The sequence below is a fragment of the Xyrauchen texanus genome, chromosome 3 (assembly GCF_025860055.1).
Source record: "Xyrauchen texanus isolate HMW12.3.18 chromosome 3, RBS_HiC_50CHRs, whole genome shotgun sequence".
NCBI lineage: Eukaryota > Metazoa > Chordata > Actinopteri > Cypriniformes > Catostomidae > Xyrauchen > Xyrauchen texanus.
The window spans coordinates 8,517,221-8,589,309 of record NC_068278.1 but is presented as its reverse complement, the minus strand read 5'-3'; the positions used below and the strand labels follow the sequence as shown (position 1 = coordinate 8,589,309).

At 39.4% G+C, this 72,089-nt stretch overlaps 1 protein-coding gene across 1 annotated transcript; it reads left to right on the top strand.

Annotated features, from left to right (window-relative positions):
• The first annotated feature begins 45,384 nt into the window (after window positions 1-45,384).
• On the top strand, window positions 45,385-47,628 carry LOC127631208 (uncharacterized). Its single transcript, XM_052109258.1, has 7 exons — window positions 45,385-45,671; window positions 45,767-45,953; window positions 46,028-46,094; window positions 46,173-46,227; window positions 46,326-46,557; window positions 46,640-46,789; window positions 47,136-47,628. The coding sequence occupies exons 1-7, from the start codon at window positions 45,417-45,419 to the stop codon at window positions 47,390-47,392; spliced, it is 1,203 nt and encodes a 400-aa protein (XP_051965218.1). The 5' UTR covers window positions 45,385-45,416; the 3' UTR covers window positions 47,393-47,628.
• The last annotated feature ends 24,461 nt before the right edge of the window (window positions 47,629-72,089 follow it).

Sequence of the window (72,089 nt, the reverse complement as noted above, 5' to 3'; positions counted from 1 at the left end):
TTCCTTTGCTAGCTGAGGATGTTCAACCTGCCACAGGCACTGCTGATACAGTTCTACTCAGCAATCATAGACTCTGTCCTCTGCACTTCAATAACTGTCTGGTTGGGTTCAGCTACGGAATCAGACATCAGAAGACTACCAAGGACAGTTCAGTCTGCTGTGAGGATTATTGGTTGCCCCTGCCCCCCTTCAAGAACTAAACACTTCCAGAGTGAGGACAAAGGCTGGAAAAATCACTCTGGCTGATGCTTCAGAGGTGTGAGCTCCAGAACTGTCATGCACAGGAACAATTTTTTCCCTCAGGCTATCCATCTCATGAACAGTTAAAATTGCCCCATTGAGAATAATTATGTGCAATACACTGTTTAGTCTTTTTTATATTTATCCAAGACATCTACCTCTTCTCTTCTGACATTTCTGCAATTTCATTCCTCTGAAAAAAATAAATAAATAATTTTGCACTGTACTTAACAAATTTGTATTTTGCACTGTACATAACAGATAACAGAATTATATTAGAATTGCACTACGTATGTGTATGTGTGTATCTATGTATGTGTGTGTCTGTGTGTGTGTATGTACATATGTGTGTAATCATTTTTTGTAATTTTGTTTATTATTATCTATGCCTTGCTGCTGTTTTTGTATTGTTTTTTTTATTGTTGTGCACTGGAAGCTCCTGTCATAATAATAGAATGTTAACTTCAAGGTTCAATAAATCATAATAATTCATAAATCAGCTTTGGGAAATGGACAGACCAGTCGACAATGTGACTCTGAAAAGACACTTCTGATTGGCTCAGGACACCTTTGAGGTGCGGACAATTTCAGTTCAAATCTTTCCTACCCAAGGAAGAACTCACTTCTCTTCTCTTGAGCTTCTCTTCTGCTGAACTTCTGTCTTGCAACGCTCTATTCAGAACCGTCGCTTCCTGATCCTCCATGCCAGGTAGAGTCCAAGGAAAACTCGGGACACCAAAAGTCCCAAGGAAGCCTATCACTCTCTGCTCAACGGTTCACACATCCAACAGGAATTGCGAGTCCTCCTTGCAGAAGGCCTCTCTTCATCCAGACAATAACTATCCAAGATCATTACAGAGTCCAAAACATCAACGGAATTAACTTTCTAAAAATGACAAGGAACCAAACAACACAAAGAATGCAATGCAAGACAACACAACAACACACATCTTCTTTTCTCAAGTGCTGGTGTATTAGTTAAATAATTTGGGAACTCTGATTGCAAATCAATTTAGACTCAAAGAAGGATAAATTGTTCTTATCCCTCTCAGGTCAACGAATGTGCTGGAAACAATATAAAATTCTCCATCATTTTGGGGTATACAGATAAGTTTAAGACATCATTAGAGACTATAAAGGGTCTACTTTTATTTGTGTGAACTAACAATAACAAAAAAACCTTGTTCTTTTGTATAATAAATAAAATAAAAAGGGTGAGCTATAAGCAGTCTCTGGGTTTGCGAGCATATATCTGAAACACGGCACAAAAATTTACTGAAACTCCGTGAATACTTATCACACAAACATGAAACATATGTCTGAAGAAAGCTTAAAATGTCTACTTTTAAATAAAACAATTCAAATTTAAAACAAATATTCTCCTGCAATGTAGTCTGTATGAAACAAAGCAATGTACAGTTTTCCTGGCTCATCTCTAATGTGATCCCACCCACCAGCAGAGCGCACTATTCATACGCTAATGTGCTGAGAACAATCCAATCAAATGTTAAACGCACCCGACTTTGTCTTAAAAACAACAAGTTCGTTCATTTTTCTGCGCATTTGAAAGATAGCACGATACACAAGTGAGTAAACTCCTGGACAGTGACGAAGAGTTACAATTTTCATTTAGTCATTTAGTTTTAATTCGTTGACATGCTATTTTATATAAACATGTACATATTTTAATAGTGGGACTGTTTTCAGGCTTGCCAGCCAGGATTCAGAGTGTTGACATTTGAAATATGTCCTAATAAGCAAGTTTTAGTTACATGTAAATGTTGTTTTAGCTAAAGCAGGTAATAAAATTGTATGCTGTATGATATAAATATGATATGTAATATGATATAAAAAATAACATGAATGTTTAGATTATATTTTATCTAGTGTTTATGCTGCCTCATTATCATCAACAAAGCTTGTGCTTGCAAATATGTGTTCAGGTGTAAATGAGTAAAATGCACTTTAAATATGCCCATATTATACAATCAGCATATAATGATTTCTGAAGGATCATGTGACACTGATATTTTGAACTATTTTTACAATGCAATTTACAATGCAATTTGTGATCAAAGCTGAATTTTCAGCATCATTACTGCAGTCTTCATTGTTTTTACTGTATTTTGGATCAAATAAATGCAGCCTTGGTGAGCAGAAGAGACTTCTTTTAAATAGTAGTGTAGGTCTACAATTAAGTAAAGTCTTTATGTAAAGAATATGTATAGTCAGATTACTTCTTTTAACTTAAAACTTGATTTTGATCATTAAATCTCCTTGCATTCATTCTCTTTCTGTCACATTCCTCATTGATATGCCCAGGGGAGTGGTCTTTTGTCTCCTCAGATGTGAAATACATCCATATTCATGATAGTTCACACCTCCTTGCATACCTTTCTAACACTAAAAGTGTCTTACAAAAGTTAAATTAATATATTGTTTTGTATGAAAGAGTGATCCGGATTGTTTTCACATCATTTTGTAGCAAAAACTCTAGGCTACAAGATCCAGTTCTCAAAAGGCTGGTGGACAAATGTTTAGTATGTGTTATATCGGCCTTATTTCAATGACTTAAAAAAATTAGTTTTTTCAAAAACCATGTATAAATGTTATTTACTCATAAATACAAACATGTACGTTGCTCACATATTATTGTAGCCCAGTTTGTGCTGAATACAGTGTTATCAGACTTAAGCCATTAATGTGTTTTTAAGCAACTGAAAAAAGCACAAATGTCAAGGCATGTCAAAACTTCTGCATGGCCCAAAACACCCTCAGACCCCAGAGGGTTAAGGCATTGTGAACGACTCCATAAAGTTCATTTTCACTGTATAGATCACTTTACTCACCAGCATGTTTCATGTTTTATGAGTTAGATTAGTTTTATGTTTAGAATAGCAATAAAGTTTGTCGGTATTCTAAGATAATTTGACTGTGGTGTATTTTGATAAATAATCTCATCCCTGTTTTTAAAAGTTTATGCTTCAAAGCTGAACCTAACTATGTGTAACATTTTTATTAAGCTGAGAGAATAATATTACTCCAATAAGTGAATTCATCCCCTGCCTTACGCCCAATGTTAGCTGAGATAGGCTCCAGCCTCCCGCGACCCTGTACACAGGATAAGCGGTTGACGATGGATGGATGGATGGATGGAAGTGAATTCATCATAATTCCCTTATTAAAGCTAATTCCTTACAATTGAAAATGTGAGCAGATACAATGCAATACAATACAAAAATACGAGATGTTGTATTACAATTTAAATGGTGGAGAATTTTATTCATTTATTTATTTTTGTCATTTATCTAATTTATAATAGTTGTTGAACATGACTAATTCCATTATAAATTACCTTACATAATAATGTAGAATAAGGACAGTTTAATGTCATTCTTAGTTCACACATTCTGTTCCTACATATAATGGTGGAGAATTGTGGCACTTGAATCCGTACAGTGTACATCTACATTAACCAAATTTCCTACACTGCCCACATTCACGGCCATATTCTCTGGCCGGAAACCATGCGTGACGTACTCTCCACGAGAGCTATGTCTGCCATTTTGTGCACACCACTCCTTACACACACACACACACACACACACACACACACACACACACACACACACACACACACACACACATATACCTTCCATAAACCTCATAGGCTTATTTATTAGTGTTTAGTTTGTAATTGGAAGTTTATTGACTGCATTGTATTTATTACTAATTGATATTACTTCGTCAATAAACTTTGTTATACTTTAAAGGGAAGTGTTTTGGTATTTCTTTGCATACACCTATGTCAAGTGCTGATAGAGGATGTCAGTGCTCGGATTCAAACCTTCATTGTTTTCCTTTTAAATGTCGATGTTCACCAGACGTCGACTTTCCTAAGAGAACAATCCTATAGTGAGACTGCTATACTGTCTGGTTATTAGTCACTGATTCCAGGGTGGTGCCCTAGCGATATTGATCCTTATTAATATTCTATTGCTTTTGATAATTGATCATTATCTTTGATGATTGTTGATTTGAAAGATCAATAAGCTAGTGTTAATTCTAATCAATGTTCTATTGATTTTTTTTTTTTAATTTTTTTTTAACAGTTTGTTTATTGAGATTAAACAAATTATGCCATTGTATTAACACAATACTGTAACTTAAAAGTAGTTAAATCTCTTTTACATATGAATACTACTAAAGGCATAACAACAACTAACATAACACGCTAAGAAGAAAAAAAACAAAAAAAAAAATTGAGAAAGTTGAGAATCAAGCTATTTTATCTCTTTCTACCTCATTAAATCACAGTTTGAGATATAGGACAAAAAGGGCTTCCAAATACTCTCAAAAAAGGAGAGTTTACCTTTCAGAGTATATGTAATCTTTTCCATCGACAAACAAAAGGACATATTGTTGATCCACTGTACGATCGATGGCTTTTCAACTTTCTTCCAGTACATAGATATTAGCCGCTTTGCTTGAAGTATACACGTCAATAAGTTTACGAGTACTACTACCATATAAGATATTTTCAGGAAAAATTCCCAAAATTAAAATTTCTGGTTTCACTGGGATATCAACAGATACCATCTGAAAAATTTGTAAAACTACCTCTTTCCAAAACTCCTGCACCTTTGGACAATTCCAAATGCAATGCAAAAGAGTGCCTTTATCTACCGTACATTTGATGCATGTGTCTGGAGTGTTTTGACAGATTTTATTCAACCTAACTGGAGTAAAATACGTTCTCATAATCCATTGGTACTGTATTAATTTGAGATTACTGTTAATAGTTTGGGATTGAGCTTTCATACATATTTTTTCCCACATATCTAAAGACATGTTCATTTTTACATCTTCACTCCAGGAGATCAATTTGGCTTCTGAAGATTCTTTTGAGTATGATTCTAACATTTTATAAAACCTTGATATTAAACTTTTAGACTGGGGTGATTTCGATAGTAAAATTTCAATAGGAGTCTTAATGGGTTTTATAAGCTTTGCTCCTTGGTAAGAAGAAACATAGCTCCTAAATTGGAGGAATTTAAAGAAATGTTTTTTGGGAATATGGAACTGCGCTACAATCTCTGCAAAGGACATAAGGTAATTTCCTTTATAAAAATCTTCAATTTTTTGCAGCCCTTTATTATACCATAACTCAAATCCCGAGTCTAATCTGGCTGGTTTAAAACTCTCGTTTCCCCATAGTGGGGTATAACATGATAAAGTATATGCCTGATCTAAGTAATTATGCACATCGCACCAGACTTTTATTGTATTAAGGAGAAAAGGGTTGAGAGATACAGTATCTTTGTTTTTCCTGAGAGTTTATCTATCTACCGAATAAGGATAAAGCTTAAGGGGTAATTTAGACTTTATAAAAAAAGATTCAATGTCCAACCAAGGTGGATGGGTTTCAGAAGAGAAATAATACAAAATAGATCGTAATTGTGCTGCCCAATAATACCACTGTAAATTAGGAAATTGAAGACCCCCTCTATTAAATGGCAAGTATAATAAAGACAATCGCACACAAGCTCGCTTATTATTCCAGATGAAATCAGTGAATAGATTCCGAAGTGATGTAAAAAAGGTAGGTGGAGGGCACAGCGGAATATTTTGAAAAAGGTATAGTATTTTAGGTAATACACTCATTTTTATTGCGTTTATACGTCCAATTAGCGATATGGGAAGACTTTGCCATCTGTCAATGAATTTGGAGATGTTATTTAAAAGGGGTAGATAGTTTGCAGAGGATATATCATCTATATTAGCTGTGATTTTAATTCCTAAATAAGTGAAGGATTCAAAGTGAGTAGCAGCTGGTAATTGACTATCATTCTTATTCAATAAAAGAATACATGATTTAGACTGGTTGATTTTATAGCCAGAGAAGATACCAAAAGTTGAAAGAAGTTGTACTAGGGAGGGAATAGAATGTGCCAATCCTGATAAATATAAAATGACATCGTCTGCATATAAAGAAATAATTATGTCTGTAATGTTTAATCTGACGCCTAGTATATTACAATGAGATCTTATTGCTATGGCAAGTGGCTCAGTTGCTAAAACGAAAAGGAGAGGTGAAAGGGGGCATCCTTGGCGAGTACCCCTTTGAATATTAAAAGCCCTAGAGACAATACTATTAGTGAGTACTTCAGCCCTAGGAAGTGTGTAAAGTATCTTAATCCATTTACAAAAATTATTTCCAAACTTAAATCTTTTCAGTACCTCAAATAGATAGGGCCATTCCACTCTGTCAAAGGCCTTTTCAGCATCCAAGGACAAAATGGCCGTATCAGAGGCTCCCTTTTAAGATGTAAAACGTTAAGCAAAGTTCTAACATTATGGAAACCTTGCCTGCCCTTAATAAATCCGTTTTGGTCTCTGTATATTATATCAGGTAGAAATGCTTCTAATCTCCGAGCCAACAATTTACTCAGTATTTTAACATCTGTATTTAGTAATGAAATTGGCCGAAATGATTCGCACTTAGTATTTATTTTATTAGGCTTAGGAAGTAACGTAATAAGAGCATTTCTTAAAGAGTCTGGAAGCACACCATTTTCAAAGGATTCTTTAAACATATCTAAAATTGGTGGGACAAGTTTACTTTTAAATTTCTTGTAAAAATCTACATTAAGACCATCTGTCCCAGGTGTTCGACCCGCTGTTAAGCTCTCAATAATTTCTTCTTCTGTTATATCTATTTCGAGGGACATTTTTGCCTCTTCAGAAAGTGTGGGTATGGGTAGACTGTTCAGAAATGTTGTTTGTGCATCATTGTTTAAATATTCAGAGGTGTATAGAGTCTCAAAAAAGTGTTTAAATGTATCATTTATTTTAACCGGGTCAGTTGTGATATTGCCTATACGATCTTCAATAGAATTAATTATTCTTTCCGATTGATTTTGTTTAATTCTCCAAGCTAACAATTTCCCCGCCTTTTCACCCTGATCATAATAATTTTGCCTTAACATCATGAGACTGGTGGCTGCTTTTTTGGCAGATAACTCATTGTATTTAGTTCTGAGAGTTAACAGTTCTTGATGAATGGCTAGATCCTCTTTATATAATAAGTTTCTCTCAAGAAATTTAATTTTTGTATCAAGTGCATTTATTTCTTTTTTGTAGCCTTTAGATTTGCTGCTTGTGACACTTATAATAACACCTCTTATAAACACTTTAAAAGCTTCCCATCTGATACAAGCGGAAGTTTGTGTTGTATTAATATCAAAATACATTTCTATTTGTTGGGTTATGTATTCACAAAATTCTCCATCTAGGAGCCATTTAGGGTGGAATCTCCATTTTGAAGAATTGCTTAATAATCTAGGATCAGTAAATAATATAGGGGCGTGATCTGAAATTACTATTGTATCATAAAAGCAATCAGTAATATATGACATAAGTGTAGCTGAAATAAGAAAATAATCAATTCTGGAATAAGACTGGTGTGTTCTAGAAAAGCATGAGTATTGAATATCCTTAGGATGTAATTGTCTCCATACTTCTGATAGGTTTAAGTCCTTTATAAAATAATGAAGGGTCTTTCTGGTGTGTTTATGTGACTGATCAAGGCCAGAAGAACGATCTCTAATTGGATTCAATGTACAATTGAAATCCCCACCGATTATATAAAACCCAGAGAATGTGGATAAAGTCAGAAAGAGGTTACTATAGAATTTTGGGATATCCTCATTGGGGCCATAGATATTGACTAGAATCACTGATTTAGACAGTAAAGTCCCAAGAACAATTAAAAATCTACCTGATGGGTCCTGTATTGTCTTAGTTGTTTGAAATGGAATTGATTTATGGATCACTGTAATAACCCCTCTTGCTTGAGAACTAAATGAAGCTGAAAACACTTGACCAGGCCATCTATTACGTATTCTACAGATATCTTTCGACATTAAGTGCATTTCTTGCAAAAAAAACAATTTTAGATTGTAACTGTTTAATCCTGGTCATCACTTGTTTGATTTTAATAAGAGTATGCAACCCCCTACAGTTCCAAGAAGTAAATTTAACCCCAGTAATCTCTGCCATTTCTAATAATACGAGATAATCCAATACTCTCCCTGGTTTCAAAACAGAAAATCACCTGTGCTTTGTCACAATAAAAAATAAATATAAAAAACAAAACAATTAGAAACAAACAATAGAACCTTTTCAACACCAAAACTGTGAATTGCCGATAACCACCAGCAAATCCACACATTACTTTACTTCTAACTTCCCCTGCATCTAAATGGTACGATGAATCGCATCCCCCCTGAATTTACATATTCCCCTTATAAGGAATAATCGTCCGTTATACACATATTACTGAGTGTAAACAAATCGTTGAAACATTTAGCAAATTATATATTAGCCAGAAAATTGTTAACTTCAGATAGAGTTTGAAAAAAGTGAGATTGGCCACTGACATTCACCCGCAGATGCGCTGGAAAGATGAATCCATACAATAGACCCTTAGCCCGCAGCTTCTTCTTGACTTCGTCGAATTGTCTCCGTTTTTTGTTAACTTCAGCAGAAAGGTCTGGGAAAAACATGACTCGATGACTTTGGAACAGCACATCTTTCTTCGCTCTGGCCGCATGCAATACACACTCTTTGTCTCTGTAGTCCAAGAACTTCACAATCATGACTCTCGGAGTTGAATTCGGATCAGAATCAGACCTTCGCATGCTACTAATCCTGTGGGCCCTCTCTATAGCCAGAGGTTTTCGCAGTGGCTCCATGTCCAACGCCTCAGGTAACCAACTTTCTAAGAATGCACATGCGTCACTGCCCTCGGATTTTTCTGGTAAACCTAAGAGTCTCAGGTTGGAACGTCGACTACGATTCTCCAGATCATCTATTTTCCAGGTAAGTGCAGCAACTTTCTTTTCGAGAGCACTGGTTGTTGATTGAAGTGTGATAATCAAATCTTCTGACTGCGAGATGCGTTCCTCCGTTTGCGTCAATCTTCCGAAACACTCTGCTACTTGACTTTTTACTTCTTGTACAGCTGAAAGGACGGTTTCAAATTGAGAAGCCATGTCTACTCTCACTGAATTTATTGCTTGAAGGATGTCACTTGTGTCGGCATGGAAGCCGCTAGCTTGTTCTCCATAACTCGGGGACGAGTTCTGTTCGCCATAATCAACACGCGATGCTTCTTCCAGGCCCTCAGAGTCCGATGCCATATCTGTAACTTTTTTCGGTTTCTGCTTTGCTAATTTAGGCGACATTTCAGACAACATTAACTTAGGAAACAAATTGTAGTCGAAGTTTGAATAAAATGGGGATCAAATTTTAGAAAAAATTTTAACTCTAACAGCGGAGCCAACTCGCGCGTCTCATCGACACCTCGCCATAACCGGAAGTTATGTTCTATTGATTTTAATAATTATCTGATAACATTTAATATTCTATTGAATTTGACAATTGATGGTTATCTTTGATGATTTTGATTTAAAAGATTAAAAAGCTAACATTGATTCTGTCAGTGTTCTAATGATTTTAATAATTAATAATTATCTTTGATAATCATTAATTATTGCTAATAACCAAACCCGCTCCTGAGCACAGCACCCAACAAAGAGCACACAGTTTAAATTGCGGCTGGAAAAATGTCAAGGAAGCACGCATGTACATTTAATGAGGATCTTCAAAAAGAGTTAAAATTTCGATAAAAGTAGTCACAGACAGTGTCTAATAATGTGAGGTGTGAGATTTGTGGAGCTCGCTTTTCCATCGCCCATGGAGGCCTCACCGGCATCAAAAAAGCATGTGGATGCTGATAGAAGTTTGCCACACCAAGTATTATAGATTTTTTGTGAAGCAAAGTTGACAAGGTGCACACAAAGTGAAGGACTTTTTGCTTATCATTCTGTTTTGCACAGCCACATTCATAACCTGAGAAAAGTCTTGCAGGAATCATTCATACCCTCTGACATTAATAAGTAGTTGGATGCCCTGGTTGAAGCTGTTGGCACGCGAGTGGAGCATCAGCATCAGTGGATTACCTCCAAAATTGGAGCCGCTCATTGGAGAACATCGAAAAACTTGAGTGGGCCCCATTGAGAGGCATCCCAGAGTGGAACGACATTCAGAGTAGTCTTGGAACACTCCTACTCCAGAATCCGTGCTCTCAGTTTGATTGACGAAACCGTGCTCTTTGATCAGTAGGCTTGCGTAAAAAACATTGTCACTCGTCGCATCACTGAGTGGAACGTGAACAAGACGGCCATCTCTGAGAGATGGACAGATGTTTTTCATGAGCTGAAGAGCAAGAACACCAACTTCGGAGTCTTAGCCAAGGTCGTGGAGTTTGCTTTATGCCTGCCTGGAACATCTGCATCTGTGGAGCATGTGTTCTCATTAATGAATGCAGAATGTACACCGGATAAATCTATACTGTAACAGTCATAAAGACGATGCTTTTCGGATGTCTTAATTTTGGACTGGACTGCACTGCATTTTATGATAAACGATTGAAAGAAAACCACACTTACAAAAGAGACAACAGTTACAGATGCGGATGCACCCTCTACTTCACATTGATCTGTGCCTAGAAAAGGATATGTCAATTCAATTTTTGCTAGGAGGGGGCTGTCCTGTTTTCCACAAGCAGGAATCTGGTCACCCTAATTATAACACCATTAAGCTACTGTCTATTAAGCTGTACTATGGTCCATTAAGCAACAAGACTTTAATTATAACTTAACATCAACTGAACTGGAACATAATAACAAACGTCGATGACACATATACACTGCAGACTGCAGCGAGCTACCCCATCTCCTGGCAGAGGTCAGCAGCTGAACCACTTCCCGGCAGACGGCGGCAAGCACCCCCACCCCCTGGTGGACGGTAGCGGCTCCTCCGCTCTCTAGCAACTGGCAGCGGCTTCTCTACTTCCTGGCAGATAGCAGCGAGCTCCCTGCCCCCTGGTGGACAACAGTGGCTCCTTCATCTCCTGGTGGACGGCAGCAGGCTCCTCCGCACTTGGGCGAACCGCTCCAGCACCACCGCATCACACCTCTGTGGCATTGCGATCCTCCGTCAGCAGCGAGGGCTCTCTAATGGTGCGTCCTCTTCCAGTCCTGGGTTTAATTTTAATTAATGTGTAATTTTTTGAGAGATTATTGAATGGGACATTTATGACAGCGGAAGTTCACACAGCTGTGTGTGCTGTCACAGACTGTCACTCAATCCGAGTCCACTGCTGCAGCATCATGCTCTTCTAACTAAGTGAAACACTTTCTTCACTCTGCACAGTGAAAAAAGAATAGTTTCATCATGCAACACCATTTTAAACCAAGACGTAGATATTTCAAGATTAAAATTGCAGCTCCAACTTAAGGCAGCACGCTGAGGTAAGTTGTGGCTTTAATGATAACGCTGGCTTTTTTGTGACATGGTAATTGTCATTTTCAGGGTGATTCTGTAAATATGCACTCTTGAGGCATCAGTTTTTAAGTGTACATTTTTAAATCAGTGCAGCAATATATCAGTGCACTTTGTCTCACGTCATGCATGTCATGAGCAGTATTTACACATTTACCCCACACCCTTGCGGGGTTACTGGCAACTATTGCAGCTATTTCAGGTGGATTATCTGTAAAAAAAATCCATGTAAATATACAAGTTAAGTCTAAATAAATGCCTTTTGCCCTGACGTTCACGTGACTGACAACTGGGGTGTGAACAGGCATTAGTTATGTGCGTGCAGGTGCGGGCACGAGGCGATCGTATGGCAAAGAGAGTGTCTGTGTCTGAAATCATTCATTATTTCCTATATGGTAAATGGCACTATATCTCAGCAGTGAGTGAACGAAATGAGTGAGTGAATTTGGACGATGACGTATACATGGAATGTCTGAGCTCAGGGGTTGTTGCAGAAATAACGTCACATATGAACTTTTAAAATACTTCGGCTTTACTTGTTATTCTTATTAAATAATATATTAGGGTGATTCTTCAACTATGGTACTCTTTGAGCTAGACAGTTTCAGAAAATAAAAACATTTCTACAAACAGTTTTTTAGTATCAGTTGGTTTCTCAATCTGTCTAGAAACCTTCCCTTAAGTTGACTGTGATGATTTGTATTGAATAATATATATATTTTGCCATTTTTATCTGACAGTCCAAGAAAACGGTCATTTCCATCACATAGCAAAACATGTGTTTTGAAGAGAAAATAATTAAAAATCTTCTGTTATAAATATATTTGATTAAACAGCACACACATCTCTGATCAAATTTGTAATTTATTTATTTTTCAGAAATGTAACTGTAAAGATTTTCCAACGTTTACACTAAAAAACACCTAAAACTAGATCACTGGAACATTTCATTTACTTATCATAGCTCAAAATCATGTATTTCTCAAAGTGTATACACATGCCTTACCCCTAACTGCACAATTATCAACACCACTGAATATAGTTGGTTTGATTGTATGTTTTTATATGTTTTACTTTAAAATATGTGTTGTGGTGGAAATGACATGGCGTGGCGGAAGAGACCGAGTGTGGCGGAAATGACAAAGATAGTCAACTTCCAATTAAAAACTATTTTTCTACTGCTCTATGTGGTGAACCAGAGCAAATCAATAAGCAACAGCATTAGTGAACAAAAACATATCAATATTTTTAAATGAAAAACAATGAAAAAACATGAATATGTGTTAAAAATCAGCAAATAATTTCTTCACTGTTTTCTACATGCTGAACTAGGACAAACTAGTACAAACTAGAGCAAACCCTTTATGTCATCATTACCTTAATGTAACCTTAATATAACCAGTTGAATAACAGATAAAATAGGCAATATTTTGAAATCCAAAACTTAGCATGCTTATATGCTATATGTCTATATGCTGAACCAGAGTAAACACTCTGTACTTAAACGTTACTGACATGTGTGTTATGTCGTAAATCCATGTACTGTCAAACGTAATCATGTGGAATAACAACTTGAATCTGACTAAATAGACATTGTATTTGCTAAATACTGTATTTGTTAAACTTGCATGGCGAGAGGTTCAGTTATGTTTCATGGTCAAGAACAGAGCGTATTTCCTTCCAAACTGTTGGCTCCACCATCACATGCCTCTTTGTTACTGGTGGAGGCTCTAGGACCAGCCTGATCACATCTTCTGGCCGGTACCAAATTGCATCGTCTCTCATAGGCCAGAAGAACTTGTTTATGCCAATATGACTCATGGTTCTCACCAGAGCACAACCCTCAGGGTCCAGATCCTGTATAATGCCAGAGTAAGGATCCCCATCATACCGTACCACACACCAACTTCCAATCAGTCCCTCATGCAGGTCTATGATGGGTTGAGAGGTGCTGGTAAGTGTGCTTGAACTTGGTGATCCCAGTGCAGTCTCCATGTTCTGTGCTCCCAGTATGTCGACATTTTTGAGACCAAAACACTGGCAAGGATGGGGATCTGCACAAAAGCAGTGATTTAACAACACCTTGTTGCTTTTTCTTCAGGTATCTTTCTCGGTTCTTCTTGAGGGACTCTGCATATTTAAGTGGATCTGATTTTATTCTTTCTCTATATGATCTTGACATCTGTGCTGTGGTATTGCTTGCCATCTTAAAGAAAGAGCCAAGACAGCATGTCAAACTTACTTATCTATTGTTCTCTTATTTACAACAATATTGTAACAATAATAAATAATAAAATATAATTAATTAAGTTAAGGTAGTAAGGAAATATGTATTTTTTTACATTAAAGTTTTAGTATTATAGCCCAAAAAAGTAGCTGTTTAGCATGAACAATGTCATTTCCACCACAACCTGTCTTTACCACCACATTGAACACCGTGGTGGAAATGACTGTGGTGGAAATGACATTTCCCCCCTTTCCCTCTAAAATATCATGCTATGTTAGCCTGCTAATATTAGTTTAAGAGTTAGCATTAAATATACACAAATTACACATAATTAAATTAAATTTATCCAGTTATTTTTACGTCCATGTGAAATATGAGCAGTTTGGAAATGACGACCAATAAACATACTCTCAGTTTTAGTCATATTTACCTTGATTTTTCTTCTTTTCATTACTCCCTGAAGAGGTCACCCTTTCACCCAGCCATGTGTTCCACTGCGGAGTTTCTGTTGCTATGGTTACTAAGTATACAAACCTAAAGCAATGATCCCAGGATTCTATTTTGTACAGTGTGGTGGAAATGACAGTGAACCCAAGGGACAAGGGTTCTACTTATGAAAAATATAGGAAAATGTGAATAAATATTGCAATATATAATATGTATAATTGAAATAGACATTATTTTATCATTTGTACTTGAAATCTACATTATTTAAATATTTAATTTAGAATTAAGCAAGGTTGAGGGTACAAAGTCTGGCTTAGGGACAGAGGGAAAACAGTAAAAACCATGCATAAAAGGCCTCATATTATATAATAAAAAGAATGATTGACCCATGATACATTTTTTATAAGTTCCCCTTAGGGTGAAGTAAATGTGACAAAAACAAAAAAGAAGAAATGTTTTTTAGATTTTATTATTTCATCCAGGGACAAGAAAAGTACCATAGTTAAATAATCACCCATTAATACAATAAATATTCATTCTGTTTGTAATTTTGTATGTGTTAATATAAAGAATAAACACATTTTATCACATGTACATTATTGTATTTATTTGTTATACTTAAGTGTCTTTAAACTCCAATACAAGCTGGGAAGTGTTTCTGGGTGCATCGTGCCCTCATCTGATCACAAACTACATGTTATAACCGAATATTTAAATCATCCACAGAACTATCATTTCCACTTTGTGTAGTCCCATGAGTTAAAATAATATCACCTAAATTATTTAGCAAATAAAGAATTATTCAGCTTAAAAGGATAAATCCTGTAAAAATATAAATAAAGAGTACATTTTTAAATTTATCTGTATGCTTTGCCTCTTTGTATGTTATTATGTTATTTTAATCAAGTAATGATTTGTCAAAAAGTAGTTTACTATATTCAGCATGAAATAAAACATTACAGGAGTGAAGGAAGCAGTAAACTGGTGTTTCTCTCTTGCCCACTCATGCTAACATTTTCACTGTAATAATTACTAGAAACTTTTCCAAACCTCTCTTCTTATTGTCAAATTCATCCAGATCTGACAAGAACCCTTAAAGGGATAGGTCACCAAAAAAATTTAATTCTCTCATCATTTACTCACCCTCATAACATCACAGATGTATATGACTATCTTTCATATGCTGAATACAAATGAAGATTTTTAGAAGAATTTCTCAGCTCTTTTGGTCCATACAAAATGGGTGAATGGGTGCCAACATTTTAAATCTAAAAACTACATAAATCAGCATAAAAGTAATCCAAATCAATATCTTCAGAAGCAATGTGATTGGTGTGGGTGAGAAAAAGATCACTTTCATATTCTTCTTCTTGTATTTTTGGTTATTCTCTGCATATCACCCCCCGATGGGCTGGGAGAAGAATGTCTAGCAAAAAATGACAAATAGTGATCTGTTTCTCAACCGCACCTATCATATCACTTCTGAAGATATGGATTTAAATACTGGAGTCATATGGATTACTTTTGTGATTACTTTATTTGCTTTTTGGAGCATCAAAAATGTACACCCATTCACTTGCATTGTACTGACCTACAGATGTGTAATATACTTCTAAAAATCATAATTTGTGTTCTGAAGAAGACAGGAAGTCATACATATCTGGGATGGTATGAGGGTGAGTAACCGATGAGAAAATGTAAATTTTTGGGTGGACTATCCTTTTAAAGCAATTGGTCAGCCATAATTTAATATTCCATCATACATTTCCTACCATCATGTTGGTCCAAACACGTCTGACCTTCTGTAATCTGTGGAACAAAAAAAAAAGATGCTAGACAGAATGTTAGAGACTGACAGCCTCAGTCATCTTTCACTTTCAAAATACTGAGAAAAAAAAAAAAACATTCAATAAAAGTACAGGGTGACTGTCTAATATCTACTTATTGTGTTGCAAGAAAGTCATATGGGTTTAGAACAACATGATGGTGAATGACAACATAATTTCCATTACTAATGATAATAATAAAAATACTTCTATAATACATGTTAAATGTGTATTATGTAATGGATTATAGGGCAGTTAACGTCCATTATGTCATTTCTGAAAGTAACGAGTTACTCACTAGTTGAGTATTCTTTTAATTGTATACTTTCTTACTCTTACACAAGTAATTATTTATGTTAGTACTTTTACTTCTACTTGAGTAATTATTTTTTCAAAGTAATTGTACTTTTACTTGAGCACACCTCTTATTTTATGAATTGTGAAATGTGTCTGGCCGCAATTCATAACACAACTCAAGTAAGCATTGCATTCTTAGCATTGGGGCAAGAGGTGCTAAAGAGTCCGTAATGTAAACCTCAAGTACTAATACCCCAGGGGATCTTTACTATGCCTAAAGAGACAGAACGTTATTGGGGCTGTCAAGAGGTTAAAATAATGAATCACAACAATCAAAAGAATAAACCAATTATTATTATTATTATTATTATTATTATTATTTGGGACCAAGCACTGAAGCTGCTGTGGCACCTATTGTTTTCGTTACTATTATTATTATTATTAGAGGCCAAGCACCGAAGGTGCTATAGCCCCTATTGTATCCGTTAGTATTATAATTATTATTCAGCTGCTTCTTCTAGTCTACGGCAACCCATAGAACTGAATGTAGGAAAATGATGAATTTGATGAATCAAAATTTGTAGTTCTGTTGTTTTTTGTAACGCGCTTACTGAATAGTTGCTGAGCTTTCCCACAATCAAATTCTGAATTTGAAAGTTACATAAATACAAAGTTGATCATGGTTACTTTTGTGCTTCGCTGTTAAAAAAAAAAAACATTCTTAACATAGTGGAGCAGTGATTAGAGCCATGAAATGTCAACTGGAAGTTTACCAGTTTGATACAAACCTCAGCAAGTCATGCATTTTAACATTTGTGTAGTTTTGGAGATTTTAGTATTGTGCTTACTGCATGGAGTCTGGGCTTTTCCCAATCAAATGTTGATTTGCATCTTTGTTGAAAAGTTGCATGAATATAAAGTTGATCATGATAAAAGCTGTGCTCAGCTGTGATTCTTCTAAGCTTGGTATATCTCTTTGTTGACTGGCAATGTCGTGGCTGTATGGTGTAGTGGATAGCACACTGAACTGTGGAACAGAAAGTTGTGGGGTCAAATTCATCTGAGGGTAAACTTATCAATGCTTGCTCTGAGATCTTTGGGTTGTGCAGTGGTTGTGATGTTGGTGCTTGGACCTGTAATTGCTGCTTGCAGCTATATTTATTATTATTGTATTGAATTCCTTAACACATTCAGTTCCTTTGTAAGGACATTCAGTGTAATATAAGTTAAAAAGGAACACCTTTCAAGTTTGGTGTCAGTGAACGAGAAATTGTGTCTTATTGATGGGGTTGTGGTGTACACAAAAAAGGTTGGAATTCACTAGTGTAAACTGTTTTCTTTTACAGTTAGATTACTCTTTCAGGTAAATTACTGTAATGGAGGAAATTATCTAAATTTGACATGTTTACAGCTATCTACTGTAGCTTAATAACATGTCTGGTTTAATGGCACACACGTTTGATGGAATACTTAAAATGTAATAACCTCCAAATCACACAATTGTTTTGTGTTGGCCAGGCATTCGTGTCTGCATTTGCATGCTTGTGTCTATCTATCTATCTATAAAACATTATTTAAAGAAAGATACATTTAAGGAGCAAAATTGTTTAAATAGGACTTGAAAGTTAATTAAATTTTGATTTCAATTTTAAATTAATTTTTAGTTTAATTTAACTTGTTTTAAAACTTTTTTCCAATTGAGTTAAGCAAAATAAACATTTCCAGATAGGTCTATGTTCTCTGAAAACGAGTCTTAATATTAAACTGGTGTGATTAAACTAGGCTGAGCTCAGAGGCGTGCCATTAATCCGGTATGATCTGCTTTTGTGTTGCTGTTTACCAGAGGTGGGGACAAGTCACACATGGTCAAGTCCAAGCAAGTCTCAAGTCTTAACCATCAAGTCTCGAGTCAAGTCTCAAGTCGCAGTTCAGATAAATCAAGCAAGTCAAGTCAAGTCAAGGGTTCACCCTAAGCAAGTCAAGTCAAGTCCTGATAAGTTTCAAGTAAAGTCAAGTCACACTACTAAAATAAATAGAGGTAAATTTTTTCGATACATATTTATTTTTGCACAGAAAAGATGAACTTGTATACATATATTATGTATCTTATTTATTATACATTTGCTACATATTAATCATATGCATATCTGTGCTACATTAATATCTGAAAATAAAATAAAATTGTGTTGTTTACACAAAACGTTCAGACATTAACATTACCTGTAAACATTAAAACAAATTTATTTTCGTATGCACAAACATTCTTTACATTTTTAAAAATAATGTAATTTAAGGAAAATCAATTTGCAAAACCACATTTATGAGACCAAGTGTAAATGGAATCGTTTTGATAAATCAGAATCAGCTATCCGATCTGAGAAAACGCATGAAGTGGCCAGTTGTAACGTTAAACATAGGGTTGCCAACCACAACAGTTTTCTGTAGCCTTGTGCGAACTTATTCAATAGAATTAGACTTTTAGAATGTTCTTTCAAGTGCAAAAAAAAATATTTTTTTCATTTAGTAGTTTTTCTTATCATAGCCAACAAATGTCTTCGGAAACTCCTTTTCCTCGATTTACTGAAGCCTATATGTAAAACGCATTTGCAGCTGCACAGCCGTATGTCTATGCTGCATATATCTATGCCGTCTGGCTCGCTCATAGGCTGTGCTGCGGCAACTGCACATCCAATGGCGCTGAGCGCGGTCAGAGCCCGCCAAGTAAGTCCCCGAATTTTGCATTAAAGCAGGTCTTCGTTCATTCATAGTCTGTCTGACATATATATTAGAATAGAAGCTATGTGTCTGTCATGGATTTGCACTGAATTGATTCTCAAAAATACGGAACAAAGTGCGTTCCGTATCAGTTCAATACGGAACAAGACTTTTATGTGTCAAATACGGAACGATTCCTAGTTAAACAGCCCCTTAGAAATGTTTAGGTGCGTGCTAGTGATCACATCGGCGCCTCCATGTTAGCCTGTCATGCAGTAACGTTATGCGCAATGCTTTATAGTTTCCACACGCAGTCCACAAACTTGAAAATGCGCACATTTAATACATACATTATAACCTACATGTAATATTGAGCTGCCCGCTCATTTTAAGATGCCAATCAACATTAAAAAACTCAGGCTACGCCACTGTTATAATCAAATTCCCCAATAAGTTACATCTATTTAGGAGACGTAACAGTATAATGATAATGCCATGGTCACATTTCTAATAAGAAAAAAACATAATATGCCATCAAGGCCAAATTATGACAAACAGAAAAGATTAATTCATTACATTAGTAATCGTTATAACGTAGATCTTAGTGAAACTGACTATAAAGAGATTACTTTCTTACCTTTCCTTGTGGTTCTTCTTGATATGTCGAATGAAATTTGACGTTGTGGTTGTCGTGTCGGATATTCGTGCCTTGCATATTTTGCAACTGGCAAATCTTTTTTTATAGGCACGGTCCAGTTCAATTTGTGGAGCTCGACTACTGTCTGCCATGTTTGGCGCGGTTTGAATTGAGCAGCGTTAAAGGCACAGATGCCGATAGCGAGGCTGACCTCACATATATATATATATATATATATATATATATATATATATATATATATATATATATATATGTTAATTAATTGTATTGCTGTTTGTATATTATACGTTCAAGTCATTGTCGAGTCTTCCACTTCAAGTCAAGTCAAGTCTCAAGTAACTTGTTCTCAAGTCAAAGTCAAGTCAAGTCATTTTCGTACTTTAATCAAGCAAGTCACAAGTCCTGAAAATTGTGACTCGAGTCAGACTCGAGTCAAGTCATGTGACTCGAGTCCCCCACCTCTGCTGTTTACTGGCCGAGAGGGATTGAAGTGGTTGTCATAATGAAACAGCAGCTCAAATCATCTTTTCAACATCACACTATCTTTATTTTTTATGTTGCAAACATTCAAATAATCACAAAATGAAAGCTTAAAGCTGTGACCATCTGAGCTGGCTGTTTTTATGCAGCTATGTTTTCTAATGTCAAACAAAGAATTTATAACCTATTTAGTCCTCTTGGGGCTTCTCCCATTCTGTCAATCCCTCATTCTCACCACTTTCGGTGAAAAAGTGAAAGGGCTAGTTTTTTTAGAACCATCTATGATGGATGAACTCAGAATCCTGTGCAGCATTGCAATCTAAAAAAACATTGGTTCAGTGCTAATTTTAATTGGTAATTGCGAATTTTATCTATAATAATCAATCATTAAAAAACTCTTAAAATCACATTATATGTTTGAAAACACACAATATGCCCCCTAGTATGTCTGCTGTGAAGTGTAGAGAAGTTACAGCGTGCATGAAATAACGCGCTGGGGGATTCGTCAGTATAAAAATAACTCACATGTGAAAAGGCTTAAATCTTTATATGCAATTTTTTTTCTTAAGTAAATGAATCTTGTGATGTTTAGATATTTTTACTGGGATACAGGACAAAAAAGTTTTTGCATGAATGAATGAAGGCAGTGCAATGTAGGAGCACACTTGCAAACACACTTGGTAATGACTGAAAAAGCCTTCAACAACACCCTGAATCTTGCTTTCTTTGGTGGTTTAACTAGTCTCAGATTACTTCATATTACTACAAATGCCACTCCCAAAAGTGTGAAGGGAAAACAGTGAATACATTTCACACAGTGCATGTACAGTAAACCACAGAAAAGTGAGAGCATTCCTCTGTCATGACTGCCTACTTCAGGCTGCTCAGTCAAGTGTGAACAGGGTGTCAGGATAATTGCACATGTCTCCAGCTCTTCAGGCCTCACACCTCCAGAGAGTGTGTGTGGGTTTTTATGCTTTAGCTGGTATACTAAACTGCATGTCTCTGGAGATGACACAATGCACTAGGCATGCAGCCAGCGTTTCTTCAGGATAATTGCGCTGAGTAATGTGGTCACCTTAAAAGACTGGTTGGTGGGGCAAACAGTATTTGTTTGTTATAATATGTGCAATGACAAAAGGATTCATTTTCTTTGTTATTTTTTGTAATTTTCATAGTTGAAAACTAGAGAATTAGGTTCTTCAGAGCTACAGTTTAGAAGAGTTTGTATTTGGATCAGATGCTGTCTTTCCTGGTGTAGAAAATATGGCTCCCCTGTTATCTCCATGTCCCTACATTTCTGTCAGTGAAGGGGGTGTATTGGTTTATTTTCAGTGAGACACAGGCTCAATTTTGTTTACCATAGATTAAAGTTTCTTTCTGCAGAATTTTGAAACTTTGGGTCAAGAAAATCTTCACTTGTTTCGTTGGCTGCATCTTAAAGCCGCCAATAGCATATCTATCCAGAACATAGGCTATCTAGTTCTGGATGTAGAGGTTTTAGGTAAAGTGATACCTAAACGAGGGGTGCTTATTGTTAAGGATTTCCCAGGTACCTCCCCTCTGGTTTCAAGTGTTTTAGGCATGAACATCGTTCGAGTGTTATAATGAACTGTTTGATCAGCATGTGTCAGACCTCTTTAAAGTAGCTTTAGTTCTGGAAGCCCCTAACCCCTGGCAAAAAGCTCTGCAGAAATGGCATCAAGTTCAAGTTGCCCCCTTAAATTACTCAGGTCGAGCAAGGGTTTGCGAAGTAGGCGTTTTTGTGTCCCGGGTTGCACAATTAAATTTGTATCTGCCACTACCTGTAATCAATGAAGGCCTTGTTGGTTTTGCACTTTACCCACAAACTGTTCTTGGTAATATTAGTTTAGTACCTGTTGTGAGTTTACTGCTATTTGTCAAGGAACTCCTGTCAAATGTGCAGGCCACTGTTACCTCCCAGGTAGCTACTAGCTCTGTACAGGAGATGGTAAATTAAGTTGACTTGTCTACACAGTCAGGTAAGGGACCTGTGATGAAGGTATTATTCCATGGTCTCTGAACTCACATGATATTCCTTTAGTTGACGAGGTGCCAAACAGGCAGCATTATTGGTGCATCCCTCCATCAGAATATGATGCTGTGTAGGCCCATATTAATTTGCTGTTAGAAATGCAGGATATACGAGAAAGTAGCAGCCCCTATTAATCTTCTATTGTCTTGGTGAAGAAAAAGGATGGTAGCCTTTGTAGGGCTCACAGTTTTGGAGCAGGTGTGTTTATTAGCAATAATTAATAATTATCATAGATAACTATCAATTATTAAAATAAATAGATAATTGATTAGAATCAATGTTATACTCAAACGGGCACCAATTTATGTAGGGCTCACAGGTTGGTTAGATCAGTTTTACTATCAGATATAAATTAATAATTAATGTTTATTCATTATTAATTAATAATTAAATTAAATAATATAATTTAATTTGTTAAATTCTATCCTCAGGGCACCACTCTTTGACAAGAGAAAAATGATAGTAAGTGACTGATCAAATCTCATAAAATTCTACCCTGAAGATTGAGTATTTTGATTGATAATCAAAATAATCAAAAAGGAGAAGAAGCTAGTCGAATTATTGTCATACGAATCCAACAGTAATCTGGTTACGGTTGGTTTCTAACAACAACAATTTAACAATACTGAAGTAACACAGGAGTTCTTGACGTGGCAGAGGCTGTCTTCAACACAATATTCAAACAAACAAACCAGGAGTACTTATTATAATATAACAAAATTTATTATAATCAAACAGTAATGAACACTGCCAATACTAAATTAATGTAACACAAAAACATAAGGTGGAAATCCTAACTAAATGGTGGAGCTATATGCTAGTGTATGTGTGTGTGTGTGTGTGTCTCGAGTTGGTAACAAAGACACAAAATGGCGGACTACACTCCTCGTGTGGAACTAGTCAAAATGGAGGGCTAGGCCGGAAAGGGCAGAGCCAATGATTATGTGAAGGTGTAGGGAAAGCAAGATGGCTGGATCAGATCCAGCACAACAGAGCTAATACCACGTGCAGGTGATAATGAGCAGACACACAAAGGAACTGAACAAAACAGGCAGGAGAATTTGAAAAACACCAGCCTGATTCATACATAGACCGCGGTGCTCGCTCCATGAATTTCAGTGTGTGTGAGAGAGAGAGAGAGAGCGAACAAACAGGGGTTCATGCAATATAACAGAGGAGACACGCTGGTAACAGCGCGATTGAATCGTTGATTCAGATCACTCAATAAATTAACATTTCCCCAAAAATGACGATCTCATAACTCCAAACAGCAATCAGCGATCGTAGTTAAATATACAGTTGTAAACAAAACATCAAACGTTCAGCGATCGTATTTAACATACAAATGTAAACAAAACATCAAGCGTTCAGCGATCGTATTTAACATACAAATGTAAACAAAACATCAAACATTCAGCGATCAAATATATGATTTAGGTTTATAAGAAAAGTCACAGTTTCTAAACTAATTCTCCCCAGATATCAAGCCTTACTTGTGAAATCCTGATTTTCAGCAGGGTCAGGAGAAAACAATCTGGATTCGGTCCTTGGTCTCACGCTCGTCAGCGAAAAGACACGTCTCTGCGTTTGTTCTCGGGTCCGGTGAACGCGGGAGGTAGTCAACGTTGAGAGAAAACGATTGAGAAGGGAAGCTGGTCGCCTTTTCCGCTTTCTACCTAAATTCACTGTTGTCTCGCAGTGAAGATGAAATGAACCGGTTGTACCAAGTACACTACACGACTGGAACAAAGCTAAGATAATCTTACTCTACCATGGCCAAATGGTGAGGTTTAGAAAAACGTGGTCTCTCTTTGTCCAGAAGGAGGGAAATTCCTTGGTGTAGATATGTCTCTTTAGAGCACAGCAAGGCTGTAGATGTAGCAGCCAGGCTGGATGCAGAGAGAGAGAAAACTCAAATGTGAGCGCTAGTTTTGTTAAGAAGATGACGTCATCGGTCATATGCCGCTTTTGACCAATGATGTTTGAGATGACGTTGAGTACATGGGTGGGACTTCCCGTTTGGCTATGAAGAATTCTGGGAAACTGAGTTCAATGTCTCCCCTTCGATCATAGAACAAAGGGCCATGCTGTTTCTGCTGCCATTTTTAGTGGGGAAAGGCCCTACGCTTGCATATGTGTGTTGATCATTGGCAACTAAGCAGTAAGACAAGGAAGGATGCAGGATTGTGGAGTCCTTAGATGCTCTGTCTGGTGCTAGGTGGTTCACCATAGTGGACTTTGCTCTTGGTCACAACCAAGAGCCAGTAATGGAGAATAATTAAATGAAGACTGCCTTTTTCATACCCTTTCATTTATTTGAGTGGAACAGGATACCCTTTAGTCTGTGCAATGCCTCTACATTTCAGAGATTAACATTGTCAATCATGTTGCTTTATTGGGAGATGACATTCACATGACATGACAGTGTTTTCTTCTACAGTGGCTGAACATGGATTGCACGTTCAGTTCTTAACATTGTCAATCATGTTGCTTTATTGGAAGATGACATTCACATGACATGACAGTGTTTTCTTCTATAGTGGCTGAACATCTGGAAAGATTAAAGGTGGTCCTTAAGCAATCGCAACAGGAAGGCCTGAAATCCAAATTGAAAAATTGTTCATTCTTCCACCCTGAGGTGAGATATTTGGAAAAAGTAATTTCCAACCAGGGTGTGGCAAATAATCCTAAGAAGATTGACGCAGTTGCTAATTAGCAGCCACCTCAGCATGTCTCAAAACTAATTTCCTTTTTGGAGTTTTCTAGTTATTACAGGTGGTTTGTGAGGCATTTGCCAAGATGGATGCCCCTCTGCATCACCTAACCTGGCTAACCTGACTGGTGTAAAGAGGAAGAGCGCAGTAAGATCCTGTAAGGAGGCTTGGACAGAGGAATGCCAGCAGAGTTTTAATGCCCTGAAGCATTGGTTGGTGAGTGCCTGAGTTTGGCCAATGTTAACATCTCTCCAAACCTTAGAAGTTGAAGCCAGCCATAGCAGGTTTGTCGCAGTTCTTTTTCAGGAGCAGAAATATGTATTGCTAAGTTTTTCCTTGTGCTCAGACATACATCGGACATTTGTCAGCTTCTAGGTTTATAACATTTTGGGAATTGATTTCACATTGCTTAAGCCATCTCAGAATGGAATGGAGAATGTTCATGTATTGACAGATGTGCTCTTCAGGTACACACAAGCAGTGTCTACCCGGGACTTGTGGGCAGCTATAAAAGCTAAGGTGTTGGTTAATGAATGGTTTTACAAGTTTGGAGTTCCAGGTCGAATCCACTCAGAGCAGGGGAGAAACTTAGAGAGCAATCTCATTCAGCAACTGTGTGAATTGTATGGCATTGCTTGCAGTCAGACTACCCCTGCCCATCATAGTGTAAATGGTTAATGCAAGCAGTTTAACAGTTGTTGCACAAACTTCTGGGTACTTTGCCTCCTCATAAGAGGGGTTGGGCCACATACCCTTCTCAAGTTGTGTTCTCCTACAATGCCACTCCCCATCAATCCAAATATTTTTTGATGTTTGGGAAAGACCCACAATTACCAGTTGACATTCTCTTGAGCAGGATTGAGATCGCTTCCGAGGGTAGTATCAAGACTGGGTCCATGATCATCAGACCAGACTTCAAGTGGCCTTTGAAGGAGCCAAAAGTCAGAGAAAGCTGCAGCTGAGCTACGGAAAGAGCGGCATGATCAGAGAGTACAGAATGATCCTTTGCTGGACGGACAGTTGATGCAACTGAGGGACCTAGGTGCACAAGGTTGGGTGAAGAATTAAGATAGAAAGCTTTTTAGTTATTTACAAGGTCCTGCAAGCACCTAAGGGTGGTGTAGGGTATTACATATATAATTAGAGATGTGGACGGGATCAGTTATGTAGGGTATTTAGCATGTATTCTACCACCATTATATGTAGGGTAATTTGCACGCATTCTACCACCATTATATGTAAGGATATTTGGTATACTATATTTAGAAGAGAATTTAGGGTCTTGAAATATGTGAGCTATGAACTAAATGAAAATGTCCTTATTGTACCTTATTAGAAGAGCAGAGAGGAAAGACAGCGTGTTCTTCCTGTTTGGAACTATTTGAACTGAAATTGGCTGCATCCCCAAAGGTGTCCTGCGCCAATCAGAAGTGACTTTTCAGAGTCACATGGTCGACTGGGCCTTTCCGTAACGAAACATGAAAATCCCTGGTTACAAAATCATATTGGTTTTACACATCATTGCATTTTATCAAGTTAAGCCTTATAGTTACCATTCTTAGTAGAATTAGATGAATCATACAAAATTAAAGATTATATTTATCAATTATAGGTGAATGCACATCGCTACACACATTTTAAAGAGGTCCATCAGTCTATAATAATTCATTTGTCAGGTACAAACGTTACCACAGTTCAAAGCGATTTTCAGCATTATGTAGCAAGGCTAGATTAAGATGAAATGTCTTAAGAGTTGTGCAAATCTGATGGTCCTTGTAACCTTACAAAAGAGAAGTCTGCTTTACTCTGTGTGGGGGTTCTTGTTTAAGGCCTGTTATTTATGACGTTGCAACATTCCAAACTGAAAGGCTGTGTGTAATGTTTCAAATCATGTTGCAAGAATTCTTCTGCATATATAATCTTACAGTGGTGTGTCAATATATACCATTGCCCCTGCTGAACATTTAGAGAAGTTAGACATGTGCATTCAACTTTGTTAAACCCTTTGCAGTACGATCAAACTAGTGCATCTGGATTCATGCTGCTGTTTACCAGCAGAAAGCAACTGAAGAGGTTGTCATAACAAATCAGCTGCACGAATAGTATTTTCAATATTACAATATCTTTCTCTTTTATCTTAAAACATTCATAATGTCAAAATAAAAGTATCAAGGTGTTACCATTGGAGCTGACTGTTTTGATGAAGAGTTGTAGTGATGTTTTCTAATGTCAAGCAAAGAATATATAAACTAGTTAGACCACGTCAGCCTTCTCCCATTCCATCCGTCACTCATTCTCACCACTTCCAGGGCTGGGAAAGTGAAAGGGCTAGGTTTTTAGGACCTTCTACACATGATGGCATGCATACCCAGCAATCACATTCGAGATTGCATCTTATCTATCATAATCACTCGTTATAAACATCTAAAAATCCCATTATATGTTTGATAATATACTTTATAATATGTCATCCAGTGCATCTGCTGTTTTTTTTTTTATTTTTTATTACAGCACACATTAAAAAAGTCAGAAAAAGAAAAAAAAATCATTTGTGAAAGGGTTAAGGGCCCAGCCAGCTGGGCAGTGTTTCCGCTGAGCCTCCTAGCTCTTCTCTTTCTGAATCAGATCCAGCATCTCAGGAATCTGGAGAGGATGATCCACCAGATAATGAAATGTGGTTGTTTGTGCCTTCAGAGCAACAGGTTCCTCCTCAGGGGATGTCACCTCTTCATGTTCACTCACTGCCCTCATGTCCTGAAGGTGCCTCTTGTCATTCAATGGGCCTCATATACCTGACTGCCTCTCTGTCCAGTCTTGTTCTTTGCCCAGTGGTCCATCTGAGGTGCAGGAATATCTTACCACTACTTAATAACTTCCCCTGCATCAAACTACTCAAACCAATGCAGGCTTCCATTCCAATGTTTGCCAGAGGCAGTGGGAGGCAGGGTGAGGGTTGCTGTGAACTCTCAAATGCCTGTAGCTTACAATGTTGTCTCTGCTCTTTTCAGACCCTGGATTTAGTCACATCACACTGGTATGAGCTTTGGTGGGTTTTTTTGTGTGTTTTTTTTTTGCTTTCCTGGCTTGTCAGTGTCTATACACATTCCTTATTGAGTGTGCCTGGTGTGCACTTCTTATTAACATGCTCTCTAGTATTAAGCCCCAGTAAATTGAGCACACGTGTGCCTCTTCCCCTGTGATTAGTTTGCTTTAATATTTGATTATTTCATTGCATTTCATTTGCAAGAGAAGCAGGGTCAACCCGAAAGCTTTGCTCTCTCTCTCTCTCTCTCTCTCTCTCTGTCCTGGCCGAAGTACCATGATGTGAACTTAATAGTGTATCGTAACAGCCATTCTCACTGAAGGTGAGGTGCGATCTTGTTTGACGCTAGCTGATGTTTAAAAACACCTGCAGTTTTTTTCCGTTAGTTTTCTTTGTCATCGTACCCATTTTATCATATCTGTTTTTCCATACCTATTGAACCACCCTTTTCTCGATTCTGGCTTCGACCACTCAGTGCTGTTAGTTTATTCAGCATTCTGTATACTGTTGTGATGGACTGCTGTTTCCCTAATGCTGTTTTACAGAATGCTCTCGCCTACTGCATCACAATCCATCTTGACTGCTTTAATATCGCTTTTCTGCCCTGGTCGTGGTTGTATCTTCTTTTTTGTATTTTGGTTTTGTATTCGTTTATTTATTGTTTGAAACTATTTTGGGGTTGTTCATTCCTTTACACATCTCTGTGGTCCTTCAAATTTTAAAGATACCGAAGTTCTGGTTACACAAAATATTAGTTCTGTTTTTTTTCTTTGATTTTTGGGTAATACCTGAACATATTTTACCCAAATCTATTTTCATGAGATTCTCTCTCTCTCTCTCTCTCTCTCTCTCTCTCTCTCTCTCTCTCTCTCTCTCTCTCTCACACACACACACAGACACAATGTGGAATCTATATACGTACATACATGGAATTTAAACCTGCACATTTTAGTTTGACTGAATATCTGATCATTTAAAGGTATATTCCCGGTCCACTACAAGTTAGCTCAATCAACAACACTAGAGGCATACTATTGATTAACGAACATTTATTCTGACTTGCACCTCCTTTTCTTTAAAAACGAAAGCAAAAACTGGGTAAGAGTGAGGTACTTACAATGAAGTGAATGGGGCCAATCCGTATACGTTTCAAAAGTACATCTACAACATGATATGCATGTTATCATAATTTTTGTGTGTTAAAATTGCTTACTAAAATTCATGTGTAAAGTTATAGCCAATTTTAAAACTGCATTGCCATGACGATATAATGTCAACAAACCCTAAAACGAGTGTAAAACTGACTATTTAAACATATTTACAGCTAAAATAATACATGGATTTTAACAGAGGTATTAATGTAAGTGCTTTTATAAAATTATAAGCTTCACATTTCTGCTTTTAAACACTCGAAAAATTGGCCCCATTCACTTCCATTGTAAGTGCCTCACTATGACCTCGATATTTGTTTTGTTTTTTTATAGAAAAGGAGGAACTTTACTTTTGGAGGTAATAATCCTCAATGGTGGTGCCACAAATGCTGTCGATTTAGCTTAACTTGTATTGAACCCAGAATATTCCTAAATGTTTTCGCGTTATGGTTTGGTTATGTGCAAAAATATTTTTGAGGTCTCTCACAGCCTGAGGGAAGTAGCTGTTGAGCAGTCTGGCAGACAAAGTCGCTCAGAGCTGTTACCGTCTCCCTGACGGCAGGAGCTGGAAGAGACTGTGAAAGGGATGGGTGGGGTCCTTCATGATTCTGGTGGCTTTGCAGGAGCATTCTGCAAGGAAAATGTCGAGGATGGAGGGGAGAGGGACACTGATTATCTTTGCAGCTGTATTCACTGTCCCCATAGTTCCCATAACAGACAGTGATGCATCTGGTCAACACACTCTCAAGAATGTGGTGAGGATGGGTGGAGGAGACTTGCTCTTTTCAAACATCGCAGGAAGTAGAGGCACTGCTGAGCCCTCTTGGAGATTGATTTGATGTTGGTGGTCCAGGTGAGGTCCTCTGTGATGTGCACCCCCAGGAATTTAATGCTGCTGACTCTCTCCACGGATAAATGCTGCACATGTAGACGGCCGAATACTTTATGTAAAACAAAATGGGAATCATCGTACCAGGCAACCTTCTTCCACTGATCCAAAATCCAGTTCTGATGCTTGCATGCCAATTGCAGGTGCTTTTGAAGGTGGACAAGGGTCATCATGGGCACTCTGACCGGTCTGTGGTTACTCAGCCCCATACAAAGCAGGGAGTGATACACTGTGTGTGACACATTCCTCCCGTAACCATTATTAAAATTTTCTGTAACGTGCCACAGTACAGTTTCTGTCGGTTCGGGCCAGACGGGATAGCCTTCATTGTCCTTGTGCACTGATGAGCCAACATCCTGTCACAGGTTTGTGGTTTGTCCCTCCTCTGACCACTGTAAGTAGGTACTCACCAATGCTGACTGGGAGCACCACACAAGTCTTGCCGTTTCTGAGATGCTCTGAACCAGCTGTCTGGCCATAACAATTTGGCTCTTGTCAAAGTCGCTCAGGTCTTTACTCCTGCCCATTTCCCCTGCATTCAACATGTTGACTTTGAGAACTGATTGTTCGCTTACCATCTACCCGGACCTTGACTGTTAGGAGATATTCATTCTTTGCTTCACCTGTGAGTGGTCATGATGATTTAACTCATGGATATATATATATATATATATATATATATATATATATATATATATATATATATATATATACTTCCAGTCCATAAGGACTATCTTCAGTGATAGTATGAAATGATCATGATCCTGTGGCACACCTAAGCTTATGGGGGGACAACGTTTACTTCATTTCACTGCTTGATGTGTGTGAATGCTGAAAATGTTTGTGTTAGACTATCCTCTGAGTTGCATTTAAAGTAAAGAAATTAAAACTGGAGCTTAGTTAATTGGTTACGCTAATAAGTTTAACCAGGATATGAAAGGTTAAGGATTCACTTCAAAGCATATCTACACCCCAGGGCGATCCAGAGTTTCAAGGATTTGTGAATCCTTTTTCTTCTTTTTTATAGTTCAAGGGGGGAAAAAAAAGGAATTAGGTCCAGGGAGTGAAGTTTGTGGAGACCAGATGTTTGAGAGCAGTTGTAAAAGGGGCAAGCCAGGGAACAACATCAGAAAAAATAAGAAATAAAACAAGCTGCTCTCAGTTAACACTGATCAGTGTTGTGAACAAAGTGGTTAACAGCTATGACTTTCAACCTGTTGTTTAGTATCTGTAAGTGGAACAGTTATGAAACCTTAATTGTTACTGTGGACTTTCTATTTTGGTTGTACTTCAGGCCCTCAGCGGCTGAAAATAAACTTTTTTTTTACTGCTTTTTAACTTTTATTTTCCTTTTATTTTCCTCTTTTCCCTTATTCTGCTCCAAAATAGTAAAAAAAATGATATATGATACAACCAAGAAACGTAGTGTACTAGATGGCTATATAAAGAAACGGTTAAGCCAAAAATGTAAATGTTGTCATAATTGACTTTATGTTTTTATTATATAATTTACCTTAATGTCATTCCAAACCCGTGTGCCATAATTTTTTTATTTTATTTCATTTTTTTTTTTTGAGGAACTAACAGGAAATCAGGAATCAAAATTTTTGTATTCAACAATGTCTGTCAAGCTAAAAAGCACCATGGAAGTAGTCTATATGGCTATATTCCTAATCTTCAGAAGCCATACATTCTGAATCATATGGACTACTTTTATGATACATGTATGGTATGTTTTGTCCTTTTTGAATCTTGACAGAAACCTTTATTTTGCAGAAAATAAATGTCTCCTATTATTTTCCATAGCAAAACAAAAACACTGTTTTGTCACTACATAAGGGTGAGTAGATAATTAAAATTTATTTATCATTTATATTCCTTGAATGGAACCTAAGAATCAGTTGACATTCCTGTCCTATTGCTTTAATTACATTAACATGTCCTGTTAAATTAGTCTATCTCTTAAACTCTCACCACGTCTCACACTTAGTCTCATCTCCTGTTACCCTCAATTTAAAGCAGCTCCACACTTGCCCACTAAAAGAGAGATGTAACTGTGTATGACTCTCCCCTTCTCCCTGGAACACTTTATCTTGTGCCAAAAAAAGGGGTTGGAATGGTAACCAGAGAAATTCCCTTTTGTTCATAGCACAAATGGTTCATATTTACTTTCTGAAACCTTGGAAATATGTCAACAAAATGTGGAGGGTGGGGTCTGAGAGTCAGGGGAGGATGGTCGACATTAAGAAAGCGTAACCAACTGGTCTTTGGCTCTGGAGTTTAAAATGAAACTTTTCATAGGCTATGATCCAGAGAGGGGAGTTTCTCTACAGTTCAGTTGCAGTGTTCCCCCTCTTTTGAGACAAGAAGCCTGTGTCCAATTGGTCTGATCCTCTTGACTTGATCTTTGACCCCTCCATGATCTTGACAGAGGAGAGACAGAGAGCCCATAGTTGTAAGAACATATTTATTTGGAACTCCTGTCAGAATACCCCCCCCCATTATTTTTGGAGAAAGGAACATTTTTAAATGCTTGAAAATCCACCACATGTGTAAGTAATTAAGTTCTGTGATAGACTCTTTCAGAGGGAGAAACATAACTTTTTTTTCTTTTCAGATATAAGTGCACAAATACACACACACACACACACACACACACACACACACACACACACACAGAGAGAACATATGTGCATGCATACTGCATGTTTCTGTTCTTCCATTAAAGCAGTTGATAGTAAAGGTCTACCTGCCTTGATTTTTATATGATTAATATTTGTATTATTTTACAAATGAACAATCATTGTTACTGATTCTTAGAGAATATATTTTTTGGCATGATTGTATGCAGTGTTAGCGAGATATTTTGAAACAGTAAATTATGAGTAGCATGCAGCTTGAAAAGTTAAAGTAGTTAAACCACAATAAAGCTACCCTTTAAAAAGTATTTAGCACTACAACTATTAACAAAAAGAGTAGACTCAATTAAGTCAAGTCATTTTTAGTTGTATTCACAACACACGTCATTTCAAAGCAGCTTTACAGACAATCATGCATTAACAGAAAATTAAACTGTAATGTTTATAATGTCTTAGAGTCATCATTGTGTAGTTTGATAAAATACGATTGCAAATTGTTTAAAAATAAGTAATTAAATAGTCATTGTATTTAGAACCCCAGAGAGCAAACCGAAGGTGACTGTGGCAAGGAACAAAAAACTCCATAAGATGTTTGTTAATGGAGAAAAATAACCTTGGGAGAAACCAGACTCACTGTGGGGGCCAGTTCCCCTCTGGCTAACATCATGAATATAATGCCAATATTACTTCTGTATAGTGCAAGTCATGGTTTAAAATGATTAAACAAAGTAAGTGTTAAGGGACAGTGTTTAAACAAAGATTTTAATGACTAATGTCTTTGAAGTCCACCCTGGATTAACTGCAGAAGTTTACATAGATGCAATTGTCCTTGCTAGTTGGCTGATGAAGGGTTTTGTTGGCAATTAATTGATAGTCTTTGTATTCCATTTCAAGAGTGTGGTCCATCATTAGACCAAAGTGATGCAGGCAGAGATCAGTGAGGTGCATCGCAGTTCAACCTGGCCAGTAATTTCGGTGAGGTCTATCCTAAATACAAGGTTGAGGCAATGGCATATGAAGTATCCCATGTCTTATGGTTGGAATTGGCATCAGTTCATCCACTGAAGTCCATCGTAATAGACTGAAGTGATGTTTGGCTGGCACCGGCTGCTATTAGTCATCTTCACACAGCGACACGTAGCAGTGGAGTCCAACACGAAGCAGGAATGGAGCTGGATGCAGCCGGTTCTGGTGACCTCATGATAGGAGTCCCGAGGATGAGACAGGGAAACAAATAAAAAAGTTAGTATATATATAATTAGTATATATAGTATATATATAATATATAAAACATGTATTTAATATAAATAAATTACAATATAATATATTAAAATAATTCATATTTATTTATAATGATTCCAAAAATGTGAATATATTACATTATTGTAGCAGACGGGTAATTGAATAGACAATACATAAGGTGGCTTTAGAAGTTAGAATATTGTTTTCATATTGAAAATATGTCTATGACTGGTCTGCAGTGCACAGCAATTCAGTTTGTCAATCTGTCCATGGTAGCTGTTTTTACAGGACTCTTTTTTTCTCAGTTCCATCAGTGCTATTTAGTTGTTCTGTACACATGCGTCAGATGCTTTTGGAGCATTTCATAATCTTGTGCTAAACTCCGCATTTCTAGGACACTGTGACAAGCAGGGACTAAAAACTAAATGTTTTCATTTTGGTTTGTTCTGAGCAAAAACTGTATTTTTTCCTTTCCAAAAGGTTACCGGTTAGAGCAAAACATAAGTACAGTTAATAACGTACTTTTAAAATGACGGTTCTCTGCACTAAGGGGTGGGTGAAATTACCAGTTGCAGTGTTGCCAGATCTCGCAATAAAAACAAGCAACATTGTCTGGAAAAATCAATCCCAAAATAAGCCACTTGCCTCCCCAAAATAAGCGAAAATATTCAATTCGTTCCTGTGTGGTGGATTTATCGGCATAGAAATCATAACAAACAATTGATTAACAGTAAAGTACAATTTTAATTACAGATCTGCTTCAAGTCAAAATAAGGCTGCATCAAATCTGTATTAATGCATCATATCTAACAATAATTCAGTGAAGATTTGGACACAATTGAGAAAAAGTACTTTTCTTGTACATGATGTATACTTGCACAAAATGTATTTTTTTTTTATAAGTCATAGGTCATGAAAGTTCTAATTTTTACATATATGAAAGGATATACAATTTGTATTAATAATGCATATTAACTTGCATTTATTGCTAAAACTCCTTATTTTAAAACTTAAAAAGTGGCACCGCTAGCTGTACATTCATTACATGCGATTAAAACCCACAACTTTGTCATTACCAGCTCAGTGCTCTTTCAGTTGAGCTACATGCACTCACTATATCTGACATCCTGTTGGAGTAAATTCAGCCTGCCCCCCACAAAAAAACAAACAAACATGTCCTAAAATTCAGAGTAGAGATTTCTCAATGAAAAGATTAAAGTCCCAATACTGCACACCATTTACTCTCAGTGGTGCTCTAATAAATTGGCCTCGAGTTTTGCTGAACAAGCAGTCTATGTGTTATTATTGCCTACTCACCACTGCTCATGCATGACATTAACAACAATTTAGTTAATTAGTTAAGAGTGATGGGTGTACCACAGGCAAAGACATTAAATGGCTGCGTCACACAGAGAAAGTGTACTTCTTGGGCAAGAAGGCAAGGTTTGTTTGAGTGATGCCATTTGGTGGTCTTTGTCCAAAGTTGAGGACATGATCAATTATGCCTGTACTGATTTTGAAACAACACTCATCATGTATAGTGAGTCAAAATTAAAATGCAAAATTGCAAATTCATTTTGGAATGTAAGTACAATGTGTGACAATTAAAATACAACTGGAGGCTGCTTACAGGGGTGCTCACATTTATATGGCATAAGACCTACTCTTTCATAATGCTATTATAGTAATATCTACCATGCGCAATTTAAATATACATTGTAGGCAGTGTTGTCTAACACCAACATTTTAGTAGTTCGCACAGTGGTTGGAGAATTGACTGGGTGAATACAGGGAAAGGGTGAAAGGAGGGCTAGGCTGGGCAGCTAAACCAGGGAACACAGATGACGAGGCAGGTGGGCAGGTGGTCGACGGTGGTGAACCAACAGGCAAAGGGGAGTCCAATGGCATTGGGGCAGCCATGAACCAACAGACAGAGTAGGGACAGGAAGAAAAATGTGGTCTAAGCTGATGAGTAGACCACCAGGGACAGGAAAATGCTAACGGGAACATGGCAAACAAAACTCAACTAGTGCACAAAGAGAGCAATATCCTACATGTAAGGGTGAGAATCACAACAAACTGGCACAAGTAAAGTACACAGGGAGATTAAATAAAGAGAGAAAAAAGGAGAATAACAAGGGAGACAGGTGAAAATACTGAACTAATAACGAGGCAAATGAGGGGGCGGGGTTACGAAATGTCCTGGTTACTTCTGAAACCTCCGTTCCCTGATGGAGGGAACAAGACATTGGAGCCTGAGACACCTTTGATCTTTGATAAAAGGCCAATGGAAATTGGCGAGTAGTATAAAGGAGCTGGCGTGCGAACCGCTTATTCAGGTTTTGTGCTGAGGAGCCGAGAGAAGGTCCCAGCTATTTCAGCGGGTAGTTCAGCATTGTGGCAGGAGGGACACAACGTCTCATTCCCTCCATCAGGGAACAGAGGTTACGGAAGTAAACAGGACGTTCCCTATCTGTCACTCACTCAACGTTGTGTCGATGAAGTGAGACTAGGGGTCCCTATACAAAACGCAACAACTAGCTGAACTGTGTAACATCAACTGGCAGTGCGAGATGGGCAGACTGCTGTGTGCCTCGTAGCCAGTGCACCAGGCCAACACGTAACCTCCCCCAAAGCTGTTATGAGCATCAAATGGCCCGTTGTGGACAAGTCAACTGCCCAAAAAATAGGGACAGGCTAGCCAAGTCATGGCTCTTTTCCCCAAAAAGAGTGAAAATTTGTCAACCGACTGGGACCACCAGTGTCCACGTCGAAGGGGGTTGTCACTCCCAAGGGGAAGACTCCGCGGAGACCACACCCTTTCCAGAGATAGGGGGGGTATTTTTAGTGGAAATACATCACATGGACTTGCCGAGTCTTGTCGGAAGTATGTCATGTGGAGAAGTCCCATAGTAGGTCCTACCCAATGGGAGAGGAGTTTCTACAAACATGGTGACTGGGGCAGAGGGGCCTCTGCCCAAGGAAGACGCAGTTTCCAACAGGGTAACGATTTAGCAGAAGATATATACGTCGCATGGGGTTACCTACGGGGAACCAGCACATGTGGAGCACCTACCCCAGTACAGGGCTTAGGTAGTATGTGTACTGAGCCGGCAGCGAGTTTCTCCGCAAAGTCGTCTGCCACAGGGCCAGGAGGAAGTAATCCAAGGAACATATTTTTGTGAACACTACTGGAAGTCAACAGCACACATCTTCAGCTCAGGGGAGGAGAAAGGCGCTATGCGCAAGCGATACACCCAACCAACTCTCCCGGACTTGCTTGTTCATTCCTGCCAAGACACGGAACAAAACTGGCTCAACCCGTAGATTGTAGAACCTCGCAAAGGTGTTGGGTGTTGCCCAGCACAGTGCTCTGCAAATGTCTGTTAGAGAGGCGTCACTGGTACAGAGAGGTCCCATGAGGGAACGAGGCATGGTCTGGAGAAATTCAACCTCCTGGCGCCTCTCAGGATCCTGATGATCAGGTCGTGCTTCCCTAAGGCCTTACAGTCCACTGTGTGGAGGACAGCTGCCCCTCCAACCTCTCCTGTTCCTCTCCTGTCGCGAGGAACGTGTGGTCCAAGAACCAAGTCTGGGTGGGCCAGTTGGGTGCTACTAGCATGACCTGCTCCTCATCCTCTCTGACCTTGCACAGGGTCTGTGCAAATAGGCTCACTGAGGGAAATACATATTTGCAGAGGGCCAGCTGTGTGTTAGCGTGTCTATACCGAGGGGTGCCTCGGTCAGGGCATACCAAAGCGGGTGGTGGGAGCATTCTGGGGAAGCAAACAGGTCTACCTGTGCCTGCTCAGATCGACTCCTAATCAGCTGGACCACCTGAGGGTGGAGTCTCCACTCTCCCCTGTGTGTAACCTATCTTGGCAGTACGTCCGCTGTAGTGTTGATGTCGCCCAGGATGTGAGTGTCTAGCAGCAATTTGAGGTGCTGCTGACTCCAGCATCTTTACGGTCGATATATGTCACCATTGCTGTGTTGTCTGTCCAAACCAACACATGCTTGCCCTGGATCAACGGCTGGAACCTCCACAGGGCTAGTAGTATTGCCAACAACTCGAGGCAGTTGATGTGCCAACATAGCCGCGGGCCAGTCCAGGAGCCATCGGTTGCATACCCATTGCAAATAACGCCCCAGCCCATTTTGGAGGCATCCGTCGTAACCACAACGTACCTGGAGACCTGTTCTAGGGGAACACCTGCCCGTAGAAATGTGAGGTTGGTCCAAGGGCTGAAGAGGCGGTGACGGACAAGCATGATAGCCACGCGATGAGTCCTGCAGCGCCATGCCCATCTTTGGCACGATATTCCCCAGCAGCCTCTGAAACAGTTTCAGTGGAACCACTGTTTTCTGTCTGAATGCCTTCAAACAGGTCAGCACCGACTGTGCGTGCTCATTCGTGAGGTGCGCCGTCATCGAGACTGAGTCCAACTCCAAGCCAAGAAAAGAGATGCTCTGAACCGGGAGGAGCTTGCTCTTTTCCCCGTTGACCGGAAGCCCTAGCTGGCTGAGGTGCGTGAGCACCAGGTCCCTGTGCGCATACAACACATCCTGTGATTGAGCTAGGAATAGCCAGTCGTTGAGATAGTTTATGATGCGTACGCCCTCTTCCCTTAAAGGGACAAGGGCTGCCTCTGTGACTTTTGTGAAGACACAAGGGAACAGGGACAGGCTGAAAGGGAGGACCTTACACAGGTACACCTGGCCCTCGAACGCATACGGCAGGGAGGGTCTGCGTTGAGGTGGAATCGAGACGTAGAAGTACGCGTCCTTCAGGACTAATGCAGAGAACCAACCTTGATGTAGGACGATCACTAGAATGCGTTTTTGCATTAGCATCTTGAATGGGAGTCTGTGTAAGCCCGGTTCAGTACTCGCAGGTTCAAGATTGGCCGCAACCCACCGCCCTTCTTCGGTACAATGAAGTTGGGGCTGTAAAACCCTTTCTTCATCTCGGCCAGAGGGGCAGGCTGTATCGCACCCATCCGTAGGAGGGTAGCGATTTCCGTGTGCAAGGTAGCGGTGTTCTCGGCCTGCATCGAGGTGAAGTCGATAGGGCCAGGAGGCAGGGCCATGGGGGCAGGCTGCATTGGAAACGGTGCAGTTGCCAAAGGAGGATGCCCTTGGCGATGAGCAGACGGGGTGCGGGATCTTGAGCCGCATCGGGGCATGTTGGATATCCTCCATCTGCTGCTTCACTGCCGAGAACTGCTGGGCAAATTCTCGACTGTTGCGCCGAACAGGCCAACCTGGGAAATGGGGGCATCAAGGAACCGTGCCTTATCGGTCTCTCTCATCTTGACCAGGTTGAGCCAAATGTGGCGCTCCTGGACCAACAAGGTGGACATCGCCCGCCCGAGAGACCGCGCCTTAGTTTCCCGGTGGGCAAGGTCGGTTGCCGAGTGCAGTTCCTGCATCAATCCCGGGGCGGAACTACCCTTGTGTAGTTATTTTAGTGCCTTGGCTTGGTGGACATGCAGGAGAGCCATGGCGTGCAGGGTGGAGGTGGCTCGCCCTGGACAGGAGCTTTGGGGGCCCACACCAGGTGGCGGAGCTCTGCGGACATAGGTGCGCCGCGAGTGCCTTATCCACTGGGTGCATCACCGAATACCCCTTGGCCGCCCCACCATCAAGGGTAGTGAGTTGGGGGAGCTGAAAGATCGGGACCGGGCAGTAAAAGGTGCCTCCCATGACCTTGTCAGCTCCTTGTGCACTTCTGGGAAGAAAGGAACTGGGGCGGTTCATGGCTGTGAGCAGCAGTGCGGGCCCAGGAACCAATCATGGAGCCATGAGAGTTCAGTGGAGAGTGGAGGGTTCGACTCTAGCCCAACAATCGCGGCTGCTCGCAACCAGGAATAACACACAAACAGAAAGGCGTCTTTAAAAGACACCTTTTTAAAAAGACGTTTCCGTGTGTGCTGCTCTTTTAGAATATACTCTTTTAGATACTCTTTTATAATGTACTCTTTTAGGGTTCTGCCGAAGTGCCCAGGGGTGATTTTTGCAGTGCACCAGTGCAGACGGGGAAAAGCAGCCGAAATGTGCCATCAGATCCAGCAGAGGTAAATGGAAGCCTTGGGAAATTCAGCTCAGTGAACATCGACCGGTCGGCTCTGAAGAGAAAAACTGAACGAGCAGTTTGCACGCCAGCTCCTTTATACCCGTATGGGAGTGGCATGAAAATACCACTCACCAATTCCCATTGACCTTTTATCAAAGATCAGAGGTGTCTCGGGTTCCCAAGAGTGACCCCTAGTTTCACTTCATCGACACAACGTCGAGTGAGTGACAGATAGGGAACAAGATATATAACTGACAGGAGAGTACATGGGAAGAGAAACAAAACAGATCTATGTGGGGTTTTTTTCATTTTGACAGAAATCAAGAAAAAAAATATTATTTAAACCTAGTCTCCCTAGAAAATGTTTTTTTTTTCAAACAGTTAATATTTTGTGTTGTTCCGTAAAAGTTAATACTGCAAACACTTGTGTTAACAAATGTATTTATAGTTCATATAGTTCATATATTTTCATTGTGTTATCTGCTGAGTTCAGTGTGTTCAGTGGCTCACGTGACCAGTGTGAATGCTGTAATCTGTTTATTTGGGCACTGAAAAAATATGCTCTGCTTTTACTGCCTTTCACCGTGCACTCTCACACAGACTGCCACATTACACAATGAAGCGTTTAACATTTAGCTTGTCAAGTGTAACGCGTCACACAGTGAATGTAATAGAGAAGACTGGATTACATTTCAAGTAGTGAATGTATTTTATTCTGGCATGAATAAAATAAAGAGCATTTGAACAGCAAATGGACATGTCATGTTTTTTCAGATTAGCAGTATTTAAAATAAGCCATGATGGTTTTGCTTTTCATTGTGGCATCATTTCTGCATGTTAGTAACTAAAATATACAGTATGACATGAATCTGCTTTATCATTACTCCTAGTCACAAACTGTTAACCATGTATTTACCATTTGAAGAGATATTATAACATCTCACATAACATGTAAATGAATGACACTTTCTCTCACTTTTGTCTGTCCTGCTGTAATCTTATTGTGCAGGTCTTCTAGACTGATGATACTTTCAATGTTGAAAGCACTCCTCAAATTAGCCATCAGAGAGGAAGTGAAGCAATATTATAGTAATTACCCTTTGATTAGATGGCTGCATTTAACAAGTATGTGCTCCATTTTATACATATTAAAGACACATCGAAAAGAAAGTCACACTCAGTTAACTCTATCATATACTCACTCTTCAACTAAACAAATAAATTCCTTCTTGAGTATGTTGGAATTAAACCTTTGCAAACTATGAGTGTTGATGCCAGTAAACAACCACCTAAAAACTGTATGTTGACTTACACTGTAAAATAAATCCTTTGAATTTAGTATAATATAAGCAGCTGTGGTTGTAATAAATTTATCATAAAAAATATGGTGAGCTTGTTTCAGGCTTTATGGTATGTAATTTAGATGGTTCACTAACATTTATATTATGAAATGATATAAACTTAATATACTAAACTTCTGGAACTATAAAAGTCTGTCTTTCACTTTAAAATGTATTGTTAATCTCTGTAGTAACTACAAAAGGCTACATGATAAAACGTCATCTAGAGTTGCTCTTCCAGGTGAATTAATTAATACAAATGTAGTGTGGAATGTGGAATGATCCGCCCCACCAGCTCGTCATCATTGCCCTGCCTCTTAGGGCTGCCCTTAAGCCAGGCTCACAATGGGAGTTGGGCATGAGAGCGAGAAGAGGTGCATAATTAATAAGCCTCGTTCTGACAGCGGTGGATGAAGCACACCTGATGTGAACAATGCTTCATCACTGCAGTCTTTTAAATGCAGAGCGCTATCTTCTAGGGGAGCCGGCTTCAAATCTCCATGTGTGTGCACACTGGTATCTTCGCACGCCCAGGACCAGAGCTGGGAGGGTTTGGATGAGTTGATGCACCGCCAGACCCCCTATTCAGACCCACAGGCTGATTAGATGAGTCGCTGGGGGAGAACTGCACATGTTGCGGACGACGGGCTAGAGTCTGGGCCACAATCCCTCTCACCTGCCATGGGCCTGGGAAGACAGGCCGCCAAGGATGCCGCCACCCCTCGCGCCTTGGACCATGCACGGGCCATTCTATCGACACTACCCTGCCCTTCATGGAGCCCCGTCTTACTGTGAGGATGCCAGATTCCCCCTTTATTATAAACTATTCCCATTGGACATTTTATCCCCCTTTATGGACATTTTACTTATTATTATTTCCAATAAATGCCTCTCCGAGGCTTGACGCCACACCCACACTGTGTCTGTCTCTTGCTCACCCCGCCACAAAAGACAATGCACAGTGTGAATCATACAAACACAAAACACCATCAGGGTGTGATAAAAAATAACTAAACTAAATACATTTATATCAGAACACCCAATGTAGATTACTGATATCAAAATTAAGAAGAAACGTAACTATTCCCATAAAATATGATGAAATTTGATGGGTCATGCAGGGACTTCTGGGAATGACCGATTATTGTTTTTCACCATAATTTTAACTGTAATTTAATGTAAAAGTATATGTATTCTAATGATAAATTTAATATATTTTTTTACCATTAATTCTATGGTAAAATCATACTTTTTACATCTAAAACTTTTGTTAGTTTTTTTGTTTTTTTACAACATTTTATCATAAAATTACATTTATATTTGATCACTTTTTACAGTATATGTTAAGTTAACTACCATTAACCAATTTTTTTTTTAATTTTTATTGTATAATTTTGTACATTATTTTACTGCTAAAATTACTTTTAAATTTTTTTTTCAGCATATTAACTACTGAAACAGGAAGTTGGGGTAAAACATATCAAAAGGCTTGTTTCTTTTTTTACATATACAATAACATTTGGTTTACGCCACAGCCAGTAATTAAGTTGGCTTGTGAGAGCCAACTTACTGATATTGTACTGATGAAATTTCTATATCTAACTCCTCCTAGAGCTTTTAAGCTACATGCACCAAACTCGGCACAGACCTTCAGACTAATCTCGAATAGTGCGCTATATCTTTTCTAACTGATCGGACTTACGGTTTTCCAACAGCGGATGATCAAAAACTGTAAAAATGCCATTCACTTACATTGATGGAATGTTCAGATGAGCCACCAATGGTGGCTCATCTGTTAATGACATGTTAATATCATGTCAAAAAAACATTAACATGTAAAAAACTGGAAAAATCCCATTCACTTACATTGATGGAATTTTCAGATGAGCAACCAACTGTCAAAATTTAAATATGAGCCACCAACAGAGGGCATTAACATGCTTTATGCTTCTTTTCTATCAAATCTCTATTTCAGTCTGTCTCTTAAAATGCAGAGGGCCACTCTATTAAATCTTTATTTCTATCAAATTCAATCAAATGTATTTAAATGACTGCATTTACAATATTGATATGTATATACAATATTTATATCTATATTCATTTATTTATTTATTATATCTATATTTATTTATTTATTTATAATATTTATATCTTCATCTCTTCAAGATTAAGCTCTTGGTGGTGCAGGGGCTTGAACCCCCGACCTTCGAGCGGTAACCCTGAGCCTTAAAGGGATACTCCAGCTGTGGGAAGATGAATGTGTATTTAATAGTGGTCATTTATGTAGTAGAAATGTGAAATTATTTTTGAATTTGAAGCATTCTAGACTGAGAAAAGGCAAAAAATGTATTTTTTACTCATGTGGCTGAAAGACAACAACTCCCAGAATGCACTTGCTTTGCCGCACTTACGAGGCCACTCCCAAACCACGCTTACCGGTTACAGGCGACAGTATCTGAAAAGTTGAGTTGAGTGAGTTGTTCGATAAATTTCCATCGAAATGGTGCTAAATTGCATTGTACCGGGATGTACAAAAAAAAAACAGGAAAGGAGAAGTAGTAAGTTTCCATCATTTTCCGTTAAAAGATTTGGAGCGATGTAAACAGTGGCTGCGGGCTATCAACCATCCGAAGTTTGGTGAGGACACCGATATGGAAAACCTGAAAACCCGTAGGATTTGCAGTCGTCATTTCAAGCAGGAAGACTATGAGCCGAATGTCCTTCGAATGAAGAGAACCACTCTGAAGGACACTGCAATACCATCAATATTCACCTTCCCCTATGACGAACAGCCTGGGCCATCTGGTACTAAACGCATTCGTCTAGAGGTAAGACTATCAACTAATAGCGACTCTATTTCTGATCACACAGTAGCCTAGCCTATAATGTTTTAACTTTAGTTGTTTGCAGTAAAACAGCAAATTTATAAAAGTAACGTTAGATAGAAAATTACATATAAGTTGTATATAAGTTGACTGTTCTCAAAGTAAAGCCACTGTTCGGTAAAACTGAGTTAGCATATTGGTCGATTTATGCTAGCGTTACCACACAAACCTGTTGCTGTATTAGACAGTTGAGAAGACTTTTGAGACAGATACATTTGCGATATGAACCCCTAATGTAGTACAGACTAGAACAAATAATGTTAATTACTGTAAGCTTAAAAATATAATTGACACCCTCAATTTCAGTAAAATATTTGATTATATGTCCGTGAGTAACCTCAAACGCCCATGTTAGAGGTATTGCCTTTTTATACGGGCAACGAACAAACCTGCATTGTTTTCTCATCAGAAAAAGTTCTGTTCAACTAAATGTTATGTAACCTTATTGAACTTGTGTCATTTCAGACTACAATCTCGTCTGATGCGTTAGTGTCGTCGAAAAATGAAGAACCATTGCTACTGACCTCAACACCGCTCAAAATTCCTGCTTCTGTCCAAGAACAATTTGTAAGTTTCTGAAGAACTAACATACTTCAGCATATTCTTTTTTTTAATGAATTCTAAAGCAACTGTATGTATTTTTTTAAAAAAAATTTGTTTGTTTTAAAGTCACCATGCCCAAGTACACCTGGGGGCCTCAATACAACCATCAGCTCCATTGAAGCTGAAATTGAAAATAATGAAAGCTATCAGCCCGAGTCAACCTTCACCGTCACATCAACATCATCATCATCTGATGATGAAGGTGTAAAAGACGGGCATGAAAATAAGATAATTGTCAACGAGTCCAGCCTCATGTCACTCTTCAAATTTTGCCAGACATGTGGGAAACCAATTTCTTCAAAGACTATTGTTGACGTTGGTGCACAGAGGAAGGTGGATTGGACATGTCTTGGGGGCCATGTTGGGTCCTGGAAATCTTCACGTGACGTTAGGGGAATGCCAGAGGTGAACCTCCTTGCAGCAGCAGCTGTTTTGTTCAGAGGGGCACATACACAGAACTCTCGGACTGGTGCAAGACCATGGGTGTCCAAATGATAGGACATAGTACATTTTACAATATCCAGAAGGTATACTTGCACCCTGCTATCGAGGAAGTGTATATTGAAAAAAGAACAGAACTCTTAGCAAGAGTGTTTTTAGAACAGGAGGATGGAAAGAGGCTACACCTGACGGGTGATGGCCGATGTGACACGCCAGGTTTCAGTGCAAAATACTGTCACTACACATTTATGTTGGATGACACAAAGGAGATGCTCCACACAGAACTGGTGCAGGTAAAATAAATATAAATAGCAGCAAAATTATTGTAATTGAAAATTACAGATGCTATTTGTAAAATTATGAATTTGTCTCAAACTTGACTCTTTAGGTTACTGAGGCCACCAGCTCTGTTACCATGGAACCATTAGCTTTCAAAAGGGGCATGACTGAGTTGATGGACCAGGGCCTTGACGTGGAGGTGATGGCCACAGATCGCTCCACATCGATTCAAAAAATAATGAGGGAACAATTTCCTAATGTCCAACATCAGTTTGACATCTGGCACACAGCAAAAGGTATGTATTTGTTTAGTCACCCCTGTACACAAACATCCACACTTCTCCAACCCTAACTCTGCTATAACTCGCAGGTTTCCGGAAGAAGATGCAGAATAAGGGGAAGAAAAAGTCAAACGAAATCCTCCATGCATGGACCAGGTCAGTGTTATTTTGTAATCGAGCAGACTTTACATTGGTTTGCAAGGTTCAAAATTAGTAATTGTATATCTTTTATAGGTCAGTCGTAAACCATATGTGGTTTGCCTGTGCAACAAGTAAAGGTGACATCAAGGTAAGACTTTTGATTGTAATGTTATTATGTTTTTGAAAAATGAAATACAATTAAATAAAACTCTACACTTATTGTCAATAATTGTGTTTTTCATACAGGCATTGAAACGCAGGTGGAAGTCCATTACACACCATGTGTGTAATGAGCATGAGTGGACAGATGACAACAGAGAACAGCATCGGTGTGACCATGCTACTCTATCAGACCAGGAGCAAAAGAAGCGTATGTGGATGAAAAAAGATTCTGTGGCGTTTCAAGACCTGTCATCGTTGGTGCTTGACAAAAGGCTTCTGAGAGACATGGATAAGATGGCCCTATTCAAACATACAGGTGAGAATAGCTGCCCTTGTACACTTGATTATTTTTCCATTTGTTGTATCCCTTCTCCCTTACTCTTTTTAATTGCACACAGGCCCACTTGAAGTATTTCACAGTGCACTTCTAAAATACATCCCCAAACGGCAGGCATTCTCATTCCAGGGAATGAAGGAGCGATGTTACCTTGCCATCCTGGAGCACAATGAGAACATTGTCAAGAGGAAGCAGGACACAACCAAGACAGGTATATTATGTGTTGTCTGAGTAGTATAATTGGAGTGGTGGTGGTGTAGTGGTCTAAGCACATAACTGGTAATCTGGTAATCAGAAGTACACTGGTTCGAACCCCACAGCCACCACCATTGTGTCCTTGAGCAAGGCACTTAACTCCAGGTTGCTCCAGGGGGATTGTCCCTGTAATAAATGCACTGTAAGTCGCTTTGGATAAAAGCGTCTGCCAAATGCATAAATGTAATGTAAATGTAAATGTAAGTATAATATCCAAAACAAGAATGTTTACAGCTATGGGAACGATCAGACATGACAAAGTTAAATCTTAGTTCAGATTTTATATTTCCTATCATTTACAGGACAAGCACGGTTTAACCAAGTCTTCTGCAAGAGATCCAAACAGTGGGTCTTGAAGAAAATCTTCACACCACACACCACCCAGTTTATAGACACACTCATCAAGAGGGTCATGGATAGAAGACGCAACCCAAACATTCAATTTACAGTGCCAACCTCATCACTTACACTGCCACAGCCTGCGCTGCCACCCAACATTGCACCAGTCCCAAAACCATCAAAGGAAGCTGCCACAGCTTCTTTCCAGAGCCGCTTCTAAAACCGGCTTACCATAGCACCTACAGTAAAATCAGATTCTGCCTCAGCTGTTTATATTTCATTATTTATTTTTTGCCTGCTTTGTTTCTATATATTGTGCAAAATATATTTTTTGTTTTCTATCTCTTTATTTATTTTAACTTGTACCTTTGAATATGGTAGAAATGCTTTGTTGTGAATATTAAAACAAAAAAATTGTTCATCTTACCCTGTACTCCAGTGTACAATAAAGTTCTACATTACAGACTTGCTGAGCGAGGCTGAATGGTTACTGTCACTGATTTTGCTGTAATTACTTACTGTAGACATATAAGACCTGGATTATTTCCCTTCTTGGAATTGATTTTGAATTAAAGATAACTTTACTAAACTTAGGAAAAGTTAGCCTAATGTATATAACACAACTTAGACTTTCGCATAAAAAATATTGAACTCCAATTGAAATCAGTATTTCTCTAAGCTAATACATACTCTAGCAACACTAAAGATTTATAAGAAGAACCACAACCAGTGTCAATTATAACTTTTATTGAAAAAAATAATTAATAGTAACACTTTTACATTCAAAGCTCTTCCAGAGCTTCAGCTGTTTCCTGATATCCATCAGGAGCTGGATATCTCCGTCTGATATCCTGGACAACACAGGTGGGCAAAACGATACGATAGCCTTTACCAAGTCTCTCGCATTGCAGGACCCATTCCATGAAGTGACGGTAAGCTGTTGTCTACAAAATAGTAAACACAACGTTAGTAATGCGAACTATTTGCACATACAGTATGTGCACATACATGAAAATATAACAATAGCTCAGCTGACTACGCGGGAACAACATTGTGATTATGCCGGGTGTCCAAACTTTGTACATTACGTCTTAGTAACAAAAAGAAATACAAAACAAATACTCACTTTACACTAAGCCGTCCATTTGTCCCTGCAGGCTTTGGCTGGCGTTTCCAATTTATCTTTGGGATCCTGAAATAAGTTTCCAGGACCCCCCTGTCCATGTGTGGTACAAAACTTGGGTGCTCAGTTGCTAGCGGTGCAGTTTCATCAGCGGATTCAGCGATCTCATGCAGAAGAAAATGGCATCGCTGAAATTCGCGACAGCAATAGGACTCTCTATCTGTTTGCATAGACGCATAGCGAGAGCACTGACACCACCAGTTCGCCCCAGCTCGAGTCTGGCCGGGCTCTTCCTCCTGACCGCCAAGCAGGTCTTGCTCCCCTGCTGCAGCAGCTGCTCCGCCGCCTCTTGTTCCTCCATCTCCCGCAACTGTTACGTCGCTGTATTGCGGCTCGTATAGGTAGCCGCGAGCATCCGATTCACACAAAAGATCTTCGAAATCCCCATCTGTCATTACTTCAAAACTTTCTTCCGCCATCGTGATTAGACTATTATACAAAGTTTTACAGAGCAAGAGCCTGTTAGCTTAGCTTAAAGATGGCTGACACTATCTTTACATTCTATGAGTAAGATCCCGCCTCATATGGGCGTGGTGAAAACATGCTGAACTAGCTACTAATACTGGCTGTAGTTTAAAGCCTCTGGCCCAAAATCCTCCGATGACGCTAAAATGACGATTTTTAGCGTCATCGAGGATTTTTCCAGACTAAAAATGAAATTTTCTCTCATATCATGGGGATATGAGGGGGGGAAGCAGGGTAATTCGAAAATACTACTGGTTTTCTACTGATACAAAGCTTAATGCTACATCCTGGAGTATCCCTTTAACCATTGAGCCACCACTGGACCTTATCCCTACCTCAAGCCAACTTAAAGTTTGTCTTGACGAACTTTCTTTTCTAGTTGCTACTTGCTATTGCTAATCAGAAGTAGGTGATATTAGGGTGAGGAACATACTCTCTCTAGAGAGCAATTTATTGGACACAACTTTTACTATGCCCCTGATTGCAAGATGAGTCATCAATATTTTTGTCCCTTCTCCTGGAAGAAAAATGTCAGTAAACTTGAAATGTATACTGCTAAAAGATACTTTTGTCAACTTGTAGAAATAAACAAGCATATTTGACTTGAATATTAACAGAAAAGCTGCTAAACTCCAATTATGGTTTCATAGGGTCTTTAAGTCCCATTAGTGCAAATTCACCAGGAGCTTATCCAGTCTAATTTTAATTAGTGTGTGTGTGGACGCCTGCATATCTATGTAACCGCAGCAACTGTTTATCACATTGTCCTTCTAACTTTCTAATTCAAACACTCAGAGTCCTATATCTTCTATTTTACTTCTGAGCCCCCCTGCCACTTATGCCAACTGTTATTTCCCAATATAGTGGCTTGTGGTTTGCATATGAATAGTGTGTGTGTGTGTGTGTGTGTGTGTGTGTGTGTGAGCGTGTATTTATCACTTTGTGGGGACCAAATGTCCCCATAAGGATAGTAAAACCCGAAATTTTTGACCTTGTGGGGACATTTTGTCGGTCCCCATGAGGAAAACAGCTTATAAATCATACTAAATTATGTTTTTTGAAAATGTAAAAATGCAGAAAGTTTTCTGTGAGGGTTAGGTTTAGGGGTAGGGTTAGGTTTAGGGGATAGAATATAAAGTTTGTACAGTATAAAAACCATTATGTCTATGGAAAGTCCCCATAAAACATGGAAACACAACGTGTGTGTGTGTGTGTGTGTGTGTGAGAGAGAGAGAGAGAGAGAGAGAGAGAGAGAGAGATGGTGGTAAAAACTCTCTCACTTTGTTTGGGACATTGTATACCTTAAATTTATGTTATTTACTAACCCTCATGAATTCCAAAGTGTTTCAAATGACTCATATTCAGCTTTATGTGAGGAACAGAGTTTAACTGAAGGTTTTAATCTGTGAAAATCTTCCTCTCCATCAAGGCAGTAACATCTCATTCAGAAGGATACACCCAAACTTAAGTATGTCGCAATCCAACACAAGACACGGGAGAGTCAATGGCATTTCACTGATGTCAAAGCCCCCGTAACGCTTCTTAAGGTGCTTAAGTAAGTGCAGGATTTGTGTGCTATGCTGGATGGGGGCAATTAGGAATGATTTTGCATGAACACACTGCTTTGCATAAAACAAACAAACAAAAAAAAACCACCCATTTAAAACCGTCTATTTTTCTTCTGATTTTGACCCAAAATTGAACAGAGGTCTAATTGTGAAGGAATTCACTGGGGTAGCCTGTGATCAACAGGGGGCTTTGGGTCAATTCCCTGATGCTTTCCTTTCCAAATAAACACAGATGACTAAGTTAGCAAGCGGTGATCCTCAGAACCCCAAAACATTCCTCACAAGTGTAAACGTGTGTGTGTGTGTGCAGATGGCAGTTAAGGTAGAAAGAGAGGAGGTCCCCCTTTGCTTATACACACAAAGCTACCTTTGTTTGAGTTAACTGCATGGACACCAGGAGATCTCGATGACATAAGCTTCAAAATGTGCCTGTGCTTGTTTTCTTTAGGCTTACAGCCCTTGCTTTGCCAGCTAAGCAGTGAACTGACCCAAATTACCTAATGAGCAAAATTGATATAATCTACTTTACAGTATAAACTTTTTTAACTTTTTTCAGTTTTGCAAGATCATATTGATTGAAGCATTTTTATGTTAAAGGTGCAATCAGTAACGTTTGTCTTTGAGTCATCTTGGATTTACACGGACACCTAGCGGCTTGGATGCAGCATAATTTAAAATCAATAGTTTCGAATTTCAGATGCCATTGTAGAAATGTTGTATTCACAGTCAGCCATGATTACTTTAATCAATGAGTGAATGAGTCCAATAACAGGGCTGTTACTGAGATTAAGCGAGTAGTATTCAGCTGGTCATGTGATTCTAACATGGCAGCCCCCATGTGTGGACCGTCTCCATGTAGAACAAAATAACTTTTATAGGGTTACTGGTATGACTGGAGTCTTCATTTTAATGTGAGTGGTCATTATTTCCTACATATATTGCAAAATTACAATTAATGTCTTTAGAGTTTAAACTTTTTTAATGAGGAAAAAGTTACTGACTGCACCTTTAAGAAAAGCCTACACATTTTATAAGATTCAGTCTAACAATGCTTTCTTGATGGGCTGTGCTCTAAAAATGATACTAAACTGTCTCAAATGTACACATTATGCACTTAAAATATACACTATGCACACAGCCAAGTGTAATATCGTCCGAAATAGAACACTTCATTTTTTTTTACTTACACAGCTTATGGAAGGGACATTTCGAATGCATGCGATGTGTTGCCCTTAGATTTGCCGTGTTAGCTAACCTCAGTTCAACACTTTTGGTAAAGCATTCAACATATGTAAGATGCTGTCTTCACTAGTTATTTACAATTGTTTTGTCAGACCAGCATCACAGTAACTCCACCCCTTCTGCTACAAATGGCAAGCTGCGAGTGCTGAGTGAATGAATATTTCAAAATTCCACTGTCCGTTTTATTTATTTATTTAGCCCAATTCCCACTACTTACAAGGTCGTCGTGGTGGCGTGGTTACTCATCTCAGTCCGGGTAGCAGAGGACAAGTCTCAGTTGCCTCCGCTTCTGAGACAGTCAATCCGCACATCTTATCACGAGGCTTGCTGTGCATAACACCGCGGAGACTCACAACATGTGGAGGCTCATGCTACTCTCAGTGATCCACCCACAACTTACCACATGCCCCACTGAGAGCAAGAACCACTTAATCGCGACCACGAGGTGTTACCCTCCCTAACAACCGGGCCAATTTGGTTGCTTAGGAGACCTGGCTGGTGTCACTCAGCGCACCCTCGATTCGAACTCGCAACTCCAGTGGTGGTAGTCAGCGTCAATCCTGACTACCACCCAGTGCATCATACTCATAGTACACTTTTGTTGCATTTTCAGTGTTAACATACTACTCACACTACTCGCACTTGCATAACTTTTTTCTTTTAGCATTTTCTTTTTCACCACATCTGGTTCATTTTTCTCCTTGCTATTCTTTCTTCCTAATTGAGAAAGCAGCTGGTATTCTCTCTTTCCTCACTTGTGTAGTTTATTGAAATCTTTTGTTCTGTGGTTTTCATTCATTGGCTTCAACAATATTTTCCCACCGTGAATATATTGATTCTCTTTCGGCACTTACTTTATTTTTATTTATTTTTACATTCAAAGACATGTTTAAAGCTGAAAGTTTTTTCCCCAATTGTAGCTAGATGTAATCCACTGATAGGTTACTTTCCCTGTAATCAAACAAAATGTTGTCACCATGCTATTCTAAAAAGTTCAGGTGCCTAGGCCCAAAATGTAAATCACAAAAATAAAGGTAAAAAATAATGTTTTTTTTTTTGTTTAAATTAAATATTACTTTGACTGTTCAGCCGGTTTAAAACAAACGTTTCGCCAATTATGGACACCTGATAACTCCTGCAGGCCATCTATAAGAAGAGCAAATGAGAACTGAGTTGACACATTTTTGTAGGGTACTGTAACAAGGTTTAAAATTGGCAAGGAAGAGGTGGGAACCAGCTGAACAGTCAAAGTAATATTTAATTTAAACAAAAAAATAAACACACATGGCAGCTGCGTGTGGCTCTCACTCTCCTAAATTGCCGCATCCGGCTGCATTTATCCCTCTCTTTGGCTGATTAGCCCGATTGGGGGCCGGGCATGCGTAGAAACGCCCTCCCTGTCACAGGTATTTTCCTTGAAAACTGTAAACACTGTGGCACCATAAGAAAAAATAAAACAGAATGGCCAAACCAATGGCACGAGTTTGGGGTAAGAATATCTGTTCAGCAAAGTTATACACACAGCTAGCTAACTGAATCACAGTCTTGAAATCAGCCTGTTAGGAAGTACCAGCCGGCAGCTCAGCTGAAGATCAAAAAGTGGTCACACATCTACTGAAGGATTAAATTGTAATCTGAGTGTACTGTACTCTCTAACAAACTTGTGGAATGCAGTTCTTCCCCCATTAATGGTATGAAAATGATATTGTGATTAATTGTATAACAATCGATATGAGAAAAATATTGTGATAATGTTTTTGTCCAGCCCAGCCCTAGCAGTGACAAGGTACCATTACAGAATTAAATCAGGTGCGTTGACTGCAAGGGACTGAACAGAGTGTAACAGAGGACAAAAGCAACATGTCCTAACGAGAGGACAATGGCGATGAGACGGAGGCCATGATAACAGTTGAACGTGAGCAAGATGTCGTTCGTGGTGGGCTTGAAAATATAAGCAAACAAATCTGTGACTTGAGAAAAGAAATGAAGACAGATCTGAGGATATTTAAGGAAGAGTTTCGGAAGAACAAGAAAAATGAACTGACCAGGATTCAAGAAGAAACAACACAGAGTGCCAGAGGGTGTCGAGGATACCAGCTCCGTCTCCCAGTTTGTGGCGATGCTGCTCAAAACTGAGTTCGGTCTTGACATTGATCTTCAAATCCAACACTCACACAGAGCCTTAGTCCAGATACCGAATCCAAACTCAACCACCAAGATCAATTATTGTAAACTTTCTTCAGTTTTCTGTGAAAGAGGTGGTATTGAAGCAGGCCTGGCAGAGATGGATACAGGTGCAAGGCTCCTTGCTGTCATTTGATCAAGACTATGCTGCAAAAGTGCTTCAGAAACATAAAGCCTACTCTTGGATAAAAAACAATACTGAAAGAAAGTAAGATTTGGTTTCAGACACCATTCGTGATAATGTGCATACACTGGAGTGTTGGGCCACAGATAATATACCCACTGTGAAGCCGAACACGAGATGGTGAAACATGGAGTGGTCAGGATTGTGCCTACATCGGATAATAAAGATGGAGATATGGCAGATCCTGAAGCCGACCCTATGGAGAAGTGACTGCAGCGGCGTATAGCCTGGCAACGCGTTGGAGGCAAAAACTTGTGCTGAGAACTCAGCAAGCGAGAGAAAGGAATTTCAGCACAAGTCTCCAAAATAACTGAGATCAACGGACGATTTACTTACTCCTGAAATTAACATGTGATTTTGTTCATAATACAGATTTGAATTGTTCCCTTTAAAATGACTGAGACTTCAAGGAAACTGCGACGAGTAGGGAAAAAGCATGCACGTGATTTGACTTTCGCTGGACATTTAACTAGAGCTTTTGGTGAGTAGCACATTGGCAAAATGCTATTTCTCATTTCTAGTGCAGCCCCTCTTTTGCTTTGAGGCAAGACCCACGATCCTCCAACAGGATCCGCCGGGTGTGCAATGACATCCTTTTTGGAAGAAGTTTTTTTCCTGTTTTTCCTTAAATGATCAGTATGTTCATTGAAGTTAGTGGGGTACTACATTCTTAGGTTAGTTTATGTTTTAAATGTCTCACAAAATATAAATGGGCTGTGTAACCCAGTAAAACGAGGTAAAGTTCGAGCTAAATTCAAGAAAGATAAGGTACAGATCGTATTCTTACAGGAAACACATCTAGAAATTAAAAGAAATTTGGATTTAGAATACTTTCTATTGCTATTTTACAAATGGTCAGTGGCAATCTTTATGCCAAACTCAATTTGTTTTGAAAGCTGTAAAGAAATAAGCAACAAGGAAGGAAGATATATTATTGTCAGGGGTAAAATTGATAACAAATTGCTTACTATGGTGAATGTGTATGATTCCCCTGATAGTGGAAAGAACTTCTTCAAACCCTTTTTCGATGTAGTGGCTTTTGAATCGGAAGGGGTTCTAATTTTTGAAAAGGGGACTTTAATGTAGTAATAGACAACAATATGGAAACCACTAGCCACAGCACCAGCAAAAGACAAGTATCAAAGTGTATTAAGAATTCATTAGATGAATTGAGTTTTGTGGAAGCATGGAGAGATCTTCATCCTTTAGAGAGGGATTACACTCGTTATTCAATACCACACAATGTGTAATCACAAATCGATTATTTCTTAATGAATGTAAGCGATAGACATAGAGTGAAAGGATGGACAATCAGTGTAGGTGGCTTTTCAGATCATAATGCAGTACATTTGAAAATAGACATGATTACTCGTAAAAGGAAAACATTATGGAGGCTTAACCTAGGAATATTAAATAATAAAATAACTTAGAGACAATTAAAAATAAATATAAAGGCATACAGGTGAAACTCGAAAAATTAGACTATCGTGCAAAAGTTCATTAATTTCAGTAATTCAACTTAAAAGGTGAAACTAATATATTATATAGACTCATTACAAGCAAAGTAAGATATTTCAAGCCTTTATTTGATATAATTTTGATGATTATGGCTTACAGCTTATGAAAACACCAAATTCAGAATCTCAGAAAATTAGAATATTACATGAAATCAATAAAAAAAAACGATTTTAAATACAGAAATGACGGCCCTCTGAAAAGTATAATCATGCATATGTACTCAGTACTTGTTTTGGGCCCCTTTTGCATTAATTACTGCCTCAATGCGGCGTGGCATGGATGCTATCAGCCTGTGGCACTGCTGAGGTGTTATGGTAGACCAAGATGCTTCAATAGTGGCCTTCAGCTCTTCTGCATTGTTTGGTCTCATGTCTCTCATCTTTGTCTTGACAATGCCCCATAGATTCTCTATGGGGTTCAGGTCAGGCGAGTTTGCTGGCCAATCAAGCACAGTAATACCATGGTCATTGAACCAGGTTTTGGTACTTTTGGCAGTGTGGGCAGGTGCCAAGTCCTTCTGGAAAATGAAGTCAGCATCTCCATAAAGCTTGTCTGCTGAAGGAAGCATGAAGTGCTCTAAAATGTCCCGGTAGACGGCTGCGTTGACTCTGGAAACATAATAAAGCACACTGGACCAACACCAGCCGATGACATGGCTCCCCAAACCAACACAGACTGTGGAAACTTCACACTGGACTTCAAGCATCTTGGATTGTGTGCCTCTCCATTCTTCCTCCAGACTCTGGGACCTTGGTTTCCAAATGAGATGCAAAATTTGCTCTCATCAGAAAAGAGGACTTTGGACCACTGAGCAACAGACCAGTTCTTTTTTTCTTTAGACCAGGTAAGGCGTTTGACATTTGAAGCCCATGTCCAGGACCCGTCTGTGTGTGGTGGCTCTTGATGCAGTAACTCCAGCCTCAGTCCACTCCTTGTGAAGCTCCCCACACATTTGAATGGCCTTTTCCTGACAATCCTCTCCAGGCTACGGTCATCCCTGCTGCTTGTGCACCTTTTTCTTCCACACTTTTCCCTTCCACTTAACTTTCTATTAATGTGCTTTGATACAGCACTTTGAGAACATCCAACTTCTTTTGCAATTACCTTTTGAGGCTTTCCCTCCTTGTGGAGGGTGTCAATGATGGTTTTCTGCACAACTGTCAGGTCAGCAGTCTTCCCCATGATTGTGAATTCAACTGAACCGGACTGAGAGACCATTTAAAGGCTCAGGAACCCTTTGCAGGTGTTTAGCTGATTAGAGTGTGACACTTTGAGCCTACAATACTGAACCTTTTCACAATATTCTAATTTTCTGAGATTCTGAATTTGGGGTTTTCATAAGGTGTAAGCCATAATCATCAAAATTATATCAAATAAAGGCTTGAAATATCTTACTTTGCTTGTAATGAGTCTATATAATATATTAGTTTCACCTTTTAAGTTGAATTACTTAAATTAATGAACTTTTGCACAATATTACACGAGTTTCACCTGTATATGGAAGATAATGATACAGGCAACGTTGACCCCAATATTTTATGGGATGCTGCTAAGGCTGTAATACGGGGGTTTAGTAATAACAAAGTGTATCGCTATTACCACTTCCCTCAAAAAAGCTAAATTGGCAACATATGACAGTTTAGTCAAAGATTTAAGTGATTTAGTACAACAACATGAGAAAAGAATAATCCCAACATATTTAGACAAGTGAAAGAAATAAGGGGAAAAATAGATGATATTTTAAAAAGTTTAATGGAGAAAAAGTTTAGATATGATAACCAGATGTTTTATGAGTCCAGCCCTAAAGCCACTAAGATGTTAGCAAGACGTATGAAGAAACAACAGGATCTGAATACAGTCCACAAGATCCTAGACCCTAACACGAAACAACTAGTGTATGAACCAGAAAAAATATTTAATATATTTAAATCTTTATATATGTAACACCCATTAGCTGATATAGAATCAATAAGACATTTTCTTAATACCTTAGATCTTCCGTTAATTGGCACATCACAGAATGAAATTCTTACTTCATCTATTACTATGGAAGAGTTGGAGACTGCAGTTAGCAGATTAAAAAATAACAAATCCCTGGGTAGTGACGGCTTCCCATCTGAATGTTATAAAAAGTTTAGAGAAGAATTAAACCCTCTATTGTTAAGATCTTTTAATTGGACTCTTGAAGAGGAAAAATTCCCTCATTCATGGAAAGAGGCCATCATAACTATAATTCCTAAAGAAGGTAAAAAGAAAAGGAGGCTATACCTCATATAGGCCAATTTCAATTCTTAATGTAGATTACAAATTATTTACCTCAATTATGTGAAAAAGATTTTAAACTTTTATTACCTGACTTAATTGATGAGGATCAGACCAGCTTTATTAAAAACAGCCAGACCCAGGATAACATTAGGAAAACCTTACATATTATTGAAAATATTAAATAAAAACATACATGTGCAGCATTTTTTAGTCTTGATGCAGAAAAAAACATTTGATTGTGTTAATTGGATTTTTTTTATCAAGTGCTTGAAAGATTTGGTTTTGATAAAAAAAAAAAAAAAAGCAATGAAGTGTATTAAAATAATCTATCAAGGGTCTACTGCTAGAATCAAGGTGAATGGCCATCTGTCGGCCACATGTAGTCTTGGTAGGGGAACACGGCAGGGCTGTTGTTTGAGTCTTTGAGCTTTTTGTTCTCTATATTAAGCATTTTGCTCAGGTTATTCATCAAAATAGGGACTTGAGGGGGATAAGGATAAGAGATGAGAAGCATATAGACTTTGCAGACAATATTATCGTCTATCTTAAAGAACCCGATAACACTCTTCCAATACTTATGAACCTATTAGAGGAATATGGCCAACTATTAGGGTATAAACTAAATGTTTAAAAACTCAGGTCCTCTCTTTTAATTACTCTCCTTCAAAACTAATTAGACAAACATATGACCTAAAATGAGATACCAAATAAATCTAATATTTGGGTGAAAATCTGATAAGGTCTTCTCAGAAAAATATGGTTGTAATTATAATTTTATTGATAAGAATATTCAAAATGACATTAAGAGTTGGTCAGCTCCACCTATAGCATTTAGCTCAAGAAAGTAGAAGAAATGTACATTGTTCCGAAGCTGTTGTATCTTTTTCATGTTATTGTGATTCCCAAGAATCAATTCAGGATCATATTTCAAGGTTTATATGGGAGGGAAAGAAACAGCGAAAAGGATATGTAACTTTAAAGCTGGCAAAAGTCAAAGGTGGATTAGCTTTGCCCAATCTAAAAGAATATTTCTATGCAGCACAAATTAGACACTATGTATGTTAGTGCAGCCCTGATTATGTGTCAAAATGGAAAGACTGGAAAGAAAATTTAAGGGATTCCCCATAAAACAATTTTAGGTGATAAAGAACAGGTGCTCACTTTAAGAAGAGAGTTTGATTCAGTTACAGCTAACACAATTGAAATATGGTTTAGTAAGTACAACCTGGAAAACCAGAATAAATTATTGAGTTGGGTTGCATTTGATCATAAATTGAAACTGGGAACATTTTATTTGAGATTTTGCCATTGGGCAATTATAGGTATTATGTACATTGCTAGAAAAGAAAATGTAAAAGTTTTGCAGATTTAAAAGAAAATTACAGTTTAGACAATAAAGAAGTCTATCGCTTTTTTCAGTTACGGGACTATCTTGAGAGGCAAATAAAAAGGCATCTACTTCCTCTCTGAGATGGAAGGAATTTGGGTGGGAAAATCTTGTGCGTTTTTTTAAAAACCCCTAAATAAAATAGTAAGCAATTATCTACCCAACATCCATGCTGGAGGATATATGGGCAAGTAGATGTTGATCATTTTCATATATTCTGGAGCTGCCCCAAAATAAAATAAAAATTGACATATTGTTCTATTAGATTTTAATAGGATTTTGGGTTACAAGATCCCATGGGATTTTACAGTACTGTACATTGGAACTATTTCAGATGAAATTTGCTGAAATTGGATGTGTACCTTGTTAAGATAAGTGTTATTTTGTGCAATAAACCATTACCAGAAATTGGTACAAGCCAGAACCGCCTCTATGTAAAATATATTTTTGTATGGAGGAACTGACATTTAATCTAAGGCTTAAATTGAGACTGTATATCAGTGAAAACACCAACTAATTATTGTACTGTAAGTCTGTAATTCCATACATCTGTGCAAATGGCTCAATGATACCCCACATGTGTGTTGTTGTTGTTGTTGTTTTTCTTCTTCTTCTTCTTAAAGGTGCTGCAAGTGATTTTAGCCATCTTGTTATACATGTGAATTATTATTCATATGTAAATTATTGTCAGACTGCTTCGGAAGCAGTGTATAAACAGCATTGTCACATGTCACCTTTTCTTAGTGCTGTTTAGGATATATCAATCACAGTCGTTTGGTAAAAATAATAAATTTAATTAAGCATACTTTTAGTGTGCAAATATTTTCTTTCTAAGTAAAAAATTGTTCAAAGGAGCACCACTGAATTTGAACAACTCTGTAGGTAATGGGGTGGATTAGAGGTGCATGGATTTTTAGATGCTAGTATAACTGCACAAATTGATTTGGGATGGCAATATGAGAAAAGGTTATGTGGGAGTGAGGGGTGTTGGGAAGCACAATGTTGGGAAAAATATAAAGTGGTGTCAAAGCTCCATTCTTCCATAATTAGTGTAACTTGTTACCATTTGTAAAGGAGGCTACGGAACGCCAGAACCTAAGGATTTTGTTTTGTGCTAAGGAGCCGAGAATAAGATCCCGTCCATTTCAGCGGGTAGTTCAGCATTGTGGCAGGAGGGACACAACGTCTCCAGGACGTTCCCTATCTGTCACTCACTCGACGTTGTGTCAATGTAGAGACACTAGGGATCCCCTACAAAAACGCCACAACTAGCTGAACTGTGCTACGTGGATCGGTGGTGCAAGATGGGCAGACTACTGTGTGCCGCATAGCCAGCACACCGGGCTGGCACGTAACCTCCGCTGACGCTAGTAGTGACGAACAGCCCTTTGGGGATGAGTCAACTACCCAAAGGATAGGGACAGGCAAGCCCAGTCGTGCCTCTTCTCTCTTTTTTTTCTTTTTCTCCCCAGAAAAAGAGAGAAATCGTTAACTGACTGGGACACCAGTGTCTATGTCGGGGGGTGTGACTCCCAAGGGGAAGACGCCGCAGAGACCACACCCTGCCCAAAGATGGGTGGGATATTTCAAGTGGAGATACGTCACATGGTCTTGCCGAGTCTAGTCGGAAGTATGTCATGTGGAGAAGTCCTACCCAATAGGGGAGGAAGCTCTACGAGCATGGTGACTGGGGCAGAGGGGTCCCTGCCCACGGTAGATGCAGTTTGCCAACAGGGAAATGTACGTCGCAAGGGGTTACCTATGGGGAACCATGTCTTAATAAAGACATTTCTACATCTCTGCGTTTGGGTCCTCCATCTCAGCCATTAGTGATTGTGACAAGTTGTATGTGAAAATAACAAGTGGCAAATTTGCAGGAAATTATGTGGCAGGTTTGCCAGAACTTTAGATTTTTGGCAAGGGATAGGCCTTTATTGCACTTCAACATTCTCAGAGTGGAAGCTTTGCAAAGTAACATAAAACAACTTCTGCTGCAGCCTGTTTTAATGACAGTGCCCACAGCATGGAATTATTATGGACTAGTTTATGTACAATTAATCTCAAATACTTAGTCTAAACAGACCTATATTCAGAGTAAAGATTATACTGAGTATTTATGACAATGATCACATTGCTTTCATGTACTTATTATAATCTCCATGTGTGACAATCTTCTCATTAAAAATTTTCAAATAAAGAAACCTTTCCACCCCAGAGTCTGATTACAGAAAATAACTTGTTTAATTGTTGTAAACATGGAGTTATGTCCTTGTGATTTGAGTATGATGATTGGGGAAGAGTTGCGACCGAATGCAAAGATGAAAATGTCTGAGTGTCTACAACTGTATTATATTTACAATACTGAAAACAACGACATTAAAACACTTAAACTGTCTCTTTGGACTTGAGCTGAACACAATATTCCTCTGAGAGTAAGCTGAACAGCACATGCAGCACCTTGTGAAAACTTTGCACTGATAATCACCTCGCTCAGATACTTATACACATTAAAGTGCTAGATAACACATATGGTGAAATGCTGTGTTGATCCAAAGAAACAATTAAACGTGTGATGTTTACTGACAAGTGCATCCAAGATGGTTAAATTTATTTATAAAAAGTGTGATTGTTCATAGACAGATCAATGGGCGGATGTTTGGTTTCACTACTCTTCGGTGCTGGATATGATGACACGCGGACTTTGAAAAAGGCCTATATCGCTTTTTGAGAGCAACTTCAAAATAAAAGCGCTTCATGTGCCCTATGAGTAAATGTCATATTCACTGTACAATTTATGTACAATTAGTTTGACTTTAGTCTTTTTGTGAGAAAGTGCAATTGCTATGGGCACATACCATCTGTGGTTGCTGGACTACTGTGTGCACTAAACTGTTATTTCCTTCTTCCTAATGTATTATAATTTCTTTATTTTCAAACAATTGCTAAAATGGAAAGACTGAACAGAATCCTGTAACCAAGTGTGGCTTACTAAAAAGAACTACACATATGGATTAAAATCATGACAACTGTGGGAGATTATACAATTCAAAGAGGATCAAATAATACAGTAACACCATCAGCAACTGTAAGAAATGGATGATGATATGATGCTAAGTCGAAGTAAGTTTTTAGAAACCAACAAAAGGGGTTAAAAATAAAAGTACCTACAGTTCAAATAGCATGCATTAAAATCAAATAAGTATGCACTATATATAGTAAAATAGCATCAAAATTAACCTTAAAATAAAAAAAACTGTATAACGATGTTGTCATGTTCACTGTTGTCTTTTTGTTTTTGTGCTTTTATGTTGAAATTTAGTTTAGTTCCTGTTTGGTTTTTGTAGTCCTTTTTGTAGTTTCATTTTATGATTGGTTTTCCTCTGATTAGTTCTCTTTCCCTGATTGTTTCCCCAGGTGTTCCTTATTTCCTTGTCTATTTAAGCCCTTTAGTTTCCTTGTTTTCCTTGTTAGTTCTTGCACGTTTTGGATGCTGTGTGCCAGGTCTCCCTTGTTTTGCTTTCTTCTGAGTTTTTCTTTAAATTTTTTGAATAAACTGCTGCATATAGATCCCCATTCTCCGCCTGCTTTGTCACAGATGTAGGTTATAATTAATAATATGAATATAATATGAATGTTAATACCACAGACTGTAAAAATATGGACGACGCACCTTCGCTCTTTTCCATTGGTGAGAACTGAAGCCGCCAGTGTCCCGATATGGCACTGACATCTTAAGGACTTAAGTCTGCGCAGTTGCGATTTCTGGACCAGACCTGCGCGTTAGTGAGCAGGAAGTAAAGCCGCAAAATCAAGGCCCCGCCCTCACTCTCGCTGAATCAATCACAAGCTCACGCCCCTGCACTTTTGACTTTTGACTTATGATGGTGTGAAATAATTAATTATAGAAATTTAGATATTAAATTTAAAGCTCCAATCTCCTCAGTCCTCCGAAGATCCCGAAAGTCAGTTGGTGCTTCAGTGACTACTTCAGAGAACCTGTCAATCACAGCTGTCAATCATGATGTCGCAGCACCATTTTTATAGCATCAAATAACTAAAACTAAAACTAAAAACAAACTTATTTTGAAAACAAACACTTGAAATTACATCAACGTGATAGAAACTACAGTAAATGACAGAAACTATCTTTGGAAAAAAGATATGTGAAGTGTAATTTAATTGTTTAGTTGGTCTCACGTCCCGTTGAATAACATGGGAGGACGGGTTTATGACCAATACTAGGACCAGTCACCAGGGGGCGATCGAGATGTTTTGGCTTCACTTTTGAGGGCTTGTGCGGCACACTTGGTTAATACCTACAGTATTTTGAAGTTATGCAGTGGAAACAAATAACATAACGGTTGACCCATTAAAAATTAGTGTGGGTGAGAGAGGTCTAATACAAATGTTCAATTATGCTTTTACAAGTACAGTAAAATTGTATAGTTTTATGAACTTAAAAACTCACACATTGATTCAGTATGCTTTTTGTCAAGAACATTTTCACTATAATGCAGTCCGCTTCACTGCTGCGTGTAATGACTATTTTATAATCCTCTTTCGCGGTTATTAAAACTCCAAATTCTGCATCACTCAAGTATGGTGTGCATTGCTTCTTAATGTCCATTTCCATTGCTGAGAATGCCTTCCTGAGTTCACCATAAATGCGCATAACTCTGAGTTTCAAACTCAGGGTTGAGTGAGCAAAACCCAAACTGGTACCCAAACTGACATGAATAACTGTGAGTAAGCAACATTAGGTATGCAAACGCAAGCTTAAATCAACTCAGAATTCAGTGTGTATGTTGGTTACAATTTTTTGGAATGCCCCCCAGTACGCATTAAAAAGGCAATAACTTCAGCACCTAAACTTTCAATCTGAAGTGTGTTTCTGCAACACTAGTGCCACCAAGCAGAATTACAAAAATAAGCATGCCATTGGTTGAGTTATGTTGTTGGGGTGGGTCTAAGCGGGTCTAATTTTATAAATGTTATTGCACTACAGAGACAAGGTATTTACAATTTTCAAGAAAATTAACCTATGAATGGTTTGCTTATTGTTGTTTCTGCAGATTAAGCTAGGATAGAAGAAAGTATTTTAATAATGAAAAAGTTACATACTTCAGCTTTAATGGCAGATCCCAATATGTGGCAGCATGGAGGTCAGCGGTTTACTCCTGCTGGGCACAGATGTGGTTGAGGCAGGCCAAAAGATTCAACATTTAAGGCCAGAAACCTACTGCTAAACCCTGAGTCTGTAATTAATTACCATGAAACCAAAGTGAATGTTTCCTTTATGTTAGGGATTCAAGCTGCCCATTTACTACAAAGCCTCTTAGATTTAAACCTCCAACAGGAAAAATATTTTTAAATTTTATGCATTTGGAAGAGAATTTTATCCGAAACAATTTACAATACATTGTAGGACTGGGCGATGTGGCCAAAAATATTGTCACAATACTGATATTTATCATGCTATACAGTACAATTCATACAATTGATGGGGAAGGAAATGCAATCCACATATATGTTAGACCTCAAGAATGACTAAACATAAATTGTTTGTTTACAAGTAAACTCCACAGGCTAAGCTACCTTTTAATTTGAAGTTCTAGAAGTATACTCAGTTTTAGAATTTAATTCTACATAAGATGTGTGTAACACTCTTCTCCACGGAGGGAAGGACGACACAGGAAACAGGGCTTTAAACTGCACCGGTAAGGCTTTTAATTTATGCACCCTTACCAGATACAACTTTACAATAATTGTTCACTAGAACACACACACAATTTGACAAGCTACTCAGTAGGGCTTTGTCTCTGGATTCGAACGCTGAGTTCGCTGTCGATCTCCCCCCTGCTCTGCGGCTGCTGGCCTTTTATCCGCTCTCCTCGCTCTACTGCAATTAGAGACAGGTGTTAGACATAATTTTAGCCCAGGTGTGAGCCCTTACCGCTCTTCTCTCCGGACGGGCGCTTGACCACGCCCCGCTGCCACATACCCCCACCGCCCGACTCAGGCCGAGCGTCATCCGGCCTGCCTACCACTCCCCCATTTCTGGAGAGGAAGTCAGCGGCAGCCATCTGCACCCCGGTCTGTGGACCACCTTGAACTTAAAAGGCTGGAGGGCCAGATACCAACGGGTGATCCGGGCGTTAGTATCTTTCATGCGGTGGAGCCACTGCAGTGGGGCATGATCCGAGCAGAGGGTGAAGGCCCGCCCCAGCAGGTAGTACCGGAGGGTGAGGACCGCCCACTTGATGGCCAGACACTCCTTCTCCACGGTGCTGTACTTAGTCTCCCTTAAGGAGAGCTTTGGCTAATGTACAGCACCGGCGCCTCTCCCTCCACCAGCTGCGAGAGTACGGCCCCCAGCCCTCTGTCTGAAGCGTCCGTCTGCAATACAAAAGGGAGAGAGAAGTCAGGTGCATGCAAAAGCGGCCCCCACAAAGTGCAGCTTTAATCTGCGTAACGCCTGTTGGCACTGCTCTGACCATTGGACCGGATCTGGAGCCCCTTTTTAGTGAGGTCAGTCAGCGGGCTGGTGACGTCCGAATAATTAGGCACAAATCTTCTGTAATAGCCAGCCAGCCCCAGGAACTGCCTCACCCCTTTTTGGTCTTAGGTCTAGGGCAAGTCGCAATCGCCGCGGTCTTATCAATTTGGGGACGCACCTGGCCATGACCCAAGTGGAACCCCAGATACCGTACCTCCACCCGCCCAACCGCGCACTTCTTGGGGTTTGCTGTGAGCCCGCCGCCGCAGCGATCTCAGGACGGCCCTCAGATGTTGCATGTGCCGCTGCCAATCATTGCTATAAATGATAATGTCATCTAAATAGGCAGCGGCGCGCGGTGTGCGGTCTGAGGATCCGATCCATGAGTCGCTGAAACGTGGCTGGTGCCCCAAACAAACCGAACGGAAGCGTCACAAATTGGTGTAATCCAAACGGCGTGGTGAAGGCTGTTTTCTCACGGGACATTGGTGTCAAGGGGATCTGCCAATAACCCTTTGTTAAATCCAAGGTCGAATAAAATCGAGCAGTACCTAACCGATCGAGCAGTTCATCAACACGGGGCATTGGGTACGCGTCAAATTTAGACACCGCGTTGACTTTTCTGTAATCCACACAGAATCGAACAGACCCATCACTCTTGGGAACAAGAACAACCGGGCTGGACCAATCACTGTGGGATTCCTCTATTACGCCCATATCCAGCATCGCATCTAATTCTTCCCGTACGATTTTCTTTTTATGTTCGGGTAGGCGATAGGGGCGGCAACGCACCACCGCGCCCGGCTCGGTCTCGATGTGGTGCTGTATGAGGTTTGTACGGCCCGGTAGAGGGGAAAATACGTCCGCAAATTCCTTCTGTAATTCAGAAACCTCTGTGAGCTGCCGCGGCAGAGTTGGTCCCCACAAGTAACCGGAGTGCTGGGATTGTAGTTTTTGTTTATCTCCGGTCCGAGCTCCGCCCTCTCGGAACTACCGTGGCCAGCGTCACAGAGGCCGCCTCCTCCCTCCATAATTTCAGGAGGTTGAGGTGATAAATTTGACGCCGCCCCTCTATCGGTACGTTTAACCTCTTAATCGAGATCCCCACTCGTCGTGTGACCTCAAAGGGTCCTTGCCACTTGGCGAGTAATTTAGAGCTCGATGTTGGGAGTAATACGAGTACCTTGTCTCCGGTGCAAATTCCGTAGCCGAGCACCCCTGTTATACAGCCGGCGTTGGCGTTCTTGAGCTTGGAGCAAATTCTCCTGTGTTAGTCAGCCCCAGTGTGTGGAGTTTTGCTCGAAGATCGAGAACGAACTGAATTTCATTTTTACTATTAGAAGGTCCCTCCTCCCACGCCGCGGATGACGTCAAGGACACCGCGGGGCGTCGCCCGTACAGCAGCTCAAGCGGGGAGAACCGGTGGAGGCTTGCGGGACCTCTCGTACTGCAAACAACAGGGGTCTAGCCACTTATCCCAATTTCTAAGCGTCATCGTGTACGAATTTACGAATCATGTTCTTGAGCGTTTTATTAAATCGTTCCACTAGGCCATCTGTCTGAGGATGGTGAACGCTAGTGCGAATCAATTTGATGCCCAAGAGCTCGTAAAGTTCTCGAAGTGTCCGTGACATAAAAGTCGTGTCTTGATCGGTGAGGATTTCTTTCGGAATCCCCACCCGGGAGATTATCTTGAAGAGTGCCCCTGCAACACTACGTGCGGAGATGTTGCTCAGAGGCACTGCTTCCGGATATCGCATCGCGTAATCCACCAGGACTAACACGAAGCGATGTCCGCGTGCTGACCGTTCTAATGGCCCGACGAGGTCCATCCCAATTCTTTCGAAGGGGACCTCGATTAATGGTAGAGGGCGCAACGGCGCTTTTGGGGTGGCCGGTGGGTTTACCAGCTGACATTCACGGCACGCCGCACACCACCTGCGGACGTCACCGCCAATGCCCGGCCAATAGAAACGGGCTATTAGACGGAGAAGTGTTTTCCGTTCCCCTAGGTGACCGGCCATGGGATTATAGTGAGCCGCCTGGAAAACCATTTCCGGCGGCTCCGTGGAATCAATAATTGGGTTACTTCCTCCTTTGTTTGAGCGTCCTGCGTCACCCTGTATAACCGATCTTTAATAAGTGAAAAATACGGGTATGAAACGGCGACACCCGGCCGGAGATGTTGACCATCGATTACTCTCACTTGGTCAAAGGCGTGCTTAAGGGTTTCATCCCGCGACTGCTCCAAGGGAAGTCCCCTCCGAGAATTCCCGGAGAGGAGGAGAGTCCACCTCGCCCCTTCCCACGTCACTCGGAGCAGCAGAGGACGGCCCTGGCTCCGCCTCCCCCGCCAAAGCATCGCACATCACACACCCCTTCACTTTCATGCAGGACCCATCCGCACAAACTCCCTCCAATAACTTTCTAAAATTCGGCCAATCCGTACCCAAAATTAGCGGATGGGTGAGGCGGGAACTAACCGCTGCCTCCACACTATGTTTTTCTCCCCGGAATTTGATCGCCAGAGTCACCACGGGATACTTGTGAATATCCCCATGCACACACCTCACCCTCACCAGTTTAGCTGAGCCCAGAGCCCCGGGTTGAACCAAGCGTTGGTGGATGGTGGTCTGGTTACAGCCGGTATCCAACAAAGCTTGGTATGTACCCCCCTGGATTCTTACCGAATCGTGCACGCTCCAGCCCGATCGGGGGCAGCCTGCGGAACATCGGAGACCCGCACCACTGCCCCTATTTCCATCAGCGGACACTGATCCCGGAAGTGGTCCGGGTCTCCGCACCTCCAGCAGACCGGCCCAGGCCAAACTGCTCCAGTAACACCTGGTCGACTAGCTCCTTGACGTCGCGGTCCCGCGCGAGCAGCCACCTCCGACAGGCATCACGGAGCCGCTGGGCGAACGCAAACGGGCGGTCGGATTTATCGAGCTTCAAGGCCCGGAAGAGCTGGCGACTTTCTTCCGGGCTCCGACCAACCCGTTGCAAGATGGCTCTCCTCAGATCGGGGTATGCCAGGAGGCTTGTTGCCGGCAGCTGTTGCGCCGCGAGTTGTGCTTCCCCGGACAGGAGAGGGACTAAACGGGCTGCCCACTGGTCTTGGGGCCACCCCCAAATTTCCGCCGTTCGCTCAAACAAGTCGATGAACGCTTCTGGGTCATCTGCCGCCCCCATCTTCTGTAACGCGGGTGGGGGCAATGTGGCGCGGGTGTCCGGGGTCGCGGCTGCGGCTGGAGCGGCCTCCTGGCTGAGGAGGCTCCGGATGGCGTGCCGGTCCTCTGCTTGAGCCCGCATGATTTTGAAGAAGCGACGATCCTGGTCTTGCCGGAGCTCAAGCAGGGATTGTTGGTGGCTCTGATGGAGTGTAGCGAGGGACTGGAGGACTTCCGCCAGCTGGGAGGACTCTACGGGGCGATTTCCTTCCATGACTTGGATAATTCTTCCCGGGTTTCAGCACCAGTGTAACACTCTTCTCCACGGAGGGAAGGACGACACAGGAAACAGGGCTTTAAACTGCACCGGTAAGGCTTTTAATTTATGCACCCTTACCAGATACAACTTTACAATAATTGTTCACTAGAACACACACACAATTTGACAAGCTACTCAGTAGGGCTTTGTCTCTGGATTCGAACGCTGAGTTCGCTGTCGATCTCCCCCCTGCTCTGCGGCTGCTGGCCTTTTATCCGCTCTCCTCGCTCTACTGCAATTAGAGACAGGTGTTAGACATAATTTTAGCCCAGGTGTGAGCGCCCTTACCGCTCTTCTCTCCCGGACGGGCGCTTGACCACGCCCCCGCTGCCACAATGTGTAACCTATTTTCACCACTATTTCATTGTTTGACTCTATGCATGGTCATTTAATTTTCAAGTTTCCGACTCTGTCATTCTGACTAGACTTGTGTCAGCTATGTAACCCGTACATGATGTAATCACTGTAGCCTAAAATGCAATGTGTCCACTGTAAGACTTTCTTGGCTTTGTCAAAAAATTAGGACATAACAGGCGCTATGTATCAACAAAAAACTTTAAAGAGTAAATAGTACATAAATAAACCGCAAAGGTGTTGATGTTGGGGTTTCTGTTGTGTTCAGTCGATAGCTGTATTGCATTGTCAGTGCTGTCTTTTTCTGTACACAACAATAACATATTATCCCAAAACAGCTAGCTACCTAGCGGCCAGGGTTGAGAGGGTTACTTTTGAAATGTATTCTACTAGATTACAGAATACATGCTGTAAAATGTAATTTGTAACAACTTTTGTTAGATTACTCAAGGTCAGTAACATATTCTAAATACTTTGGATTACTTCTTCAGCACTGGTAGATTTTTTTTCACTTGTTTTGACTATAAAAACTCAGTAAGACAAAATACACGTAAAACAATACATTCTCTGAAAAACCAAAATATCTTATACAGTGTTGTTTCTAAAAAAGATCAATCAAATTGATCTTGTTTTAAGGATTTTTAGATATTTTTACAGGAAAACAATACAAAAATTATTATCTAGAATACAAGTTTTGCCCTAATATCAAAGGTCTTACTAGAAAAAAAGAAATTATGATCCAACTAATTTTATTGATAGTATTTTATCTTAGTGTAAAGCTGACAATTTACACAAGCTTTATTTCTATTTCTTCTGCTCCAAACTTATTTCAAGCGTACTTCTTTGTCTGCTCGTATGAATGTAACACAAGAAAGTGTTTCACCGCTGTTCAAATGCACTTTGGATCGTATAATTTATATGTATAAATGTTTTCCATCTGAAAGGACTAAATATTAAATGAAACAAATGACAATAAAATGCAAAGTAATCTCTTCAGTAATCAAAATACTTTTTGAATGTAATTGTATTCTAAATACTAATGATTTAAATTGTAACTGAAGTGGAATACAGTTACTTATATTTTGTATTTAAATAAGTATTCCCGTTACATGTATTCCATTACTCCCCAACCCTGCTAGTGGCTATCTAGCCTAATTTCTGGTTTACATGACAGCAGAACAAGGTAGCCACTAGCCAGCCAATACGTCCTAGCTGCTGATTTCATGACTGATTTAGTTAGCTAGATGTGTATAACTTTGCCAAGCTGCTTGCATTTTAAGCGAAACACACCTGAACGTTTAGCTGTAGAACGGCTAAATATATAGAAAAATTACTCAAAATTGTATCTTCATTAACTAGATAATAAATATTATGATCGTTTTAATGCCTGGCCCTAGCACATTCAAGGTATACATTTTTTCACTACTACCTGGAAATCGCAACTTTGGTGTTGCGAGCACGATGCTCTTCTAGAGGTGGCAGATATGACCACCTCTTGTAGAGCATTGTGCAGGCAACACAAAGAGTCATGTTTTTTCCTGGGTAAAAAATTGTTGAGTAGCGTTAGTGATCCCACTCTGCGCTTTCCTTTAAATATCGGGAAGCCCGCTGGACTCGCGCGCACTTTTGTGCTCCAGAGATAGCGGGCACGACACACACGAAACACATGCGTGTGTCAGACGAAAAGCATATTAAGTGCTTATGAATTGCAAAAGATGAGATGAATGTCATTGAATTTGCTTGGACGTCCGTCTTTTAATGCCATGAAAACCCTGTTCATGTTTCTTAAATTCTCTCAGTCTCATGTAAAGCCCTGCCCATTGACAGATAAGCCCATGCTGCTCGCATGGATATTTACATATCGCAATATACATATATGCTATAGCAAAATCTCTATCGACTGAAACTTTATATCATCACCGCAATATATATCGTCACCACAATATATCATCAGCCCAATGCTCTACCACTTGAGCTATAAGGAACTATTTTCATAATTTCCTGCTTTTTTAAGATGCTTTTTAGATCTATTATAAAATAATAATACTTATATGTTTAAATACTTAATTTTTATTTGATTGTGTTTTAATTTATTGCAATAGTTTACAAATATGAATTTAATATTTTTACATGACGTTTAGGAGTCGGTAGATCTGAAATCGGATATTACTTTATATACAGGTGACAAAATACTTCCTACAAAGTATCGCACAAAATTTTGTAAATATCTCTTAAAGATCATATGCCACGAACCTTTCGAACTTTGGCAAATCCAGTGATTATTGACACCCCAGAAGTTCTGAAAATGCTGAAATTTGACACCATTTATACTTCTTTTCAAAATAAATGTATTTCAATCTCAGGAAAGAAAACAAAACAATATGTAATAATATAATGCTTTATTAACATTTTCCAAACAAAGACTTCCACAGTATAATGATAGATATGCACTAAAATAGTGACAATTCAAGTAAAATTTCTCAAAGTCTAAGTGGGAATTTGACTAATTGAAAGAACACAGATTGCATATGCTTTGCAATGAGTTATAATCTCTTGAACTCTCATACACCACAATATTAATC

What these genes read in the sequence shown, in the direction of transcription:
- LOC127631208 (XM_052109258.1), top strand. Translation starts at nt 45,417, where the DNA reads ATGGGTGTCCAAATGATAGGACATAGTACATTTTACAATATCCAGAAG. An exon ending in TCCACACAGAACTGGTGCAG is followed by an intron (nt 45,672 to 45,766) that starts GTAAAATAAATA and finishes TTGACTCTTTAG; the next exon opens with GTTACTGAGGCCACCAGCTC. An exon ending in ATCCTCCATGCATGGACCAG is followed by an intron (nt 46,095 to 46,172) that starts GTCAGTGTTATT and finishes TATCTTTTATAG; the next exon opens with GTCAGTCGTAAACCATATGT.